This window comes from Lissotriton helveticus, chromosome 3_1 (genome assembly GCF_964261635.1).
Source record: "Lissotriton helveticus chromosome 3_1, aLisHel1.1, whole genome shotgun sequence".
In the NCBI taxonomy this organism is placed as follows: domain Eukaryota; kingdom Metazoa; phylum Chordata; class Amphibia; order Caudata; family Salamandridae; genus Lissotriton; species Lissotriton helveticus.
In genome coordinates, this window is record NC_136061.1 from 1,419,182,093 (window position 1) to 1,419,254,181 (window position 72,089).

A 72,089-nucleotide genomic window follows, 5' to 3' on the forward strand; every position below is an offset into this window, starting at 1 on the left:
ATTCGTAGAGATTCTTTTAGGTTAACTCCAAATAAAACAAAACCCAGTAAAATCTTAGTCCACTTCTACACATATAAAATAATGGAAGTCGTGAGTTCCTTTCCACTATTGTTAGGTTTTTAAAAATGGCAAATTTCACCCAAAGAAAAACGAAAGGACCACTTACCATGCTGTAAGGATGAAGGATAGTGCATTTTTTTTCTTTCTTTTTCTCCATCTCCACTCATCCCAATCATGGCAACTACGTCGGTGGCGGCAGCTGCGGTACCCACCGGCCGGGACTTGCAGTGGGCTTGAGCAGCGCTCCAGCTCGTTAGAGGGAGGAGGGCAGCAGCACGGGTCCCTGCCCGGGGTAAAGGAGGCAGAGGCAGCACAAACGTGGCTGGCTCTTCCAAGGAACCAGGAAGGTGCTTGGAGAAGCTCGAGAGTGCTGGCCTGGAGCCAGGTAGAGGGATAGAAATCTCACAGGTTCTATATACACAGGAAAATAGCAGAGATAAAGACATCCCCTTTTTAAAGCGAACAAAGAAAAACTTGCGGGAAAGGGGTTAAATTCCTCTGGGGAGAGAAGGTACTATCCAGACATCTGATACCAGGGGGGAGACGCTGGATGGTCGCATTTCACAGGGCAGATATTCTCTAAGAAGGCCAGTTGCAGGGAGTCCTCAATCAAGTTGTGGAACTACTCAATATAAACAAGTTCAGGGCAGCATAACAAATTTGAGAAAGAAGCCCTTAGAAAACCAGTTAGACCGGGCTGCACCTGGGGACTGGGTAAGCCCCAGTAGGGGGATATCCAGGAAGAGAAGGGTAGACCCCAATTGCATAAACCAAAAGTCCCCCCTCACTGTGAACCTTTTTCAAAAGGATGCCAAAAACCCTAATGCTAAAAAACCCAGTTATTTCCCCTCCTACCAGTACCTTGAGGTTCTTAGAGTGAGAGGCCCTTTTCAGTCCAAGTAGATTTCAAGTTTTGGCAGATGATCCACAGTCCCTAGAGGTGGCTACTTTCAGTATCCAGAGGATGGAAAGTTTGAGTTTAGACACAGTCATGAACCACCCACAGCCCCAGGCAGAAGTGCAGGGGGGGTAGTCAATCTGGTCAGACAGCGCAGGGTGATCTGAACAAACAGCTGGAGCAGGCAGTTGGTCCTGAGCTGGCAGCGAGGCCATCAATTCAAGCATCATCTCAATCTGTTTCTGACCTGATCTAGCTGTAACAACAGAAGTCAGGAGCAGATTTGAGACCTAGCAGTTAAATCAAATGGAGATCAGCTCAGCGTGTGATAAGCTGGAAAGGAAATTGGATGGCCTCACAGCCAGGACTTCATTACTGGAAACAACAGTGAAGGAATTAACCCTCCAAACTGAGGCAAATAAAAAAAGATATTACAGATCTAAAGGAAAATGGAGTGGGTATCTAAGAAAATCGGAATACTTGGAAAATAATCAAAGAAGGAACAACCTTTGTCTGTTAAAAGTTTCAGTGGGGGCAGAGGGGGACAACATAAAAGCATTTGTGGCAAGACTGATTAAAGCAGGGACCCAAGTTGACTGTACAGAACAAGATCTTATGACAGACATGCAGAGGATTCATAGAGATTCTTTTAGGTTAACTCCAAATAAAACAAAACCCATTAAAATCTTAGTCCACTTCTACACATATAAAATAATGGAAGTCGTGAGTTCCTTTCCACTAGAGTTAGGTTTTTAAAAATGGCAAATTTCACCCAAAGAGAAACGAAAGGACCGCTTACCATGCTGTAAGGATGAAGGATAGTGCATTTTTTTTCTTTCTTTTTCTCCAGCTCCACTCATCCCAATCATGGCAACTACGTCGGTGGCGGCGGCTGCGGTACCCACCGGCCGGGACTTGCAGTGGGCTTGAGCAGCGCTCCAGCTCGTTAGAGGGAGGAGGGCAGCAGCACGGGTCCCTGCCCGGGGTAAAGGAGGCAGAGGCAGTACAAACGTGGCAGGCTCTTCCAAGGAACCAGGAAGGTGCTTGGAGAAGCTCGAGAGTGCTGGCCTGGAGCCAGGTAGGGGGGAAGAAATCTCACAGGTTCTATATACACAGGAAAATAGCAGAGATAAAGACATCCCCTTTTTAAAGCGAACAAAGAAAAACTTGCGGGAAAGGGGTTAAATTCCTCTGGGGAGAGAAGGTACTATCCAGACATCTGATACCAGGGGGGAGACACTGGATAGTCACATTTCACAGGGCAGATATTCTCTAAGAAGGCCAGTTGCAGGGAGTCCTCAATCAAGTTGTGGAACTCCTCAATATAAACAAGTTCAGGGCAGCATAACAAATTTGAGAAAGAAGCCCTTAGAAACCCAGTTAGACCGGGCTGCACTTGGGGACTGGGTAAGCCCCAGTAGGGGGAAATCCAGAAAGAGAAGGGTAGACCCCAATTGCATAAGCCAAAAGTCCCCCCTCACTGTGAACTTTTTTCAAAAGGATGCCAAAAACCCTAATACTAAAAAACCCAGTTATTTCCCCTCCTACCAGTACCTTGAGGTTCTTTGAGGGAGAGGCCCTTTTCAGTCCAAGTAGATTTCAAGTTTTGGCAGATGATCCACAGTCCCTAGAGGTGGCTACTTTTAGTATCCAGAGGATGGAAAGTTTGAGTTTAGACACAGTCATGAACCACCCACAGCCCCAGGCAGAAGTGCAGGGGGGTAGTCAATCTGGTCAGACAGCGCACGGTGATCTGAACAAACAGCTCGAGCAGGCAGTTGGTCCTGAGCTGGCAGCGAGGCCATCAATTCAAGCATCATCTCAATCTGTTTCTGACCTGATCTAGCTGTAACAACAGAAGTCAGGAGCAGATTTGAGACCTAGGAGTTAAATCAAATGGAGATCAGCTCAGCATGTGATACGCTGGAAAGGAAATTGGATGGCCTCACAGCCAGGACTTCATTACTGGAAACAACAGTGAAGGAATTAACCCTCCAAACTGAGGCAAATAAGAAAGAGATTACACGTCTAAAGGAAAATGGAGTGGGTATCCAAGAAAATCGGAATCCTTGGAAAATAATCAAAGAAGGAACAACCTTTGTCTGTTAAAAGTTTCAGTGGGGGCAGAGGGGGACAACATAACAGCATTTGTGGCAAGACTGATTAAAGCAGGGACCCAAGTTGACTGTACAAAACAAGATCTTATGACAGACATGCAGAGGATTCATAGAGATTCTTTTAGGTTAACTCCAAATAAAACAAAACCCAGTAAAATCTTAGTCCACTTCTACACATATAAAATAATGGAAGTCGTGAGTTCCTTTCCACTAGAGTTAGGTTTTTAAAAATGGCAAATTTCACCCAAAGAGAAACGAAAGGACCGCTTACCATGCTGTAAGGATGAAGGATAGTGCATTTTTTTTCTTTCTTTTTCTCCAGCTCCACTCATCCCAATCATGGCAACTACGTCGGTGGCGGCGGCTGCGGTACCCACCGGCCGGGACTTGCAGTGGGCTTGAGCAGCGCTCCAGCTCGTTAGAGGGAGGAGGGCAGCAGCACGGGTCCCTGCCCGGGGTAAAGGAGGCAGAGGCAGCACAAACGTGGCAGGCTCTTCCAATGAACCAGGAAGGTGCTTGGAGAAGCTCGAGAGTGCTGGCCTGGAGCCAGGTAGGGGGGAAGAAATCTCACAGGTTCTATATACACAGGAAAATAGCAGAGATAAAGACATCCCCTTTTTAAAGCGAACAAAGAAAAACTTGCGGGAAAGGGGTTAAATTCCTCTGGGGAGAGAAGGTACTATCCAGACATCTGATACCAGGGGGGAGACACTGGATAGTCACATTTCACAGGGCAGATATTCTCTAAGAAGGCCAGTTGCAGGGAGTCCTCAATCAAGTTGTGGAACTCCTCAATATAAACAAGTTCAGGGCAGCATAACAAATTTGAGAAAGAAGCCCTTAGAAACCCAGTTAGGCCGGGCTGCACTTGGGGACGGGGTAAGCCCCAGTAGGGGGAAATCCAGGAAGAGAAGGGTAGACCCCAATTGCATAAGCCAAAAGTCCCCCCTCACTGTGAACTTTTTTCAAAAGGATGCCAAAAACCCTAATACTAAAAAACCCAGTTATTTCCCCTCCTACCAGTACCTTGAGGTTCTTTGAGGGAGAGGCCCTTTTCAGTCCAAGTAGATTTCAAGTTTTGGCAGATGATCCACAGTCCCTAGAGGTGGCTACTTTTAGTATCCAGAGGATGGAAAGTTTGAGTTTAGACACAGTCATGAACCACCCACAGCCCCAGGCAGAAGTGCAGGGGGGTAGTCAATCTGGTCAGACAGCGCACGGTGATCTGAACAAACAGCTCGAGCAGGCAGTTGGTCCTGAGCTGGCAGCGAGGCCATCAATTCAAGCATCATCTCAATCTGTTTCTGACCTGATCTAGCTGTAACAACAGAAGTCAGGAGCAGATTTGAGACCTAGGAGTTAAATCAAATGGAGATCAGCTCAGCATGTGATACGCTGGAAAGGAAATTGGATGGCCTCACAGCCAGGACTTCATTACTGGAAACAACAGTGAAGGAATTAACCCTCCAAACTGAGGCAAATAAGAAAGAGATTACACGTCTAAAGGAAAATGGAGTGGGTATCCAAGAAAATCGGAATCCTTGGAAAATAATCAAAGAAGGAACAACCTTTGTCTGTTAAAAGTTTCAGTGGGGGCAGAGGGGGACAACCTAACAGCATTTGTGGCAAGACTGATTAAAGCAAGGACCCAAGTTGACTGTACAAAACAAGATCTTATGACAGACATGCAGAGGATTCATAGAGATTCTTTTAGGTTAACTCCAAATAAAACAAAACCCAGTAAAATCTTAGTCCACTTCTACACATATAAAATAATGGAAGTCGTGAGTTCCTTTCCACTAGTGTTAGGTTTTTAAAAATGGCAAATTTCACCCAAAGAGAAACGAAAGGACCGCTTACCATGCTGTAAGGATGAAGGATAATGCATTTTTTTTCTTTCTTTTTCTCCAGCTCCACTCATCCCAATCATGGCAACTACGTCGGTGGCGGCGGCTGCGGTACCCACCGGCCGGGGCTTGCAGTGGGATTGAGCAGCGCTCCAGCTCGTTAGAGGGAGGAGGGCAGCAGCACGGGTCCCTGCCCGGGGTAAAGGAGGCAGAGGCAGCACAAACGTGGCAGGCTCTTCCAAGGAACCAGGAAGGTGCTTGGAGAAGCTCGAGAGTGCTGGCCTGGAGCCAGGTAGGGGGGAAGAAATCTCACAGGTTTTATATACACAGGAAAATAGCAGAGATAAAGACATCCCCTTTTTAAAGCGAACAAAGAAAAACTTGCGGGAAAGGGGTTAAAATTCCTCTTGGGAGAGAAGGTACTATCCAGACATCTGATACCAGGGGGGAGACGCTGGATAGTCGCATTTCACAGGGCAGATATTCTCTAAGAAGGCCAGTTGCAGGGAGTCCTCAATCAAGTTGTGGAACTACTCAATATAAACAAGTTCAGGGCAGCATAACAAATTTGAGAAAGAAGCCCTTAGAAACCCAGTTAGACCGCGCTGCACTTGGGGACTGGGTAAGCCCCAGTAGGGGGAAATCCAGGAAGAGTAGTGTAGACCCCAATTGCATAAGCCAAAAGTCCCCCCTCACTGTGAACCTTTTTCAAAAGGATGCCAAAAACCCTAATACTAAAAAACCCAGTTATTTCCCCTCCTACCAGTACCTTGAGGTACTTAGAGGGAGAGGCCCTTTTCAGTCCAAGTAGATTTCAAGTTTTGGCAGATGATCCACAGTCCCTAGAGGTGGCTACGTTTAGTATCCAAAGGATGGAAAGTTTGAGTTTAGACACAGTCATGAACCACCCACAGCCCCAGGCAGAAGTGCAGGGGGGTAGTCAATCTGGTCAGACAGCGCAGGGTGATCTGAACAAACAGCTCGAGCAGGCAGTTGGTCCTGAGCTGGCAGCGAGGCCATCAATTCAAGCATCATCTCAATCAGTTTCTGACCTGATCGAGCTGTAACAACAGAAGTCAGGAGCAGATTTGAGACCTAGGAGTTAAATCAAATGGAGATCAGCTCAGCATGTGATAAGCTGGAAAGGAAATTGGATGGCCTCACAGCCAGGACTTCATTACTGGAAACAACAGTGAAGAAATTAACCCTCCAAACTGAGGCAAATAAGAAAGAGATTACACGTCTAAAGGAAAATGGAGTGGGTATCCAAGAAAATCTGAATCCTTGGAAAATAATCAAAGAAGGAACAACCTTTGTCTGTTAAAAGTTTCAGTGGGGGCAGAGGGGGACAACATAAAAGCATTTGTGGCAAGACTGATTAAAGCAGGGACCCAAGTTGACGTACAGAACAAGATCTTATGACAGACATGCAGAGGATTCATAGAGATTCTTTTAGGTTAACTCCAAATAAAACAAAACCCAGTAAAATCTTAGTCCACTTCTACACATATAAAATAATGGAAGTCGTGAGTTCCTTTCCACTAGTGTTAGGTTTTTAAAAATGGCAAATTTCACCCAAAGAGAAACGAAAGGACCGCTTACCATGCTGTAAGGATGAAGGATAGTGCATTTTTTTTTCTTTCTTTTTCTCCAGCTCCACTCATCCCAATGATGGCAACTACGTCGGTGGCGGCGGCTGCGGTACCCACCGGCAGAGGATTGCAGTGGGCTTGAGCAGCACTCCAGCTCGTTAGAGGGAGGAGGGCAGCAGCACGGGTCCCTGCCCGGGGTAAAGGAGGCAGAGGCAGCACAAACGTGGCAGGCTCTTCCAAGGAACCAGGAAGGTGCTTGGAGAAGCTCGAGAGTGCTGGCCTGGAGCCAGGTAGGGGGGAAGAAATCTCACAGGTTCTATATACACAGGAAAATAGCAGAGATAAAGATATCTCCTTTTTAAAGCGAACAAAGAAAAACTTGCGGGAAAGGGGTTAAAATTCCTCTTGGGAGAGAAGGTACTATCCAGACATCTGATACCAGAGGGGAGACGCTGGATAGTCGCATTTCACAGGGCAGATATTCTCTAAGAAGGCCAGTTGCAGGGAGTCCTCAATCAAGTTGTGGAACTAGTCAATATAAACAAGTTCAGGGCAGCATAACAAATTTGAGAAAGAAGCCCTTAGAAACCCAGTTAGACCGCGCTGCACTTGGGGACTGGGAAAGCCCCAGTAGGGGGAAATCCAGGAAGAGAAGTGTAGACCCCAATTGCATAAGCCAAAAGTCCCCCCTCACTGTGAACATTTTTCAAAAGGATGCCAAAAACCCTAATACTAAAAAACCCAGTTATTTCCCCTCCTACCAGTACCTTGAGGTACTTAGAGGGAGAGGCCCTTTTCAGTCCAAGTAGATTTCAAGTTTTGGCAGATGATCCACAGTCCCTAGAGGTGGCTACGTTTAGTATCCAAAGGATGGAAAGTTTGAGTTTAGACACAGTCATGAACCACCCACAGCCCCAGGCAGAAGTGCAGGGGGGGTAGTCAATCTGGTCAGACAGCGCAGGGTGATCTGAACAAACAGCTCGAGCAGGCAGTTGGTCCTGAGCTGGCAGCGAGGCCATCAATTCAAGCATCATCTCAATCAGTTTCTGACCTGATCGAGCTGTAACAACAGAAGTCAGGAGCAGATTTGAGACCTAGGAGTTAAATCAAATGGAGATCAGCTCAGCATGTGATAAGCTGGAAAGGAAATTGGATGGCCTCACAGCCAGGACTTCATTACTGGAAACAACAGTGAAGGAATTAACCCTCCAAACTGAGGCAAATAAGAAAGAGATTACACGTCTAAAGGAAAATGGAGTGGGTATCCAAGAAAATCGGAATCCTTGGAAAATAATCAAAGAAGGAACAACCTTTGTCTGTTAAAAGTTTCAGTGGGGGCAGAGGGGGACAACATAAAAGCATTTGTGGCAAGACTGATTAAAGCAGGGACCCAAGTTGACGGTACAGAACAAGATCTTATGACAGACATGCAGAGGATTCATAGAGATTCTTTTAGGTTAACTCCAAATAAAACAAAACCCAGTAAAATCTTAGTCCACTTCTACACATATAAAATAATGGAAGAAATCCTCATTAAGGCGCTAAAAAACGAAGTCACTAACCGTAGATGGAATTAGCTTTGAAATAAGGTCTGATGTGTCGCATATCACTGCAAATAAACAACAGGAGCTTGGAAAACTGCTTGACCCATTGAAGAAATTAGGCGCCACAGCTCAATTGAAATTTTCTGCTACATTGCGGGTGATGCACAGTAACAGAATGTAGAATTTTTAGCGTGTAGAAGACGTGGAGGAATTCATAAAGGCCATCTCAAATGCAGGGATAAGGTAGAAAGGGTCTGGGTGAATATTAGTCCCCCCCCCCAAGTTTTTTTGTCCCTCCCCTCGACTCCTTCTTTTTTGCTTTTTTCGCTCTTTCATCTATTTCAAATGTTTTCATTTAGGGTGCCTTGGGTGTTTTTTGAGCACATCATGATAAACGAATAGCGCTAGCGGCACACTAAAGTAAGATTTTATTTATTCTCACACCTCCAGGTGGCTCCATAGGATTAGGCCATGGAGGAGGTAAAAGGAGGTTTCTCCGGGGTGGGTGAGTTAAGGGATTATGAGAGGGATAGGGGTCATGGGGTGGGGAGCAGTGGAAAAATGTTTTTTTTTTTTAAATAAGTCCTCATCGATCAATTATGGTTTTGGGCACCCCACTGTGTAGTTAGATCATGGCACAAGTGATGACTGATGGCCAGAGCGCCCAATTGGAGATCTTACCTTGGAATGTGAATGGGCTAAGAGTCAAATTCAGGAGGGAAGATCCTGCAATATTTGAAAGATGCCCCTGCCCAGATTATAATTTTAGAGGAAACTCATTTGACTGCCAGGGGAATGGAAAACGTTTTTAACTCCAGAGGATGGGTCCTAGAGCTCATTTATAGCAGTCAACAGTTAACTATAAAAGGGGTGGCAATCCTGGTTAAAAAGAACCCGTATATTAGCATAGAGGAAAGCCAAGTAGATAGGGGGCAGATGGGTTATCGCTAAAATAAGGTGCAATTACCCAAAAATGTACTGTGGTCGGGTATTATGGTCCAAATATAGATGACCCTAGTCCATTCAGAGGATTGCTGACGGAGTTGTTAAATTTCCCAGGCCCCGTCATTTTAGGTGGGGTTTTATAGTGGTGTTGGATAGGGGGTTGACCCGCTCATTCAAGAGTAGAGAAACAACAAATAGCAGGACTATGGAGAGAAAAAGTAGGAGCCAAGAAGGGCTTCACATTTGATAACAAAAAGTATGGGCACCAATCAAGACTCAACTTCTTTTTAATAGATCATTGGTTAAAGAAACAAGTGAAAGATATTAAGCCTCTAAGAGCGCATTTGTCAGATCACTCAGCAGTAACCCTAGTATTAGCGCTATCTATTAAGTCAATACAGAGAAGATGGACAATGGACCGTGCCCTTTTATTAGATGAGTCAACAATCGAGAAGCTCAGCGTAGAGTCCCAGTAGTTTTTTGCTATTAATATGGACAGCGCCCCATTGGGGGTTGTATGGGATACGTACAAAGCCTTTCTGAGGGGAAAAATAACTTCTATTCAATCATTAAAAAGGAAGAAGTATAGATATGAAGTAGGGAAAATAGAATGTAATATTCAGTGTTTGGAACAGCAGTTAATAGCGAAGGGGGTCGACCAGGAGCCGGGGTCTCTACAAACATCTCTCCAAATTCTTGGGATGGATCTCGCAGGGGTGGTTGAAGAGAGGTCACGGAAAAGGTGGCAAGCGAGTAAACTCACCCACTTTGAATAAGGGGAAGGGTGTGGAATACTCTTGGTATGGAAAATTAAGAACGATCAGGCAAGAGTTTTTTATAAAAAGAAGTTAGGTGTGAGGTGTCAGGAAACCCCATTATGACTAGTGAAGAAATAGAAGAGACTTTTCACAATCCCTTTGGGAGGGTATTTCAGAAGGGATTGGTAGTCACGGAGGAAGATGTGAACGAATGGTTGAGTCAGGATGTTCGCTGTAGAATCAGAGAAAGTAATGGTAAAAACGTAAACAGTATTATTACCATGAACGAAATTATAAAGCAATCATGGCAGGAAATTAGGCAAAGCGGTAGGTCCCAATAGACTACCCGCTTAGATATATAAAGGACTGGGTGAGGTTCTCATTCCAGTAATGGTGAAGTTGTTTTGGGACATTTTTGAGAAAGGAATTGAAATCCCACCATCTTGTAATGAGGCCATAGTGACGCTGACTCTTAAACCAGAAAAACCGCCAAATGCCTGTGATTCTTACAGGCCCATCTCTCTATTAAATTGCGATTATGGAATCTTCGCAGAAATATTAGCAGAAAGGTCAATTGGGGTGGTGAGGGATCTCCTACATGAGGCAAGGCTTTGTCAGGGGAAGGAGGATCCAGGATCTAACTTACACCCTAATTGGAGCAATAGCTATAGCTACTGTCCATAAAGCTCCTCTGGCTATTATTACCTTAGACACCACAAAGGCCTTTGATAGGGTAAACAGGCCCTATCTCCAGAAAATAATAAGGTTGTGTAATTTGGGTGAAAAACTCTGTAGGAACATAGAATTGATATACCAAAAATCAATAGCTAGGGTTTTGGTGAATATAAATCTTTCTATGCCATTTAAAATCTCAAGGGAAAATAGACAAGGGTGCCCTTTGTCCCCTCTCCTTTTCAACCTATACATTGAGCCCTAAGCTGTGAAAATCAGAAAAGAAGATTGAATATACCCTCAGGTATAGCAGTTGGGGGAAAAAGGTGGCTTTGTATGCCGACAATTTAATGATATACACTTCGGGTTTGTCCACCTCAGTCCCTCTGATATATGATCTGGCATCTCAATTTGGGCTCATTTCAGGCTACGAAGTAAAGGGAAAAAAACAGAGATAATGGCCTGGAATATAAATGTACACCAAGAGAGCATTAAAAGGGAGATGAGATACTTAGGCATTAGGATCACACAAAGCATTGAAAAAAAAAACTGAAGTAAATTTCAAACGGGTTAGCAAAGATGTTTGTAAGTTACTATTAAGTTGGTCACATTTACAGCTGACAATCATTGGAAGAGTGAACCTAGTGGAAATGTCGACCCTCCCTAAATTTACTTTCTTATTCCAGAATAATCCTTTGGTTTTTTAAAGAGGAATGGCACAAAAAAGTGCAGACCAAGATAAGTAGCTTTATTTGGTCCTCAAAAGGCTTGCGGATTGCATGGAAAAAGCTTAGAAGAAAGAAGGACAAGGGGGGCCTGTGCCTACCAGATTTGTCCTAGTATGTCTGGGTCTTCCGGCTAAGGAATGGAAAAATGCTCCTGAATGAACCGGATGGATTATACATTGGTAAAATGTTAAGGGGGATGCTGTCAGATGTGAAGGGGGGAGCAAGGATTTATCTACAAATTCAGAGATCCTATATATTTTAAAAAGGTGTGTCTCAAGACTCTATAAGGTTTAGCAGTTACGTGGTTCAAGATCAGAAAGGAGATAAAACTCAGTTACTACAGTGGGCTGGCACCAATGTGGGATGCTTCTGGTTCCCCAGAGTGGCCTAAGGATAGCCTGGCGGCTCCTCTGAGGGAGGCAGGGGTGATGAGATGGAAAGAAATAGCTGAAGAAGGAGATTTGGTTCCGTGGGACAAATGGTCTGAGATAAAACACAAAAAATTATCAAGGATCAAATATCTCCAAATAAAAAGCTGGTATCAAGCTGCAGGAGTAGACATTGGTTTTTCAAATAAGCTGGAGTCCATGCTGGTTGGCAAAATGCCAAGAAAGAAAGAGGTGGCAAATCTGAACTGGCTTTTGATGGACCTATTGGACGGTGATGTTAGACTGCCGACAGACCTGTGGGAAAAGAGCCTGCCGTTGACACAGTTAGAAGACTTATGGAAAGTGTCTTGTGACATTCTGTACTCCACGATGCACGCCGCAAACTTAAGGAGAAACCTAATTTTTTGTCTTCACAGGACCTATTGGACATCCCTAAGGTTATCCAAATTGGGGAAGGGTGGTACTCCGAGGTTCCCAAAATGCAGCCAAGAAAAGATAGATGATATTCATATCTTGCTGGAGTGTCCCGAGATACAATGTTTGTGGGCAGACGTGAGCAATTGCATGTGTATGATACTCGGTGTGGCACTTCAGGTGAGCATAGCCTTTGTTTTCTTCGGGGTACTGGCACAATATGAGTCTATGTCAATTAACGTAAGACAGCTGGGTTTTTACTTGACACTGCTTGCTCGAAGAGAGATCTGTAAAAACTGGATAAAAACGTACCCCAACTAGGACAGATTGGATTAAATATGTAAAATATACGATTAGGCTAGATAGAGCATCGGTAAATAAAAGAAACGATTTTTGGTCCCCATGTGTAAATTTGCTAAAATCTTTTGACTTGAATACAGTCCTATGAATATGCCTTTATACTATGGTACTTCTCTGCTCTGGCAGTTTTTGCAGGCGGCCTTTTCGGTCAGAGTAAACCGCGGAAGGAGTGATTTTGTGTAAAGCGCACTATTCTTGACTTCAGACAAGGATCTCTGGTAGGCGCTGATCAAGGTGGCTCCAGAGTCTTTGTTTTTCCAAGGCGAATGAGGGCAAAGAAAAAAAAATAATAATAATCTCCCTGTATAGAGTAGCTGCTGGATTAGTCCAAATACTGACCCACAAAAAAAGTGTGGCCAAATGCACCTTATCAGAAATAAATTCCTGGTTAAGCTCTGAGTGATAAAGCTTGAAATGGTTAGTGGTAAATACAACAGCGGGCCCAGAATGTGATTTTCCTCTGCCTGTTAAGAACAAACCCCGATCCATAAGTAGCAGCACTAATACACCAAGGGCCAGATGTACGACCTGCCAAATAGCGACTTGCAAATTGCTTCGCTTTTAAGACTCGTAATTTGTGACTCGCTATTTGTCATTTACAACAGTGGCTTGGATACTGTTTGCGATTCTCAATGGGGTCACAAAATGCGAGGCTCACTAATAATAATGAGACACTCGCATTTTGCGACCCCATTTGGAATGGCTGGCCCTCCCAGGGATGGTGACCCTCTGTGCTCAGCAGACCACCATGTCTGGGACTGCTTTTAAATAAAGCAGCTTTTTTTTTAATGCAGTCCGTTTCCTCAAAGGAAAATGGGATGCATTTATGAAAATGAAACGTTTTTGTTTAATTTTTTATGGGCAGGCAGTGGTCCCTGGGACCTCTGCCTGCCCTTAAGAATAATTTTGCATCCATTTGTAAAGGGGAAGGGGTCCACGGGGGACCCCTTCCCATTTGTGACTGCATAACCACCTACTTGAAGTAGGTGGTAATTTGCAAGTGCTTTGTGACCGCAATTGCGGTTGCAAAACATTCTTACATGGTTATGGAGACGCTATTTGGAAGGGAATGCCCAATATTTTGCGAGCCTTGCCTAACCTCCCTCCTTATGGGGAAAGAGGCAGTATGCTCACCACCCAGACCAAAACGTACTTGTGCCTTCGCCCCACTGTAGAGGCGCATAAGAAAATGGATAATATTAGGGTCAACACCCACAGTCTCAAGGACCTCCCAAAGTTGGCCATGCCTCACAGAGTCGAAGACTGCAGTGAGGTCCACAAAAGCTAAAAACAATCTGCCCTTCTTCACCCTAGTTTACTTCCTCACGAAGATGGCTAAATTTAGGCTCTGCTCTATTGTCCCTAGCCCCTCACAAAAACCGTATTGAATATCAGATAGGATCTGGCTGTCCTCGGCCCAATCATGTAGGCGTTCCAAATAATTTGCCCCACTACTTTAGCCAAAGAATCCAATAAGGAAATGGGCCTATAGCAGTCAGGATCCTGAAGGTCTCCTTTTTTAAAAATTGGAAAAATGATAGATTCCACCCAAGTTGATGGAAATGAGGCCTGGCAACTCGCATTTATAACTTGTGTGATAATTGGCTCCCAAAGATAGGTGTTTAACTTAAACAAATCCACTGGCACCCCATCTGGCCCAGGGGCCTTGCCACCCAAGCTTGCTATGAGTGCTTTATTTACTTCCTCCAGGGTAAACTGGAGGTCCAAGTTATGGGTGGTTTCCTCTTGAAAATTGCTATGTTGGATATTAGAGTTTCCCTACCCGTTGTACATTGTGGAAAAATGTTCAATCCATTGATCCTCGGATATAGCAATTTCTATTGAGGGGCCCCCTCCCGGTAGGAATGGAGTTGTTACTGCTTTCCAAAAAGCAGCACTATCTTTTATTTGTGAGGCTATGTGGAGGGATTCCCACGCTTCTTTCCTCAAGGCGTTCTTTCTTTCCATGAGGGCCATCCTATAATCCCTTCTTGCCTGCCTAATGTTAGTGATACTTCTTGGTAGTTTGTGTAACTCATGCTTCAAGAAAGTGTAAGCTTGTGTACACTTTGTGTCGAACAAACCCTGGGGGCCAGCCTTTTTTCGACTTTGGGCATGTAATACTTCCCTTACCACACCTGCTATTACTTGGAAGGAGGATAAAATACTATCAGGAGTAGCAGACTCACTCAGGCAGGTGTGAAAGGCCAGTCTACAACTGGTTCCCAGTTGTTTTGTGACCGCTATGGGGTCCACCATGGCCCAACGTAGAGTGTATCCATTTACTTTATCGATTTTTACATTTGCTGGTGCCTGGTCAACCTGATCATCCCTTCCCGGTTTACTAGTAGGCATACACAGAGGGAAGTGGTCGCTTAGTGAGTTATCATCAACTATAAAGGAGTGCAGCCTGGGTGCATGGGTATTGGACAATAATATATAGTCTATTGTTGAACATAGGCCTCTGCCAATCAAAGTCTGGGACATAGAAATGGGTCCAGAGTAAAGACCAATTCATTAATCAACTCCCCTGTTCTGGAGTGGCAAAAGTGAGTGTTAAGTATACCTTCTTCATCATTAAAACCACATATTTTACCATCCTCATGGGAGCACAGAGCACAATTAAAATCACAGCCAAAATTATTATCCAATCTTTGGCATTATCATTGCACAATGATTTCATATTATTACCCAGTTTCTTAACCACATTGAAAAGTCTGTCTTGTGGGATATTGTTGTAAAGGTTAGCCAATACAATACAATGGTTTACACTTAAATGCAGCATAGTTAGTTGATAATACATTTCCCCTAGGTAAGTCTCAATCTTGTTTATTGTTAGCTTATTAGATATGTAAGTACATAGCCCACCTTTAGCTCTGCCACATGAGCCCCCAACTGCTTGCGTGTTAAAGGTTTTGAATCTATTTATATGTATTGGTTCCTTCGCCCACATTTCCTGGAAACACAACATATCAAAATGTAATATAAAATCACACCATAGTGGATTACTAATCTTGGAACATAAACCTGATCAATTCCAGGAGATAAGACTACAGCCAGAACTCTCTGAAGTATACGGGAGTCTGGCAGTTACCAAGTTATGGGACTTAAGGTCACCATCACAGATGGGTACTTGGGCTAAAGACTGAAGATCATGCGGTTCGAGGCGATAAGCCTGGGTCTGTAGGGTAAAGCTGATATCTTGGGCTTCCTCCTCCATAGAGGCTAGGAATGACATACCATCTTCTTGCTCTATATTAACTTGAACTATGTTGTCCTGCCTTAAAACCTTATCTCTAAAGTACCCATATTGATCACCAGCAGGTTTTCGACAGTGGCTCTGAGGGGTCAGTCAGTCAATGTCTTCTAGAGTATTCAGAATATCAAAATGATTACTGACTAAGACTGCATAATTTAACTGGTTTGCCCGAAATACCATGGGGGTCTAGGTGGTTGGTAGACGAACCCCAGAGGTAGAATAATTATTCCCTTCTGCCTTACGGGCCAGTTGCCAACCTTGTCTAGTATTGTCTGTACCAAGCCTGGAGACGTGAATGTTAGTACTACACAATCTCCAGGTGATGACTTAATAGACTTTACTACCCAAACAATCCAACGGCCCATCTTAAATTCTGAGAACAGCATATTGGTTATCCCCGTCCTTGCACTCAAAAAATTTATGGATTTATTCCTCAAGGTTGACCAGTGCTCTATGTCACCGGGCAACAGAGTAGGAACATTGGCCAACACCACTGTATACAGAGTTGCTTTTGGTGGTAAATGCAGATTAGTAATTGAGCTGGGAGAATCTCTTTGATCCGAAATCTGACCCCTTAAAGTGCTTGTAGTCTGGGCTCTCTCATCTTGAGTATGACTTTCCCTAGCAGGGAGGGCCTGTTTGAAAAATCTATGGTCTGAGCATGCGCAGTGCTCACACTGTCTATCACGTATGGGGTCTTGGTGTTGTTTGATAAAGTGGATGCTACTCTTGGACATGACAGATTGTCCTTAGCGATATTGCTGGATTTAGATATAGGGTTATGAGGTCTTGAATGGGGTTTAGAATGTTACGCTCCCCCATTCATATCATAGCTCTCAAGTTGACTATTGGAGGGAATAACCACAGTCCTGCTTTGACAATTATCATGGGAGGTCGAAGAGGTACTAGTCACTGGCTTTTCAAGATTAACTAGCCTGGCTTCCATTTGAGTCAACTTTTGTATTATAGGGTCCAGGAGGGCTGATACCATTGACTCTAACATTTTCCAAACGTCTTCCTTCTGAATTGGAAGTATTCCCATTAACGCCGCCTCCTTTGGTGCCGAAATAGGCCCCTGGTTAAAATCTCTATCGGCACGTACAGTTTTTGCGTCCTAATGACTTTGGCAAGAGATGATTTGGTTTGTGTGTACCCTGCCCCTTCCTTTTCTTAGGTGGTGGTGCAAGGCTATTCCCATGACTTATTTTTGCTTTCTGGCCCCTGGTGATTACATTTGGCCTAGATGGTTTATCAATTATCTCGGAAACATTAGTAATTTCAAGGTCCAAGACCATAGAATGCAATATCTTAGTTTGAGAAGAATTATCTTCATAGTTAGTTTGTAACACAGGGTAGTAGGTACAGATTGATTTTGGGAACTTTGGGGCTCTAGGGATAGTCTGCGCTCTGTAAGTTCGATCTTGTGTATGAGTGCCGACTCAGCCCTCAGTAAGAAGGCATCCAGTGTTCCTACAACTCCCTCTCCAGTTCCAGATGTGGGCCTACTCATTTTTAAAGCCCCCTCTATGCAAACTCTAGTTCAGCTATATTAGTTTCACAATACCTTAAGATAAAAACAGAATTAATCATCCCAGGATCGTAAAATGTCAATGGTGTGGCCCATCCCGGCCTCCTTCCGTCTCAGACAGGCACAGATGGGCCCGCCCTTGGCCCGGCCTTCACACGGACGCGGCCCGTGCGCATCCCGAGCTGCGGGGGTCAAGGCAGCACTTCATACCGTGATGATCACGCCTCCCCCAATGGCAGCTGTGACTGGTTAAGGCGATGTGATGCACCCTGGGACTCTGAGTCCCACTAGGGCATTGTAGCTGCAGGGACCCACTCACCATCTGAACAAAAAAGCAGCGAGACAACAGAACAGCCTGTAGCCCTCACACAAAGGATTCCCATCATCAGGCAATGTGCAGGCACAAAATGATTCACCAGTGCATCCCGCACCGCGGGGGTCGAGGCAGTGCTTTATATCACGATGAACACGCCTCCCCTCATGGCAGCTGTGACTGATTAAGGCAATGTGATGCACCCTAGGACTCCTAGTCCCACCAGGGCGTTGTAGCGGCAGGGACCGCACACCGTCAAAATAAAAAGGGAAGAGAGACAACAGAACAGCCCGTAGCCCTCACACAAAGGATTCCCAACAGCAGGCAATGTGCAGGCACAAAAGGATTCACCAGCGCATCCCGCACCGCGAGGGTCGAGGCAGCGCTTTATAGCGCAATGATCACGCCTCCCCCCATGGCAGCTGTGACTGGTTAAAGAAAGGTGATGCACCCTGGGACTCCTAGTCCCACCAGGGCGTTGTAGCAGCATGGACCCACACACCGTCAAAACAAAAGGGCAGAGCGACAACCGAAAAGCCCGTAGCCCTAACACAAAGGATTCCCAACATCAGGCAATGTGCAGGCACAAAATGATTCACCAGTGCGAAGCTGGTTAATTAGGATCCTGCAAGGATTTTTGTAGTCTATATTGAGGATTGTGAGTCGTCAATAGGTAGAGACACCAGTTGCATCTTTACCCGGTTTAGGGATAGAAACTAATAGACCGTACTTAAGAGAAAGGGGGAAGGTCTTGTGCGATAGATCCTCCATATATAGCTACTCCTGGAATAGAATCAGGATGTCGGAGTAGGTCTGGTAGAACTCCAAAGGAAGGGTTTTGTTAATTGAAAAGAAGCAAATAGCTTCCTTTGACTTGCTAGCTATAGAAAGATCTTGTTTATGATGCTGCACAGGACTTATATAAGGCAATGGGATGCCTTTGGGGAAATTTGTTATGTTTATAACGGAGCTTGCTTAGCCCACACTGTATAACTGTTCATAGTGGTGGGGTAAAGCTGAATGAATTTCAGCCGGAGTTCAAATATACTGTTGTGAACCATTTTAGAACACTATTGTAAATGTCCTGATTCATGCCCTTGTATAGGTATAAATCACTATCAGCCTTATTCATCAACGGGCCGTTTTGCGAGCCCCTAATAGCGATTCATAGCGAATCGCTATTAAGGACTCGCAAAACGGTATTCATGTAGGAATTGCTAAATAAATAGCGATTCCTACACATTCCTTATTTGCGAGTAGCAAATTGCTAATCGCAAATAAGGAATAACTCCCCATTCATTCCTATGGGCCAAAAGGCCCATAGGAATGAATGGGGAGTATTCCTTATTTGCGATTAGCAATTTGCTACTCGCAAATAAGATAGCGATTTAAAGGGTGCCAGGGGTGTCCAAGGGACACCCTGTAGCACCCCTTAAACGCAAATTGAAACTGGTGTTGCGCACACACATGTCCAAAGGACATGTGTGTGTGCAACATGCAACTTAGAAAAATGCTTTTAAAAGCATTTTTCTAAGTTTTTGCTATTTACCGAGAGGTCTGACCTCTCGGTAAATAGCGGCCCGAAATTGCGAATTAGCAATTTAAAAATGGTTGATGAATTGCATTTAAGGAATCTCAAATAGAGATTCCTTAAATGTAATTCCTCGCAATTTAGCGAATTAGCAGTTACAGAATTTTGCATTTGGGATGATGAATCCCAAATGCAAAAATTGCGCTCGCAATGAGCCAGATTCTCAGAATCTGGCCCTTTGCAAGCGCAATTCGGCTTGATGAATCAGGCTGTATGTCCTTATATAGGCATAAGGATCATAACCATATTTAGTCATAGCTCATGCAGTCTAAATACGGCAGGGCTACTTCCACTAGTTCCGAAAATCTACAACGATTTCTTGGAAAACTCGGCTTCAGCAGCTAGGGACTTTCCCTTGCTCGAGAACTGACTTGTCCAAGAACTCGTGGAGTTTTCAAAGAACTGAGAGTCTTTAATGACGTTATTATGTCCAGTTTTACGTCAAACTCGGCAACTTTAAGGTATAAATATGCCCACACTTGCCTTAGCAAACACACGGTGGTTTGGAGCAGTTCGACTATCTACTTGCCCGACGCATCCTGCTACAGCAAGTGCCGAAGGAAGCCGACCCTCCAGCAGACGCACTGAGAGAGACGCTGTCTTTTCTCCTGCCGAAAAATCCAGCTCCAGTGTTTCCAAGCTACCCTTGTGGGTTGTTGGGAAATCGAGTCCTGAGCCTGACCTTCTTCATTCCAAATTAAGGTACGGAGCTGATTAGACCCTAAGAGAACTCTTGACAGATTCTTGGCAAAATAATTCTACATTTATTCTACACCTCACTTACTTCTTCCCTCGTACTAAGCTTAGGTTAGGTACATCGGGGTAGGCGTATTTTAGAAGCACCAGTTGAGTACTTTTAGCCTCTGTTATTTATGTATGTATTTATCTATGGTATAGGAACCCTACAATGCTCTTACAGTATTATTTTATTCTACTCTTTATACTGTATGCATTATATTTTACAACCAGTATTACGATTGTAGCAGTTCATTTCTTATGCTTGAGAAAGAAGACTGTTCAATAAAACCTTTTTATTGAAAATGCCCGTCTATCTATTTCTCTGCACCTCTGGTGAAACGAAGTATGCACGATTGACTAAGTGAAATATCTATCTATTGTTTCCACGACCTTGAAGATACGTTTTATCTTGGGGAAACAAAGTTGTCATGTTTATGCGTTGTCAGAAACAAATCCCTTCGGGGCCCGATTCACAGAATGAACTTAAGACTAAATCCTAAACTTACTACTATTTGGTATTCAAAGAATGCACTTACTACTTTCGGGATTCACAGAGTGAACTTACTACTTTCGGGATTCACAGAATAAACTTACTACTTTCGGTATTCACAGAATAGATTTAAGACTACTAACTCTAAGTCCGAAATCGGGGAGTAAATTCCGGCCTGGAGGCGGAGCTTACGGCCCGGAGGCGGGGCTTACGGCCCGGAGGCGGAGCTTCCGGCTCCGAGGTGGGGATTTTTGCCATGCTAAAATCTCCAACTCTGGGCCGGAAGCTCCGCCTCCGGGCCATAAGCTCCGCCTCCGGACCGGAATTTACTCCCCGATTTCGGACTTAGAGTTAGTAGTCTTAAATCTATTCTGTGAATACCGAAAGTAGTAAGTTTATTCTGTGAATCCCGAAAGTAGTAAGTTCACTCTGTGAATCCCGAAAGTAGTAAGTGCATTCTGTGAATACCAAATAGTAGTAAGTTTAGGATTTAGTCTTAAGGTCATTCTGTGAATCGGGCCCTTCATGTTTATTCGGGAAAGTTTCTAGTGACCTCAGAGATAGCTGGCACTCACAATTAAGTCTAATATATTCGATAGAGACCTAGTAGACCTCAGTCCTACATCTAATCTATAGGATATATTATTACAATGCGCAGATCATATTGGGAATATAGGAACTACACTACATGGCGCCCAGCGTTTGGTAAGGCACTAATGTAACGCTAGATACTAGAGTAACTCAGTCGTGCTTTTCACACAGACCCTTTCTCCCGTAAAAAACTCCAATAGACGTCTGGAGTGGGTGAAAGGATAATATCCGCCATAACTGAATAGGACGAAAATCCTATGTATTAGTTTTTGGTTTGTTCAACGTTGAAGGATACAGTGTTCCTAAATATTGTGCACCTTATCTTTATTTCCTTGAAACTTGCTCTGCAAAACTTCTTAAACAAAATGTCAGATGAAGACAATCCTGGGGGCAGTGGAACTGCAGTAAATGCAAACCAACCAGGTTTTGACACTACAGGTTCCGACATGACGACGTGGATGCTATAATCATCCCGGAAAACGTACGCAAAACCATAGCTATAAAGCTTATAAAAAATGGCCTATCAGCAAAAGGTGGTAGAGTCATATTTCTCATAGAGGCACATGAATATCGTCAGATAGAGGTATTCTATTCATGGATTGTCTTTCCACAAGCAAATCCAACAACACATGTGTTCCACTTCTATAAGATAGAGGAACATCCAGCGGAATACGTTCCTTTCAAGGACATTGAAATTCCACTAACTTACCAAGAGCATCAGCTCTGGTTTAAAGGCGCCCTACAACATCAAAATCACATTACCAGGCTCGGTCCACTAGGTAACCCAGGAGCAACATGGCCGGTACTAGCCAGCTATACACCACATCCTGACATTGAGAGAATGTCAGAAGTAGAACTGTTAGCTCAGCTAAAACTATTAATTAAAATACATAGGCAATTGGTACAATATGTCATGCGGACTTTAACAGTCCAACCTGCTATAAGAATTCCACAGCACACCCCTCATCAGGGGAACACAGGGAACACAAACAAAATCAAACCACAGACTATACAATCAGTCATCGGTAAGTTGCCCGCAAAAAGGGAACAAATCTCATTCAGGTTAGCCCAAAAAATTACTCAAATAGAGGCAGTATTTCCCGATAGTACACCTCATGAGAAACACAGGATTCTAACAATCTCTTTACCAATGGGGATTGCACCACACATGGAGGACTGTGACACTTGGGGTACAGTCTTTGCTTCAATTTACACAAAAACACATGGTGTCCCGTTTATAGCGGTGATACCAGACATTCTGAGACAGATTCAAAATGAGTATGGTCCAGAACCAGCCTTGAATCTTGGTATGAAATTACTGAAAGATTTCAAACAAGTTTCAGCTATTTTATTAGCTAACATTAAAGGTGAAGCAGCATCCGTGGCAATCGGCCAAAAATTTATATAACTAGATATTACTGAGCAACCGTATGAACTTGCCAGAATTATTGAAAAATCCTATGAAGAACTAGGAAGAGATAGTTTGGGAGGGAAACCTGTAAAGCCCGAACTAACAGAAAATCCTGAAAAAGTTTTTATCAAAAACAATCTAACTACCCCTAAAAAGAAATGGGAAAATAGTAGGCAGTCACTTCCTAAAGAGAAGCGCTCTCAGTCCAGAGGTAGATCTTCGCAAAAGGAGCACTCTGAAAAGAGGTATAACCTTAGAAATAGGGATAATTTAATTAAACCTGATAGATATCAAGATACTGATACACGATCCTCTCGTACCTTTCAGACTTCCTCTCAGAAATCCGAAAGAAGAGGACGATCAGAACACAAAGAAGAATGCGTGACGTCCAAAGACGATCAACATGTTCCAAAAAATAAGAAAACTCAATTCTCCAAAAAGAAGGTAGCAAGTATTAAAATCAGACATGCCGAGGATCTTGAGGACACAACTCAAGAACGGGGAGTGGGCCCAGACAATGCTGGACAGCGCAGCAGAGGTCACCATAGCTCGCAGGATCCTGAAAGATCATCTGGAGACAGTGGATCTGAATGAATGCTTTCAAGTTGAAACTGCCGACACCAGGGTTAGTGTACCCCATAAGTTATATGAAGTAACACTCCGGATAGAGGGGGACATAACTAGAAAAATAAAAGTACTCTTTTGGGAAAAACTATCTAAAGGTTATGACATCCTTCTGGCTGAAAAAGACTGGCCACCTGAATTTGTCAGGGAGTGCCCACATGGCGAAGAAATCATTAGGCCAGCCTTCTCAAACCATATTCCTATTCATAAAAAATACACCTATGCCAGAATATGGGGTGTGGCCCAGGCTCCAGCATTATATAAAGATCATGTGGGATGGGATGGGGACTCTCCTCATCATAAAATCCTGTTAAAAAAACAACCTACTGCTCAGAGGCAGTACCCAGTAAAGCAGGAAGCTAAAGAATAAGTCAGGGAGATATGAGATCAACTTGAATACCAGGGTGTGATTGAAACATGCACCTCATCCATGAACAATCCTTTGTTTCCTGTCTCCAAACCAGACGAATCATATCGTCTAGTTTTGGATTACAGACATTTAAACTCTTGTTGCAAAACTTTTGCAGTACAAAATGCACACAGTGCAGCACTGATGAATAACATCGTTCACAAAAAATATAAAACGACATTAGACATTTCAAGCGGTTTCTTCTGTCAAAATATTGCACCAAAAAGCAGGTATTTAACAGCTTTCTCAATAATGGGCAGACAGCGTCAATTTTGCCATCTCCCCCAAGGATTCAAGAATAGTCCAGGGTTATTTTCAGCCAGAGTAACAGAGTTACTACAAACGTATGATGATGAGGAATTATCCTATGTCAATGACATCTATCTTACAGATGATGATTTGGACAGGCACTTGAACAGGGTGAACACCATAATACTTGGATTCGCCTCTGAAGGGTATAATTTCAACTTTACAAAATCAAGAATTGCCCACCTCAACGTCCTATTCTTGGGATACGAACTTCCAAGTGAAGGCAAAAGCCTAGCAGCCAACTTTTTAGAAAAATGTGCGCTGCTCTAACCTCCAAAAATGCTGAAAACGTACAGTCAATTCTAGGATTCCTAAACTTCGGAAGAACTTACATTCTGAATTACGCAGAAAGGGTTAAACCTCTCTACGAACTAATCAAACCTGATTTCAAACCTACTAATTGGACTGAAAAACACACAGAAATGTTGTGTTCAGTACAAACTGACTTGTTGGCAACAACAGAGTTACAAACACGCGACAATGTACGCAACCTTGTAATCCGAATCATCCTAGGGAGATGCGAATTCACATACCTAACCTTTAATGAAGGTGAAAAGGTACCAATAGCTTACACTTGTACACACAGGCTGAAATGAAATTCACTTCAACAGAAAAAAATTCTGACAGCGGTTCAAACTGCGGTAGCAAAGGAGAGAGCCCTCGCACACGGTAAACGCATTAAAGTCGTTACACCTGTACCTGCCTTAGAGGCAGTTACGAAGGCAAGCATTCCAAATGCAAAAGTTCTACATCTGAGATGGATACAATGGGTTCATTCTCTTGCTGCAACAGACGTTATATATATTTTTTTACCCTTACTTGAAAACACAAGAATTTCTCCAATATGAACAAGAATGTCCTCTGCCTACTGAAATTCTACCTCTAGAACATTACGGCTGTATAATATATACACACCGATCAGCACATCCCGCAATTGGGGGTACACAAGCTTATAGTGCTGCGTGTGCAATTGTAAAAGGTCGCTGGCGTGATGGTAAATTCAGACCTATGGTCACAAAAACTCAATCTCTCAGAGACTGTACAGCTCAACGAGCTGAACTACAGGCTTTCAAGATGGCGCTTGAAAATACCGATCGCGAATTCCCCACACTGATAGTGTGCGATTCGTATTACTGCATCCAGTCTTACAATGAATATCTGGGCTCAAAATGGTTTTAAAGACGCAAAATGTGGCACAATGAAGCATAAGATGCTTTGGGAACAAGTAGTTCTTTTACAGAAAGAACTACAAAAGACTCACATGATCCATACACTGAGTCATCAACGTGATGGCGTTCACGTTAAAGGGAATTAATTGGCTGATGAAGCCGCGAAGGCAACTGTGCAAACGGCTTCCGTAGCTACAATCAATCGTTCGAAAACAACAATAGACGGTGAAACCATGCTCGATGTCAATACCACGAGCAAAGGCAGCGGAGCAGCGTTACCTCTAAATTATCCATCTAAATATACATACATAATTGATGCAAACTCTGTTCCTTTTGTTTGAATCCCTGGAGTGGGGGATAGGATCATTCCAAACAGGAACCGGAGACGTGCTCTGATTCAGGAAGCACACATGGGAGAGGGTCTGATACATCAAGGGATGTCTAAATCTCTATTAGAATTAGAAAAGATGTACTGGTGGCCAGGGATGAAAGCACACGTATACGAATTCGGAATTAATTGCGATGACTGTTACAAATACAACAGCTTTAAACACCACCAGATTCCTGACTACAGTGAAGCCAGCCCAATACAGACGCCATTGTTAGATAGCATTAGACTATCCACGCTCAAACCTAGCAATGGAAAAAAGCGGTCCCACAAATACTAGGACAAGATTCATTTGGATGTGGCCTCAGTGCTCTGGTGACGCTCGAACTGTTATAACAGATTTGTGAGTCTTTATTGGCACATACACAATCGGCACACTAAATTCTGACCAGGGTCCTGCTTTTAGCTCTACGGCTTACAAGGAGGCCATGGCCAGCTTGGGCGTTGCATTTTGATTTTCGAGTCCATTCCATCCTGAGGGAAATTCGGTTGTGGAGAGAAAAAAACCTGACATAAAGCAATCTATAACAGCTAGGGTATTAGGTTCGGGTGATGAGTGGGTCAAACATCTAATAAATGTCCAACGTAGTCTTAATAACCTGCCAAGAAATTCTCTGGGTGGAATCAATCCATATGAAATCCTTTTTGGTACTAGAATGTTGGTTGAAGATCTCGATCGTCACACTTCAGTGGTGAAAATAAAATGTGATATCAAAGTTCATTTGGCTGTTTTACAGGACTTAAATGAAACAAGAAGAAGTCTAAGCAACACCAGTGAAAAGCCAACGACCACTGACGAAAAACCACCTGTCCCAGCAAGACCTGTCTGGATTCCAAAGATTGGGGATCTGGTCAGGGAGAAAATAGTGGACAAGAAGGAATTTGGGCCTTCTTACAGAAAACCAGTACCTGTACTAGCAATCCACGGATCAAGAACAGTGCTACTTCCGCCCCTTGCTGGAAGATAGGAGACCTGGTAAAACCACACCCTGTGGCCGATAATAAGTAGTAGGCCCAGTGGGCTCCCAAGATGTAGCAGAAGACCAAATCTTGCTACTATAAAAGAGGTTCAAACTGAAAGGCTCATCACCTTTGAAGAATCTACAGTGAGAAAAGAAGGACTATGCAACAAAGCCATGGAACTTGTGCCTCTTGAAACCCAAATAACAGTTTGTTGAGAAACTCCAGTCTACAATGAAGTAGCATGTGACTATACAAACAGGTCAAGGGAACAAGCAACTCCAGCGATTTCAAAGAACCCGAATGCTATATCAACTATTGACTGAACTGCCTCTGGCTATTTTATCAACTTTGATAACTTTTCTGAGGATCACACTGAACCTGAAACTACGCCAGCAAATAAAACGTTCATGGAAAAATTAACGGAACATGCTCAAGAGCTTGCAAAAAAATATCTGGTTTCACCATGGGTTGAATTTTGGATTGGAGTAGGTGTATTTTATCTCCTGCTATGGCTCATTCTTGTTTTAAGTTTAGGAAAGCTGATAGATGGAAAACACATTAAAATGGACCCAGCAAGTAAGAACATCAACTTGCTTCTGAAGCCACACAAATCATCTCATCATGAACAACGAGACCTGTCATCCGTGAACAATCCAGCGGTTCCTCTACCTGGTGGAATAGCTTGGAATACAACTGATTTTGACATTTATGGCCCTGTTGAGCTGCTGAAAATTCTACACCAATTCAAGGTTTCCTTGAGTGATTTTGTTTCGCCCAGCACATTCTCTGATGATTGGCACTTTGAAACTGTTAATAACATGACTTAGAAATGTCAGCAAAAATTAGAAAACATGAATACTTAGAAGGTTTATCAAATTATGAAGAAATGTATTGTTTTAATCATTTTGGCCATCATTACTTGCATAAATCTGCAAACCCTAGAAATGTTTTAACTTATAATCAATGGGAACATTGTCCAACACCTCCAAAAGGTAGTTCTAAAACATTTATTGGAAGATTTCCATATTTTACAGGTTGTAATGTCACAAACCCAGAAAGTTTTTACTTTAAAAATGTTAATAAGACAGGCATGAAAAGTATGTTGACAAATACTAAACAAATTTATTTGGCGGCCTTTTATGCTCAATTGTCCACCTTAGGCTTTGACTTTTGGAAAGACAACATTGAGACAAAAACTGTTTGGGGCACAAAAGACTTGCAGGTACAAGGTTTAGAAGCATTGTTCAGAGCCAGCATCATCCCAGAACAAATGATGTTCTTAAATGAAACTGTTCAATGACATCTTCTCTTGGCCTGGCTAAGATAAAAGATTTAAACAAACCGTCCATACCTAAGCCCACACCTGATAGTAATTTAACTTCAAGTGAGGAGGTAGACGTAAATTATATTTTTCTACAAAACAGAACACATCCTGAATGGAAAAAATGGTTAATCTGGCCCCAGGCATGAATAACTGTCAAGATAGATTCCTGAATAAGACACAAGGGTTCACAGTAACTCGGCCAGATCCAAGATATATCCAAAGACAACATCCAGGGATAATAACAACTTACAGTGTAGGAAAACTATGCCTTGAGTGGCTGCAGAAATCCACACTTCCAGAAATAAAACAACACTTATCTTTGCTTAAAGATGGCGTTGATTTGTGAGAATTCTTACTGGGACCTCGTAATCCACGCCATAAACATTTCATATACGCCGGTATGTACGCTGCATACAATGAAGCATGGGAAGTCACGCAAATGGAAACAGCTGAAAGAATACGAGAAATTGATCGTATTCATTTAGAGAAATCACTCTCTGTAGTTGACAATGGGTTAACAACTCTGTCATCCAGAATTTATTCTTTGGACAGCATTGTATCCTCTGCCATAGACATAATGGAACAGGACTTACTAATGTTATAACATGGCCAGTTTCAATTACGTTCTATAATACTGTTAGGCTGAACGTTACAAAACCTTCATTCTGGCTATGTGCCTTGGCGTTTAATCAACACTACATCATTGTTTACTGTGTTTAACCTTACAGATAAACAAATCTCATTGGCACAGAGGAGGGCAGACTATACAGTGCTGAGCATAGAAAAACTGGAGAGATTACCATTGTCCGTTTCTGAGAAACCATCAGTTGAATGGATAATACATGGTACCATCACGATACCAGTGACGACTATCCTGTTTCAGTATTGCTTAAAACACATAACAGCAGGTCTGTTTGAAAGGTTGGGTAAAGACTACATTAAGTCGACCTGGGATTTACCATACACACACAAATGTTGGAGTGGGGGAAAGGAGGTATTTCTTAGTGGTAAAAATTGTAAAAACTCACTAAGCGGTACACTGTTATGTCAAGGTATTAATTTACACGGAGTCTGCGAGGGTTCTTCCAATAACCTTTCTTGCCACCTGCAAGGTTCACCCACAGCGGTAATAGATCCAAGTTTTTAGGCAGCTTTCCAATGGTAGATACATTATGTTAAATGATCACAGCTGTTGTGGAATGATGCCAGGAAAAGGCTATCTCGTTAGTGTGTCAGCCAGGGTCACTTTTTATATGCAAGTATTGTTTCCAAAAACCAAGACAGACGGGGAGTCGCCACTATGGCCTTCACTGAACATCTCTTCTATACGAATTGATACTTTAAGTAGAATGAAAGCCATTCTTTTGCAAAAAACTGTGCCACTGACCTCGTCCAGAGAGGCGTATGATCTGCACGTTGCAAGGACTTCTGCAGAGATACAAGCATTATTATCAACAAACTGCCCAATACATTTCGCAGAAATGCTAGGTCGTATCTTTAACATGTCTGATACCAGCGGTATTGCACATGTATTTAAGACGATTGTTTCTGGACTGTTCACATCCTTTGAAGCAGTCCTAGGCATTTTTCCTTACTTCGTACACTCTCTGTTCGGCGGCCTGCCTCTCATTTTCGGACTCAAAGCAGGGATACTATTTTTATTCCTCCTGCTCCTTTATAACAAATCCGGCGACCAGCGATACCCAAGTCAGCATGGAGAATGCGATCTGGGCCATGCGGTATCGTGACAGAATAACACAGATCCTTGGCTTGGCTCGTTTGAGAGATCTGAAAACCACATGGTTCTTGTCATTCAGACCAATCTGGCAAGATTGCATCTTACCTCTTCTACGATGCCTGCTTTGTGGAGAGGAATGCATGTTAGATATCTGTCTAACACTACTATCGGCTATGCCAACGTATGTTGACGCATTACTGGGTCCGGTAACCGCTCATGTGTTGTGTTGCCCCCAACGTCTACCAATCCTGATGACAGCATTCATTGAGATCTCGGCAAATCCAACTGGAGGTGAGATACACGGACCAACAGGCACACAGCTACCATCTGCTATGAACATTGCTAATGCGGCTGATGCTGACAGCGATGCTTCACATCTGTGTACAATTGACCTTCTTAATGAAGTAGTTGAACTTTCATCTACTGTGGTAGACGATTTCTTTGCCAGCCTGGATGACTTAATGTTTTCTCCTGACACCGAGAATAACTTTTGAAATTAGCACACAGCGTTCCTTCGAACTCTGAGATTCGACCTTCACTTTTTTCAAAACAAAAGCTTCCAAGTTTGGAACTCTATTTCACTACAATTTGATTTGACTTTTTTCCAAAATAGACTGAACTTTGGCACAAAGCAATCTGCTTAAAGTAGAACTATTCTTAGAGAACAAGAATTTGTTGACTACTTGCTAGAAACAATATTGACCTAATGCACAAATCGAACTATTGTATATTTTGCTATAGGATGGGCTCAACCATTTTTTCTGTATCTAGAGCCATTTCATAAATGTAAATTTCGTGATTCATTTAGTTAGCATTGCTAATATCATATCATATGATTACAATGAAATCATTGCCCGTAGATGCATATTGTACAAATGCTCATTTTGTGTACAACCATTTTTTTTAATACATTTCATGTACTTTTAGGGTGGGATTGTAAAAGCACATGCTCTAGCTTTTATGTTTAGTACTTAATGTTAGATGAACATGATAACATGGAGTGGGTGTTGTGAACCATTTTAGGACACTATTGTAAATTTCCCGATGCATGCCCTTATATAGGTATAAATCACTATGTCCTTATATAGGCATAAGAATCATAACCATATTTAGTAATAGCTCATGCAGTCCAAATACAGCAGGGCTACTTCCACTAGTTCCGAAAATCTACAACGATTTCTTGGAAAACTCGGCTCCAGCAGCTAGGGACTTTACCTTGCTCGAGAACTGACTTGTCCAAGAACTCATGGAGTTTTCAAAGAACTGAGAGTCTTTAATGACGTTATTATGTCCACCTTTACGTCAAACTCGGCAACTTCAAGGTATAAATATGCCCACACTTGCCTTAGGAAACACACAGTGGTTTGGAGCAGTTCGACTATCTACTTGCTCGACGCAAGTGCCGAAGCACTGAGAGAGACGCTGTCTTTTTTCCTGCCGAGAAATCCAGCTCCAGTGTTTTCAAGCTACCCTTGTGGGTTGTTGGGAAATCGGGTCCTGAGCCTGACTGTCTTCATTCCAAATTAAGGTACAGAGCAGATTAGACCCTAAGAGAACTCTTGACAGATTCTTGGCAAAAGGATACTACATTTATTCTACACCTCACTTACTTCTTCCCTCGTACTAAGCTTAGGTTAGGTACATCGGGGTAGGCGTATTTTAGAAGCACCAGTTGAGTACTTTTAGCCTCTGTTATTTATGTATGTATTTATCTATGGTTTAGGAACCATACAATGCTCTTACAGTATTATTTTATTCTACTCTGTATACTGTATGCATTATATTTTACAACCAGTATTATGATTGTAGCAGTTCATTTCTTATGCTTGAGAAAGAAGACTGTTCAATAAAAGCTTTTAATTGAAAACACCTGTCTATCTATTTCTCTGCACTTCTGGTGAAACGAAGCATGTAGATTGACTGAGTGAAATATCTATCTATTGTTTCCACGACTCTGAAGATACGTTTTATCTTTGGGAAACAAAGTTGTCACGTTTATGCGGTTGTCAGAAACTAATCCCTTCTTGTTCATTCGAGAAAGTTTCTAGTGACCTCTGAGCTAGCTGGCACTCACAATTAAGTCTAATATATTCGATAGAGACCTAGTAGACCTCAGTCCTACATCTAACCTATAGGATTTTTTATTCCAATGCGCAGAGCCTATAGGGAATATAGGAACTACACTACAATACATGTCTGAGACAAGGCGGAGGCATGGAATTGAATAATGAGAATGCTCTTGCTTGACAAGCCAGACGAGAAAGGCACCTGACTTATCAGCTTCTGTGTGAGTCCGGACATCATGCACAGCATAATTAACGCATTTGCAGCTGCTCCAGCAGGGAGAGATGCTTATCTTGTGCCTCAACCAGTGTTTGGACTCCAATTGTGCCATCAGTGGCTTATTCTTCCAAACAAAGCAGGATGTCCTCGCACGTCTTCAGGTCCAAATCTATCTCACAACGTGCCCCGATCACTGCATTTTCTGCAGTGCCTCCCGGTTGTCACTTTGAAAGCTTCCCACTCCATGACTTGGGAAGAAGCTGGTTGAGGTCAAAGAAGTCAATGAACTTGTCCCTCAAAGTAGCACAGAAGACAGGGTCTTCCAATAATGAGGGATGTAGCTTCCAAGTATGTATTGGTGAATGCGGGCTACCTTAGCAGAGTCCGGTGAGGAGTGGGTTGTAGTTGTAGACTGTGCAGCCAAAATGGTCAACACAAATGAACAGTTGGTTTATGGAGGTGGAGCATACTATTAGATCAAGCTTCAAAAGAAGTTTGTGTGGGGGGATAAAAAGAACATACCCTGACCCCAGTGTTGATCCGCCACCAGTATCGACCAGTAACCATTGATTCAGCCAGCTGGACCGATGTTTTGCATTTTGCGCAGTGGGTGATTGTAGACAAGGCAAGAATGAGCTATCTAGGACACAGGATCAGGCCAAATATCCAGAGGGTTCCCATCCATTGCAACAGAATGCTGGATCGTTGAGTTAAATAAAAGGCCTATTCAGTGTTGGGGCCATAGATGCTGCCCAGACAGCTGGTTGGCCATCTTTGGTACCCTGTATCAATCCATATCTACCCTTATTGTCCAGTGCAGCAGATGTAGCCCCAGTTCTGACCCTTGTCTCAGTAATGGTGAGTAGGGGTGAGTGGAATGTTCTGTGCCGACAGCGCAATTGAAGGAATTTCGGCGACTCCACTTTACTCTTTAATGCGGAGCTCTGTCTGAATTTCACCAATCGACCCGCGTAGCGAAAATTTACCTCCCACAGGGCTCTAGAATATACTGGCGAGCATGCACAAGATTTGGCATCTCCCAGTGCAATTTTCAAATGCGGTCGGTCTACGGCGTTCATGAGTGGTCGCGAAAATGACAGACGTTGTGAGTGGAGCTGATGGTGGGCCCCTTAAAACTGTTTAGCGACTGAAGAGCTTAATACCCCCAATTTGCCTCCCAGTGCCGCTAAAAGTAAGGAGAATGGAGTTTTTTCAGATGTAGGAGGATTGAATGGAACTACGCTAAATAAGTTAAAGGAGGGTCGGACACAGCAAGATGACCTGGAACTTTTGCAGGACCCCTCTCCCCTAGTCTCTAATATATTGTTAAGCACTACTTCCGCTGCAGCAATTCAATCAAATCTTACACAAGATGAAATGCAGAGTGCAGATGTGAATAGCAGCAAAGCCCTGGGTGGCGAAGGGAAGGAGAATGCCCCTAGTGAAGCTTTCTTCTCAGCATCAGATGGCCAGGAATGGTCCAAAGACGGAGAAGCAGGCTCTTCTGACCTAGACTCTGATAGTGATCTTGAACTAGATCAGCCAGCTACAGCTTTAAAGGCTTCAGGGGCTATGAGTAAGGGGCCCCTCTCTACTGCTCAACACGAGTTAAGCTGGGAACACCCTACAAATAAGACTATGCAGGATAGCCATGGCCTGGAGTTTGCTCAGATGACACTTTTAGAGAGGATACATCAAGAGATCCTCGCTCACAGGGAAGAAACTCGTAAGGATAATCAGAAAGTTCATTCCTCCATGAAAAAAATGCAGGGAGTAGTCAGGAAACTCTCAAAGGTCTGTACTACTACTAATGACAGAGTAGCAAATTTAGAGGACAGGATTGTCTCCACTGAAACGGAGGCAGTCTCTAAAGTCAACACTATAGACGCTCAAATGATAGACGTCCATTGGAAGCTTGAGGAAATGGAAAATAGGCTACGCAGAAACAACTTGCGAGTATTGGGGATTCCGGAGGGGATTGAAGGATCTGACATTAAGAGATATATAATTAAGTTATTTACCGAGGCATTTCCCGAGTTGAGTGATTGGAATTGGTTCTCCGAAATTCAAAGAGTACATCGTACCCCTTTCAAATTGAGAAAGAATACTAAAGAGGGGGATTATCCAAGGGCAGTTCTAATATTTTTTGGGAATTTTATCTTGAGACAAGCCGTTGCAGATCTAGCAAAGCCAAAAGCGAAGCGGAGTGTGGAAGGGGTTACATTCTTTGCTAGACCAGATTTCTGCCACACTACGGTGGAAAGGCGCTGGCGGTTGAGGGAAATGATCAAGCCTTGTCAGGACAAGAACTTACAGGCCTTCCTGGTAAATCCGGCGACCTTAAAGATTATTAACAATGGAAAAACTCTATTTTTCTCTTCTGAGATCAAGGTGAAAGGATACCTTGATTCTCTATCTATGTGAAAAGTTGGTATTTAAGCCGAATAATAGGGTTTCATTGAAGCAAGTGGCTGATGTATAGGCCCGGGCAAATGCATTTATGATTGAGTGAAAACTTATACGGATAATTGTTTTTCTTTTTGATTTAATGTTATTATTTTGAGGAAATTTTGGTTGTGGGCTTCACTGTGGATGTAGGTTATTGAATTAGTTTACATTTGTCCTCACTGCCCTCATTGTGCTCCATCCTTGCACAGACAAGGTCTGCGCGCCCCACAGCTAGGGGAGAGAAGGGGGGGTTGGAGGGGTGGGGTCGTGGTGGTAGGAGGGGGGAGAATGGGAGGGGGGTGGGGTAGGGGTTGGGTGGGGGGAGTGGTGGGGTGGAAAAAGGGGAAAAAAGGGAGGTGGTATAGCGAAGAGCAAGACAGTGAACCGGTGATTAATATTTTGTGGAAGGACTTGAGAGTTGAGTTTACAATAAAATACAATGATAAACATTAGAATATGCACTATAAATGCGGGAGGTCTGAATGACTGGAAAAAAAGACAGAGATTAGCATACATGGTTAAACATGAAAAAATAGATATACTTTGCATTCAGGAGACCCATCTACCTTGGGCTAAACGTAAGCAACTCTTTCTGAATGGTTTTGAACTAGCGGTCTGTTCGACTCAGACATCGACAATTAGGGGCGTCGCTATTTTAGTTCGGAAATCACTGGGTAGAATAAAGAAAATAAAAGCAGATAGTAACGGGAGATGGGCAGTAGTTGAATTAGAACTAGGCCTCACGATATGTTCAATCTATGGTTCAAACTTTGATGAGCCTGATATCTTCGACTTTTTGGAAACTGAACTAGTAGGGTGGTATACCCCGTTGATAGTAACTGGCGATTTCAATATCTCTGCTGATTGGAATGGCCATACACCATATGCAGGCCGTAAGCCTAAGGTTTTCCAATCTATACAATCCCTGATGGCCTCTCATGGGTTACAGGATGTATGGGGGGCTAAATCTCATCAGGATCATGGGTTTACGTATTTTCTCACCCTGCTCAGAGGTATACAAAATTGGATTATTTTCTTATTACCTCGTCTGAACTACCAAAAGTGGATATTAGCAAACTTCCCAGACTGGTATCAGACCATAATCCTTTAATTCTATCATATGACTTAGGACATATAGAAAGGAAAAGAAACCCCTGGTCCTTTGAGAAAAAATTGCTTGCTGATGAGAGATTTGTGGATCATTTGAAAAAATGGGCAACACAGTTTTTTGATGCAAACAGGTACAGCACTTCTAGGAATATGGTCTGGGAAACGTTTAAGGCAGCCCTGAGGGGTGAAACTATCAGCTGTTCCGCTAGGTTGAAAAGGGAAGATAGGGAAAAGGTTGAGGTTTTAATGTTGAAATTACTGAAAGCCGAAGAGCAACATATTAAGGATATAATAGCCGGTTCAGATAGCTCTGAAAGCCAGAATGCACTTTTAGTAGTTAAAGCTGCTCTCCAGAATGAAATACATTTGAAGGCTACCGGCGAATACCAAACTAATAGGACGAAAAGATATGAGACAGGGGAACAAGCAGGGAGAGTGCTCCCCCTTCAGTTAAGGCAGGAAAAGGTAAGGAATAACATTGATCGTATTGAAGAGGATGGGGTAGAGTATACAGAAACCAAGGATATCCTTAAAGTATTTGAGAACTACTATCAGCGGCTTTATGAGTATGAAATGCCTAGTAAGAAACCTGGTGAGGGAATTCAAGATTCTGGCCCACAACTTGATGAGTCAATTAAAAATAAACTTGATGAGGATATTACTTCAGGGGAAATTAGCACTGCTCTTCATGAATTAGCCTCAGTGAAAGCCTCAGGACCTGATGGGATTCCCCTTGAAGTATACAAAGCCATTGAAGTAGAAATTGCACCACTTTTATTAGATCTATTTAATGGGGTATATATTCTGGCTTGATACCTGAGTCTTGGAAAGAGACAAATATTGTAATTTTCCATAAAAAGGGTAAGCCAGCGGAAAAGGCAGGATCATACCGCCCTATATCTCTGATTAATTCAGACACCAAATTGTACTCAAAGATACTGGCGAAAAGGTTGAGCAGGGTCATAGGCAGTCTCGTTTCCCCGTGGCAGCATGGGTTTGTCCCCGGCCGGGGTACAACTGATCACATAGGCAGGGCAATTACATTATTTGACGCCCAGGCAGCTGCGGGGGGGGGGAGATGGCCATGATCCTGCTCGATCCAGAGAAGGCGTTCGACCGGGTCGACTGGAGCTTTCTTTGGGGTGTTTTGGAGGTGAGAGGATTCAGGCCTAACATTATTGGAGCCCTTAAGGCAATGTACTCAAAACCTATAGCAAGGGTGACGGCTATGGTCCAAAGATCTGGGGTGATTAACATCAAGAGAGGGACCCGCCAGGGGTGTCACTGTTCCCCCATCCTTTTTGTTTTATACATCGATCCTCTTATTCAGAACATCTTCGCCTGTCCCGGAATACCTCCAGTGTACTGTAATGGCTTTCCTAATAAAATGTTGGCATATGCCGATGATCTAGCTGTGTTAACAACTGATCCGCAACAATCTCTCCCAATCTTGGGGGAAATGGCTAAAGTGTTCGGCAGTGAGTCGGGGTATCTGTTAAATGAAGCAAAGGCTCAGATTATTTGCTCCAAGAATATAAGCAAAACAGATCATAGATATGTTGATTCTGCAACTTACCTAGGTGTTAAAATGAATGCCAGTGTGGAAACGATTGTTGCTGAAAACTATTTACCACTAATTAAAAATCTAGAATCCGAATTAAAGAGAATAGACGTGCTCCATCTGTCTCTGATAGGAAGGGTGAATGCTTTGAAGATGTCTATGTTTCCTAGAGTGCTCTACCTGTTCTGTGCTATTCCATTACTAATAGAGGATAAAATTATGAAACATCTGGAAGTCACCTTTATTAGATTTGTATGGCAATATGGAAGGGTGAGGCGATCTACCAATCTATTGTCTCTACCTAGAGAGAGGGGCGGGTTGGCCCTTCCTAATTTAAGACTTTATCACTGGGCATGTCTCCTGCTTCAAATGACAATATTAGTCAAGCCCGAACCTGGTGCTGTAGATCCAGAACAGGTTGTAGAACAAGAACCACCTCAGATTTTTGAGATGCTTCTGAAGGATAAGGCAGTTGGGGTACTGCATCGTGAGTTGGAGCGTTGCTATTATAAAAAGACTCGGCTAAAGACATTATATGGTGCCTGGCAGGCGTGGAAAGCAATTATGAAATTTTTTAAGGTCCCTAAATTCAATATATATGTACAATTGTCTAACTCGTCCTTCATGCCTCAATTGAAAAATGATAGAAATGTACAGGAATGGAAGAGATTGGGGGTTAGATATCTGGGAGACATATTGGATGGGGATAAAATCTTTGGATTTGAGGCATTGCAGGAAAAATTCGGCATTCCTAGCAGCCACTGGCTGCTGTATGGTCAAGTTGCGCGTACGGTCGCTGCGGCCAGGCCTAAGATCTCACCGAATGCCGACTTTCCTGTGTTGGAGATAATATGTAGAGGATGTAAAAAGATTAAGATTATTTATGACTCACTAATTGAACAAATTCAAGATGATTTAGAAAAGGCAGAGTCAAACTGGGCTTTAAAACTCGATGACCCAGATGTAGATGTGGATCTTTCCCTTCTACTAAATAGAAAGATATTTCGGGCATCTAATCTTCGAGCACAACATTATAAAACTATCTTTAATTTGTATCACACACTGGCTAAATTATATGCTTGGAGAATAAGGGAAAATGACAACTGTCCTAGATGTAATGAAAGCCCCGCTGACATAACACATATGGTTTTTTTTGTAATCGGCTAGATGATGTTAAAAGTGAGATTATAAAATTTTGGCAGGGGCTGCTAGGTCATACTATTGATCTATCCCCTACTTTAATGATTCTTGGTAATGACTCTAAGCTGGGCCTGGGAGATGATGAGAGGGCCCTAATATTTATATCTGTCGCAGTATTCCGAATTTTAATTTCTGCAGCCTGGAAGGATGCGATAGCCCCGTCCTTTCAGATATGGTTATCCAGATTGTTGGGTATTCATAACATCGAGTCTAATTTGTACAAACTTAAAGGTATTAAAAAACATGAGAAGGGTGAGCGGCTTTGGGCCCCCATAACAAACTGGAGGGCTACAAGAATTTGACGATTGGAATTGATCTGCGTTGTAATGAGCTGTCTTTTACTTGCTATTTATTACTCCTCTCGCGAAAGTATACATTGTAAATGTGTGTAAATATATCAATTGAAATTTTAGAATTGAATATGTTTTTGTAACTATTTGCTGAATTTTTTTATGTCCTTCCGTGTACCACTTTCTCAATAAAATATAAAAAAAAAAAAAAAGAGTGGTCGCGATTAGAGGGCTGCCTTTCAAGTAGATTTGCCCTGCTTAAGTAGATTTTCTACTCGGGCGGCAGCAAAATCAACTTGAATGGCCATACGCTTTTGTGTAAGGCATGGTGCTAGTCACACTGATTTTTAGCGCTGGTTGTGCTACCACTGCTGAGTTAAAGTGGAAGTAGCACGAGCTGCAAATTTTCCACCCATTGGCGGCATTTCTGCATAATCTCGAAGAGTTTTTCTGTAACACCACGAGTTCCACCCACCCCTAATGGAGCTATCCAGACTACTGCTCCACCCAAACCCAGGCTTCAGCGAGGTCTTGAAAATAGTGAGTCATATTGTTTGAATCCACCTGCAGTTAGTCAGGAAAGAGGCAAGAATAAGTGAGGCCCTTGTCTCGTAATATATGCTACAGACCTGTAAAGGAGGCCCATTGGTGCTGCAAGGCAAGAGGAAAATTGGGGGAAAGTATTATTCATACGTTGTCAAGTTCTAGAGTGGTTAGGTGGTGTGTTTCCCAAAGAATCACATCTTTTTACTTAAATTTAAGGGATTTGGTCTCCTTAGGGTGAGATGCAGATCCACGGGAAGGGCTTAATGTAAGTGACTAATGAGCCCTCTCAATAGAGAACTATGGGGTGAGCTTGTGAGGCAACATGAAGCTTTTGAACCAGTTCTCGAGGAAGGCGATTGTGTCTCGGCCCTTCTTTCCCTTCCCAGGCCCACCACTCTAATGTTGCTCCTGTGGGCCCATCCCTCCACTTAGCACAAATAATCTATCAGATCTGAAACCTGTTTTAATGTTTCTGTAATATTTGGCTGAGATTTTTCGGGGTGCGCTCTGTCTAGGTGACCCTATCAGTTAATTTGCTGTAGTCAACTCTGAACAGGCTACGTTGGACAGCCACTGAATCTATTTTGTTTTCCAAGGAGGATGATGGGAGTTTGACGATGGCAAGTATAGTATCCAGTGCATCAGAAGGAGCGCCCATCTCACGCGGTCCGGTTTCCAAGTCAGGGCCAAAGGCTGCTAGTCAAAGCAGGAGACCTGGGAGGCCACGGCTGAGTGGAGTCTGCACATAGTGCAGTGAAAGAAGGAGGATGACTTGGACAGCAGTACGAATAAGCATTTCTCATGCACACTTACAGCAAAGCTAATTGCAGAACTCTGTTGAAACATAGCAGGGTGATGTCAATCTCTGTTATGTCGTAGGCCAGTAAGATCCAGTCTACCCTGTAGAGGTGCCCCCCAGGGAGGAAACTGGTTTGCTGCTCGGCAATTGTCCACACCCCAGCCCGCCGAATCTCGGCAGACAAGGCTTGCTTGATGGTTGGCAGCTAAGGATTCTAAAAGCTCCAATGCCACTGTTTGTCAGCACTACAGGTGCCCCAGTGCTCTGGAACACCTCCATCCCATCCAGGTAGAGGAGCAGTATGTTAGGTGCCTTTGGGGATCAGTCAGGGGGGCCAATAGAAGTTCAGAGTACCAGTATCAAATATGTATGGGGAGAAGGGGTGGAAGAGGGGAGACAGTCTCTCTGGCAAGAGTACTTTCTGTAGATTTCCTCTAGATTTTTAATGTCAGTGTTCATGGTGGTACCCAGGAAGTGTGTCCGGTGCAGATCCAGGCAACAACACTGATCTGGGAGGGCCACACTACCTGAGTGCAGGAGCTACCCCTACCTAGAGTCCATGATGCTGAAGGAAGAAAGAGCCTCCCTCCGCAGGATTGGCTTGTCCCAAGTGTTTTCCCCTCCATAATGACCAGGCAGTAGCACAGGCAGCAAGGGGTACCCAATGGGCAATAGTACCAGCCATAGCAGGTGCGCAGGGCGCTAAAGAGTCATAGTACCAGTAAAGCACATTCCGGCCTCTGAAGCAGGCCCAGGTAATGAATCTTCTGGCTGCTGTCTGGTCTCGGTTCCACGTATCCACTAATCAACAGCCAGGCACCGTCCGTGCTAATAGGACACAGCACAGGAGGAAAGGACCACGTAGACAGCACATAGGACCATCCAGGATAGGCTTGACTTGTGCTGAAAACCAGCAAGCTTCAGGGCAGCAGCACTTAAGGCATAGCACCCATCCATCCCACCATGCTGCTGCCTGGCCGGACAGTTCATTACAGCCATGCAATGATTGCCAAACCTCACCAAAGTGACATCCCTTGCTTCCTCAGATGCTTGTTACAAGGAAATACCTCTTTTTTGCATCATCACCCCCAAATTTTTATACTGATGCTACTGGTTTTTCGACTCTGAGAGTGCACTGAGGCCTGCTAACCAGACCTCAGTGCCTATGTTCTAACCCTTTTTAAAATACATGTTGACTAGGCTACCCACAATTGGCATAAGTTAACTTACTGATATGTTTCTAGCACATGGTACCAAGGTACAGAGGGCCTGTAAGATAAAGTGTCCACTCAAAGCTGCAGCACTGATTGTGCCAGCCTGAGTGTGACAAACTACAAAATGGGTCCCAACCTGCTATTGCAGCCTGGAAGAGCAGTTTTAAACTGCTAGTTGGAGTTTGCCTTTCAAACCAATGGCAAAGCCACAGTACCCTTCCAAATATATTTTTCTCCTAGAAGGACCTTCTATGGAGCCCTAACCTAGAAAGCTGTATATTATTAAGAGGGACATATCTTTTTCTATGTCCTAACAATACAAATTCCCAAAGTGCTGTTTTTAATACGGAAATGTTAGTACCCCCATTGACAGGTACAGGGTTGCAGACTGACATTTCAGCCCTGCCAACCTCTGAGTATGACTATTAAAAATAATACTTTGAGGGGTAAAATTAAGTGTGGCATTAAAATCAAACATGATTTCCTAGTCGAATTTAATGTCACTCTTAAGGCAAAGCTACTTTTAGAAAGTTGCCACTCAGTTACCCAGTTTTTCCATTGGCCTGTCACAGTTGGTGTCCAACAGAAAGCCTTTTGCCCTCCTGGGGAGTAGTGTGAGTAAATCCCCAGACTTAAAATAATATAGGTCTGCCACAAAAGGAGATGTCACCTCCCCCTCACAGGAAGCCACACAGGGTGGTGGCACAAATGGTGTGCTTCAAAGAAGAAGCTCCCTATGATGGGCAAATGGCACCTACACTTGAGAGGGGCTGCCTCTTTTTTCACATGGACGGACTGGCAGGGGAAATGGAGAGGGATAAACAGTTGCCATACCATTTCTTCTGTGGGATGCAGCCCATAGGTAGTCACACCTCTAGGGTGGGCTACCAAGCCCTGCCCACTGAGATAAGAGTTCAGGCATCTTGGTAGTAGGCACAATATTGCACTCTGAGATAGCTAGAGGCCACACATAGCCAGAACTCATCTTAAGTCTGCAAGAATGCTAGTAGCCCATTGGCTGGGGACCAGGTTATCCCCTCCAGGGCACCTTCTGGGTATAAATATGGCACCTTGGCACCATGAACCTCAGATGACATCTGGACTGGAAAAAGGACTGAATAAGGACTGCTTTGTTGACCCCTTAGTTTTGGCCAGAGAGGCTGCACCAACCACTGGAGTGCACCTGCTATTCCTTTGGCTAGTACAGAGAGAACTTTGTGAGATTCCTGCTCATGGAAATGTCACTTCAGAGCATTGCTTTAAATGGGCCGGTACTCACCGGTACTGAGTACCGGCACTTCTTAAATTTATCACTCTGAGTACCGGCACTTCTCTACTACCGTGGAGAGTACCGGTACTCATGACAGGGTAGGATTATTGGCTGTGAGCGCTAATCAGCAGGAGTGGAACGAGTCTCTGGCAGCGAAGGTGCCGGGTTCTGCAGCCCTGATCTGAGCCCCTGCTGAGCTATTCAGGAGGGCCATTTGACTAATGTCCGGTGCTCACTGTCACGCTGTGTGTGACAGAGCAGGGCCGAGATTCATTTTACCTGCTAGTGTGCTCGTGTGATTTTCAAAGCAAAGCACTTCAGGTAGTGAACAGTCAGTACAGGGTAATTCTTTTAACATAGTAATGTTATCAGGGGCAATTGCGGGGTACTGTCTCACTTCCCATACTTTCTCTCGATCAGATGCAATTGAAGAGGCCCCTGGAGCGCTGAGGCACCTACCTTTCTAACGCCAAATGCCTCAATTACCCGGTCTGTGCATAGAAGGCTTTCTGATATGCCAAAGAAGCTCAAAACTAGCGCCGCCAACCCTGCTTGATGTTACTGTTCCCCGGGTCACGTTAGGTCTCACATCGACACACTGTTGCGGAGGAGCAATGTCCGGTCGGCGCCCATGCTGTGGCAGGATGTTGCATTTCCTGCCTGACAGACGGGTCCCAGGGCACCCAGGAATTCCCCTGCTGCATGGAGTTAAAGGAGGAAGCCGGTGTTCGAGAATCGATCACCTGCTGCTCACCTCCTCCTGAGGTCGACATAATGTGCTATTGCTGTGCCCAGCCCAGCAGAGCCCAATTTCTGCCCCAGACTCACGACGCCATCGAGTGTCATAGTGGGAGAGGATGGCACAGGCTGCGACACTGCAGCAGGGCTCGCTGTCTGACTCTCTGAAGAAGAGACGGGCCAGCAGTTCCTCTCGATGGATCGTTCTGACAGCTGTAAAGAGATTCAGGTAAGTCAGATATTATTTTAATAATCTGCTGCTGACATTTAAAATGTGTGTTACGGAAATGATTAGGGGACTCCAGCACGGCATAGGGCCTTGCAAATGGGCACACTAGAGTTGTCTGTCTATGCTGAAAACACGCTATGTTTTGTCTAAACTAGCAGTTTTGCTGATTTATTAGTAGTGCAAAGTGTTTAACATCCTTGCTTGACAGTGACATTACGAAGCAGCAACCTTTATTTTCTCACCACAGTTAGACTGTAGTAGGGAGGGTTGGTGGTTGGTTGAGTGAGAGGATGGATGACTGAGCAAGGGTGGATGTATAGATGGATGAATGGATGGATGGATGGATGAGTAAATGGATGAATGTGTGAAAGAGCATGGATGATTGGATAACAGAGAGGATGATGGGGGGTAAGTGAAAGATTGGATGGATGGGTGAATGAAAGGGAGGGATGGAGGATGGATGAAAGGGTGGATGATGGATGAGTGAAAGGAGGGATTGAGTGAAAGGGTGGATAGAATGAAAGGGTGGATGGTATAAAGGAGTGAAAGGGTTGATGGATAGATGCGAAAAGGATTGATGGATGATTGAAAGGGAGAATGGATATGTTTAAAGATGGATGGATGGATGGATGGATGGATGGATGGATGGATGGATAGGTTTGAATATGAAGAGTGGACAGACGGAATGGTGAAAAACTGAATGATCGATTGAAAACTGATAACAGAATGTAAAGGTTAAATGGTGGACATCAGCAGGTAAATGGTAGGATGAAAGAATGAATGGATAGATTAATGGAAGAGATAAGAGATAACTTCTGGGGAGGGTCATGATGATTTGCTTCATTTGCTTGGTGCCATAAGAGTTTTGATTCGAAGTGGGGGTCTTTTCAGTTTCTTCCTAATCACATGCTCAAAAATATATAGTATTGTGCCAAACAACAGCAATTAACAGTATGGCATTAAGAAGATGCAACTATTGCAAAAAAAAAAGAAATGTTAACATATTATCGCATTTCTCTTTCGTTTTGTGTAATGAGTTAACCTGCTTTGTTTATATAAACACATTTATCATGTGTTTTGCCGTGTGCTGCAACTATTATAGAAAAAAAACAACAAGTGATGGACTGAATGTGGATCAATGTCACACACTCCCCCAGTCAAAAGATCTGGGCCCAAATCCATCGTTTTTTTGCACTCCACACCACCCTGGGTCAGATAATGGCTTTATGCAAATCAGCTCTGACCCTGTTGCCCCATGGGAACAGTCCAGTCCGAACTACAACAGCCATATCTTTCCCAGACCGGAATCAAGCATCCGAGGACCGGACCGGTTTCGAGGTAACACCTCTCTTCAGCCCGGCTAGCTTGACTCCAAGTGGTGTGGAGTGCCTGGGACCCACGTCTGGGCATCCCCAGCGCACTTAGGGCGGCAATTGCAAAAAACAAGTGATGGACTGAATGTGGATCAATGTCACACACTCCCCCAGTCAAAAGATCTGGGCCCAAATCCATCGTTTTTTTGCACTCCACACCACCCTGGGTCAGATAATGGCTTTATGCAAATCAGCTCTGACCCTGTTGCCCCATGGGAACAGTCCAGTCCGAACTACAACAGCCATATCTTTCCCAGACCGGAATCAAGCATCCGAGGACCGGACCGGTTTCGAGGTAACACCTCTCTTCAGCCCGGCTAGCTTGACTCCAAGTGGTGTGGAGTGCCTGGGACCCACGTCTGGGCATCCCCAGCGCACTTAGGGCGGCAATTGCAAAAAACAACAAGTGATGGACTGAATGTGGATCAATGTCACACACTCCCCCAGTCAAAAGATCTGGGCCCAAATCCATCGTTTTTTTGCACTCCACACCACCCTGGGTCAGATAATGGCTTTATGCAAATCAGCTCTGACCCTGTTGCCCCATGGGAACAGTCCAGTCCGAACTACAACAGCCATATCTTTCCCAGACCGGAATCAAGCATCCGAGGACCGGACCGGTTTCGAGGTAACACCTCTCTTCAGCCCGGCTAGCTTGACTCCAAGTGGTGTGGAGTGCCTGGGACCCACGTCTGGGCATCCCCAGCGCACTTAGGGCGGCAATTGCAAAAAACAACAAGTGATGGACTGAATGTGGATCAATGTCACACACTCCCCCAGTCAAAAGATCTGGGCCCAAATCCATCGTTTTTTTGCACTCCACACCACCCTGGGTCAGATAATGGCTTTATGCAAATCAGCTCTGACCCTGTTGCCCCATGGGAACAGTCCAGTCCGAACTACAACAGCCATATCTTTCCCAGACCGGAATCAAGCATCCGAGGACCGGACCGGTTTCGAGGTAACACCTCTCTTCAGCCCGGCTAGCTTGACTCCAAGTGGTGTGGAGTGCCTGGGACCCACGTCTGGGCATCCCCAGCGCACTTAGGGCGGCAATTGCAAAAAACAACAAGTGATGGACTGAATGTGGATCAATGTCACACACTCCCCCAGTCAAAAGATCTGGGCCCAAATCCATCGTTTTTTTGCACTCCACACCACCCTGGGTCAGATAATGGCTTTATGCAAATCAGCTCTGACCCTGTTGCCCCATGGGAACAGTCCAGTCCGAACTACAACAGCCATATCTTTCCCAGATCGGAATCAAGCATCCGAGGACCGGACCGGTTTCGAGGTAACACCTCTCTTCAGCCCGGCTAGCTTGACTCCAAGTGGTGTGGAGTGCCTGGGACCCACGTCTGGGCATCCCCAGCGCACTTAGGGCGGCAATTGCAAAAAACAACAAGTGATGGACTGAATGTGGATCAATGTCACACACTCCCCCAGTCAAAAGATCTGGGCCCAACTCCATCGTTTTTTTGCACTCCACACCACCCTGGGTCAGATAATGGCTTTATGCAAATCAGCTCTGACCCTGTTGCCCCATGGGAACAGTCCAGTCCGAACTACAACAGCCATATCTTTCCCAGACCGGAATCAAGCATCCGAGGACCGGACCGGTTTCGAGGTAACACCTCTCTTCAGCCCGGCTAGCTTGACTCCAAGTGGTGTGGAGTGCCTGGGACCCACGTCTGGGCATCCCCAGCGCACTTAGGGCGGCAATTGCAAAAAACAACAAGTGATGGACTGAATGTGGATCAATGTCACACACTCCCCCAGTCAAAAGATCTGGGCCCAAATCCATCGTTTTTTTGCACTCCACACCACCCTGGGTCAGATAATGGCTTTATGCAAATCAGCTCTGACCCTGTTGCCCCATGGGAACAGTCCAGTCCGAACTACAACAGCCATATCTTTCCCAGACCGGAATCAAGCATCCGAGGACCGGACCGGTTTCGAGGTAACACCTCTCTTCAGCCCGGCTAGCTTGACTCCAAGTGGTGTGGAGTGCCTGGGACCCACGTCTGGGCATCCCCAGCGCACTTAGGGCGGCAATTGCAATCGCCATTGTCTAACCCAGGGTGGTGTGGAGTGGAAAAACGATGGATTTGGGCCCAGATCTTTGGACTGGGGTGAATGTGTGACATTGATCCACATTCTGTCCATCATTGTTGTGTTTGCAATTACCGCTCTAAGTGTACTGGGGATGCTCAGACGTGAGTCCCAGGCACTCCACACCACTGGAGTCAAGCTAGCCGGGCTGATGAGAGGTGTTACCTCGAAACCGGGCCGGTCCTCGGATGCTTGATTCCGTTCTGGGAAGGACATGGCTTTTGTAGTTCGGACTGGACTGTTCCCATGGGGCCCAGGGTCAGTGCTGATTTGCATATCGCCATTGTCTAACCCAGGGTGGTGTGGAGTGGAAAAACGATGGATTTGGGCCCAGATCTTTGGACTGGGGTGAATGTGTGACATTGATCCACATTCTGTCCATCATTGTTGTGTTTGCAATTACCGCTCTAAGTGTACTGGGGATGCTCAGACGTGAGTCCCAGGCACTCCACACCACTGGAGTCAAGCTAGCCGGGCTGATGAGAGGTGTTACCTCGAAACCGGGCCGGTCCTCGGATGCTTGATTCCGTTCTGGGAAGGACATGGCTTTTGTAGTTCGGACTGGACTGTTCCCATGGGGCACAGGGTCAGCGCTGATTTGCATATCGCCATTGTCTAACCCAGGGTGGTGTGGAGTGGAAAAACGATGGATTTGGGCCCAGATCTTTGGACTGGGGTGAATGTGTGACATTGATCCACATTCTGTCCATCATTGTTGTGTTTGCAATTACCGCTCTAAGTGTACTGGGGATGCTCAGACGTGAGTCCCAGGCACTCCACACCACTGGAGTCAAGCTAGCCGGGCTGATGAGAGGAGTTACCTCGAAACCGGGCCGGTCCTCGGATGCTTGATTCCGTTCTGGGAAGGACATGGCTTTTGTAGTTCGGACTGGACTGTTCCCATGGGGCACAGGGTCAGCGCTGATTTGCATATCGCCATTGTCTAACCCAGGGTGGTGTGGAGTGGAAAAACGATGGATTTGGGCCCAGATCTTTGGACTGGGGTGAATGTGTGACATTGATCCACATTCTGTCCATCATTGTTGTGTTTGCAATTACCGCTCTAAGTGTACTGGGGATGCTCAGACGTGAGTCCCAGGCACTCCACACCACTGGAGTCAAGCTAGCCGGGCTGATGAGAGGTGTTACCTCGAAACCGGGCCGGTCCTCGGATGCTTGATTCCGTTCTGGGAAGGACATGGCTTTTGTAGTTCGGACTGGACTGTTCCCATGGGGCACAGGGTCAGCGCTGATTTGCATATCGCCATTGTCTAACCCAGGGTGGTGTGGAGTGGAAAAACGATGGATTTGGGCCCAGATCTTTGGACTGGGGTGAATGTGTGACATTGATCCACATTCTGTCCATCATTGTTGTGTTTGCAATTACCGCTCTAAGTGTACTGGGGATGCTCAGACGTGAGTCCCAGGCACTCCACACCACTGGAGTCAAGCTAGCCGGGCTGATGAGAGGTGTTACCTCGAAACCGGGCCGGTCCTCGGATGCTTGATTCCGTTCTGGGAAGGACATGGCTTTTGTAGTTCGGACTGGACTGTTCCCATGGGGCACAGGGTCAGCGCTGATTTGCATATCGCCATTGTCTAACCCAGGGTGGTGTGGAGTGGAAAAACGATGGATTTGGGCCCAGATCTTTGGACTGGGGTGAATGTGTGACATTGATCCACATTCTGTCCATCATTGTTGTGTTTGCAATTACCGCTCTAAGTGTACTGGGGATGCTCAGACGTGAGTCCCAGGCACTCCACACCACTGGAGTCAAGCTAGCCGGGCTGATGAGAGGTGTTACCTCGAAACCGGGCCGGTCCTCGGATGCTTGATTCCGTTCTGGGAAGGACATGGCTTTTGTAGTTCGGACTGGACTGTTCCCATGGGGCACAGGGTCAGCGCTGATTTGCATATCGCCATTGTCTAACCCAGGGTGGTGTGGAGTGGAAAAACGATGGATTTGGGCCCAGATCTTTGGACTGGGGTGAATGTGTGACATTGATCCACATTCTGTCCATCATTGTTGTGTTTGCAATTACCGCTCTAAGTGTACTGGGGATGCTCAGACGTGAGTCCCAGGCACTCCACACCACTGGAGTCAAGCTAGCCGGGCTGATGAGAGGTGTTACCTCGAAACCGGGCCAGTCCTCGGATGCTTGATTCCGTTCTGGGAAGGACATGGCTTTTGTAGTTCGGACTGGACTGTTCCCATGGGGCACAGGGTCAGCGCTGATTTGCATATCGCCATTGTCTAACCCAGGGTGGTGTGGAGTGGAAAAACGATGGATTTGGGCCCAGATCTTTGGACTGGGGTGAATGTGTGACATTGATCCACATTCTGTCCATCATTGTTGTGTTTGCAATTACCGCTCTAAGTGTACTGGGGATGCTCAGATGTGAGTCCCAGGCACTCCACACCACTGGAGTCAAGCTAGCCGGGCTGATGAGAGGTGTTACCTCGAAACCGGGCCGGTCCTCGGATGCTTGATTCCGTTCTGGGAAGGACATGGCTTTTGTAGTTCGGACTGGACTGTTCCCATGGGGCACAGGGTCAGCGCTGATTTGCATATCGCCATTGTCTAACCCAGGGTGGTGTGGAGTGGAAAAACGATGGATTTGGGCCCAGATCTTTGGACTGGGGTGAATGTGTGACATTGATCCACATTCTGTCCATCATTGTTGTGTTTGCAATTACCGCTCTAAGTGTACTGGGGATGCTCAGACGTGAGTCCCAGGCACTCCACACCACTGGAGTCAAGCTAGCCGGGCTGATGAGAGGTGTTACCTCGAAACCGGGCCGGTCCTCGGATGCTTGATTCCGTTCTGGGAAGGACATGGCTTTTGTAGTTCGGACTGGACTGTTCCCATGGGGCACAGGGTCAGCGCTGATTTGCATATCGCCATTGTCTAACCCAGGGTGGTGTGGAGTGGAAAAACGATGGATTTGGGCCCAGATCTTTGGACTGGGGTGAATGTGTGACATTGATCCACATTCTGTCCATCATTGTTGTGTTTGCAATTACCGCTCTAAGTGTACTGGGGATGCTCAGGCGTGAGTCCCAGGCACTCCACACCACTGGAGTCAAGCTAGCCGGGCTGATGAGAGGTGTTACCTCGAAACCGGGCCGGTCCTCGGATGCTTGATTCCGTTCTGGGAAGGACATGGCTTTTGTAGTTCGGACTGGACTGTTCCCATGGGGCACAGGGTCAGCGCTGATTTGCATATCGCCATTGTCTAACCCAGGGTGGTGTGGAGTGGAAAAACGATGGATTTGGGCCCAGATCTTTGGACTGGGGTGAATGTGTGACATTGATCCACATTCTGTCCATCATTGTTGTGTTTGCAATTACCGCTCTAAGTGTACTGGGGATGCTCAGACGTGAGTCCCAGGCACTCCACACCACTGGAGTCAAGCTAGCCGGGCTGATGAGAGGTGTTACCTCGAAACCGGGCCGGTCCTCGGATGCTTGATTCCGTTCTGGGAAGGACATGGCTTTTGTAGTTCGGACTGGACTGTTCCCATGGGGCACAGGGTCAGCGCTGATTTGCATATCGCCATTGTCTAACCCAGGGTGGTGTGGAGTGGAAAAACGATGGATTTGGGCCCAGATCTTTGGACTGGGGTGAATGTGTGACATTGATCCACATTCTGTCCATCATTGTTGTGTTTGCAATTACCGCTCTAAGTGTACTGGGGATGCTCAGACGTGAGTCCCAGGCACTCCACACCACTGGAGTCAAGCTAGCCGGGCTGATGAGAGGTGTTACCTCGAAACCGGGCCGGTCCTCGGATGCTTGATTCCGTTCTGGGAAGGACATGGCTTTTGTAGTTCGGACTGGACTGTTCCCATGGGGCACAGGGTCAGCGCTGATTTGCATATCGCCATTGTCTAACCCAGGGTGGTGTGGAGTGGAAAAACGATGGATTTGGGCCCAGATCTTTGGACTGGGGTGAATGTGTGACATTGATCCACATTTTGTCCATCATTGTTGTGTTTGCAATTACCGCTCTAAGTGTACTGGGGATGCTCAGACGTGAGTCCCAGGCACTCCACACCACTGGAGTCAAGCTAGCCGGGCTGATGAGAGGTGTTACCTCGAAACCGGGCCGGTCCTCGGATGCTTGATTCCGTTCTGGGAAGGACATGGCTTTTGTAGTTCGGACTGGACTGTTCCCATGGGGCACAGGGTCAGCGCTGATTTGCATATCGCCATTGTCTAACCCAGGGTGGTGTGGAGTGGAAAAACGATGGATTTGGGCCCAGATCTTTGGACTGGGGTGAATGTGTGACATTGATCCACATTCTGTCCATCATTGTTGTGTTTGCAATTACCGCTCTAAGTGTAATGGGGATGCTCAGACGTGAGTCCCAGGCACTCCACACCACTGGAGTCAAGCTAGCCGGGCTGATGAGAGGTGTTACCTCGAAACCGGGCCGGTCCTCGGATGCTTGATTCCGTTCTGGGAAGGACATGGCTTTTGTAGTTCGGACTGGACTGTTCCCATGGGGCACAGGGTCAGCGCTGATTTGCATATCGCCATTGTCTAACCCAGGGTGGTGTGGAGTGGAAAAACGATGGATTTGGGCCCAGATCTTTGGACTGGGGTGAATGTGTGACATTGATCCACATTCTGTCCATCATTGTTGTGTTTGCAACTATTATAGAAGTCGTTAAGTATCATCATGTCTTGCCCTTAGCCCCGCCCATAGCCCCTCCCACTCATTACACCTTATTTTTTCACATTTAAAGCACTGCTTCAGAGCCCCAGACAGAAAAGGTGAGCACCAAGTCAGGCGGTTGATTCCTGGTTCCCATTCCAGGGCCTTAAAAGCTGAAACAGCTCATTCTGGCTGGTTGGAAGCCACTTCGACACAATCGCTGCTAACCGCCAATGTGCAGCCTAAAAAAACCTCCTTGATGCTCAAAAGTTGCACCCTAGTCATCAGATTATAGATTGGTCCCCAAGCAAAACATTAGCCTTCACCAAATGAAACGGCTGGACCCACGTTGACTGGAGACCAGTAGCACAGTTGTGAATAGACTTTTGCTGGCATAAAGGGTACTTTGAGGGACGCCGACTCCTATGGCCAAAGTAGAGCCCCCTCATGCATGGACCGATGAGTATCCACATGAAGACCCCCGTCAACCACAGAGCACCCAGAGCATCTTTTCAGCATCCTGTATCCTCAGAATCAGGACCACTCCATCTAAGTCTATAGTGGTCAGTGTGTGTAGTATGAAACTGGATTCGGGACTGCTTTGGTGCCCAGGTAACTGTCCAACTATTCGCTATTGGTACTCCTGACCTGCTTCCTCTTTGAATTGGTCGCCCAGTCCAGCCAGAGTAGTCTAATACAGCTCTTTAAAACTTTTCTAAAGTTTCCAAACTTTACGGTTACCAGTGCTTGTTTGCGGGTACGACGGAATAGCTGAGATTTATGTTTTATTAAAAATATATATCTCCAGGACCCTCTGAGCGATTTTGCTCATCTTGGTGTCTAAAAATTCATAACAAAATAATCTAATTTTATAAATTGGTGTCTGATTTCTTTTGTGTTGTGTAACTTTCTTATTATGTTGTTTGGTGCTCCTAAATGCTTTACAGTAGTTCCTTTGCTTAAAGCTCGAAGCCAAAGCCCCCCAGGATTGAGCTAGAAGTTTTACAAATAAGTCTAACTGGACCCAAGATGGTTTTGTGAGTGTATTAAACGACGAGGTCGCCCAACCACACCATATAATACACCACAATCCTCGCACCAGGAAACACAGGACATTAGCCCCCCAACTGAATGGAATCAGAGGGCAGGGAATTGAAGTGGATTATCATGCTGTAGTCGAGGAGCTGCTCATTGTTGCAGCTGTCATCTTGCCCAGTTTAGCCATGCCCAAGGCACACATCTCATAACGACTGACATACTGTTTTACAAACCAGATGGACTGAAATATGAAAGTGTTATAGCAGGGAAATTGGAGTCACGTATGAAGTATCAGCTGGCGTTACAAACATATTGTGCATTGTTGGAGGGCCAGCAGTGTTGATTGTGATAAAGATGCACAGTCACCTGTAGTGGCTGAAGTGTAACATGTATATTCAAAAGCTCAGACCACACATGGGAAATGTCAAATGTGCTACCACATACATGTCATACTATTTCGGTCTTGGCATGTTGATCTATTTCTGGGCTAATTACATGCACCTGCATTAGCTGCCATATGCCTGCTGTAATGCCTATGGTCCTATGTAAGGAACCTGCTGTCAGAAAAAGCAGTGCAGCAAGTACCTTAATGTGCAGGTATGGCATGAGAACAGACTGAGTTGAATTTAGCTCGAGCTCACACTCAAACATGTGTAGGATGACACCCAGAGGGCAATAACATCTTCTGAACACCTCTTTATCAGCCATTCCAAAAACAGTGATCCACCAGCCGCATGTCTTCTCTCTTCTCACCCTATTGTTGTCAGTGGCGGTGCGTCCATTGGGGGCATTGGGGCATTGCCCCACTAGCCTGGAAGACCGCCGACTGGACTGCATAATAAAATATGGTATTTCCAAACCAAATTCCAATTCAATTAAAAATCAGAGCGCCGAGTGCACCAAGGCCCCGGGAGAAGCCCGACAGGATCGGGCATCCATAAGGAAGTGGGCCGGCCCGTGGGGGGTGGGGCTGCGCAGAGTGACAGGCAGGCAGCACACAGGGCAGGCTGAGGGTGACTCACTAGTGTACTGCGAGTGCCGTGCGCATGTAAAAGGCCGGAGTTGTCGAGATTTCGACTGGCCCGCACATGCGCACACTTCAGACCTCCCCCCCCCCCCCCCCTCTACCACTATAGATATAGGCATGGACCCGGGGCCCCGGGTCTCAAAATGGGCAGATTTCAGTCTGCTCTTTAGCCAATCCTGGGGCAGTGGCGCTGCTAACGCTGTGCCAGGATTAGCTGCTGCAGAAGTGGGTGTTGGCTGCTCTGAGCCATTGTCGTCAGTGATTGGCCATTGTCCCTCGTCACTGCGCGTGCTGGGTGAGGAGAGGACTGTTGTGGGACTGAGTGAGTCATCGTCGTGACTGCCTGCGTGTGTGTGTGGACTCACTCGGACCGCCTTCTGCCTGGACGGGCCTGCTTAAGCAGCTTTGCAATTGCGTGCATGTGCACTGCTGCAGCAGCGTAAGTCGTGTGATCTGCAGTGACTGTCTGGTGATCTGATCATCTGACTACATCCGGACCATCGATGATCGATTAGCACGACCGGACCGCGTCCCGCACCCACGTGACGTAAGTTATATGATCATCAGATCATGACATTGCAAAAACTGATCTGTTGTTTCGTTAATCGATCCTTAATCGTTCTACGACGCCGTTATTATTATGATGATGAGGCTACAGTAGGCGGTGACGGTGTGGCAGAACGTACGGTACACCTCTGCACTATGCACCCGAGCTTTGGTGCTTCCACAATGGACATGTCTCGTAAGCAGCGCTGGAAATGGATGAATTATTCAGAAAGTGACACTTCATCCATTTTTTTTTTAAACGTTGAAACCATGGACAAATATAACCGCAAATCTGTTCTGGCTTGTTTACAAACGGATAGCATTTTAAAAAAAATCTTATGAGGGTAATGCTCCTACTGCAGTGAACACTGTATATCCCAAAAGTTCCAGTAGAATAGCAACACATTGACTGTTGGTACATGAACTTGCTGAGGTGATATGTGTGCAATGTGCAGTATGGCCACAGGCTTGACTCGTCAATGTGCCCACTGCAAAACACAGCACATAACATGCAGGTCACAGATTGGCCCCAAGGACAAATGTGATAGCAAGTCTGTTCTGGCTTTCTTTGTTATAAAGACAGTCTGCATTGTAAAATAACTTATGAGGGTAAAGAGATCGTTGCATAGAATGTTAATATGCCTATTACAAAGGATGGGGAATAACATACAGGTCACAAATGTGATAACTTTATTTTATTACTGATAGCTTGGTGGGTTACTGCTTTGGTTGCAGATAACCTTCTGTTTGTGCAGGAGTGGGCTTCTGATTTCTGAAAAGTTTAAAACAGCTGAATTCTGTGGCCGATGTTAGATTTTAAGCACGTCACACCTGGCAGAATCTAATAGAGCACAAAGGAATTATAGTGGCATACGGATGGATGTGGGTGCACTATCTTACAGCATAAAAAGGATGAGTTGAATACCACTGAGGATCTAGCCTTCCTCAGAATATTAAGGAATAATGTAAATGAATGACTAAGTGGAAAACCAGTTTGTTGGCTTTCTATTGCAGAATGACCTTACTTCCCTGGGGTCTTATTTAAGCACAAGCATTCAGAGAGATTGTGTAAAGCTGTTGGGGTGTTGTATAAGCTAGTTGGAACAGTGGTTTGATTTTGCATCAGTTACCATCATTAGTGGTATGTGGGCAGAACCTATTTACAACTGTTCCTTATTCCGGCTGTCAAATGTTGCTTTGTGTGTGTACATCTGCCAGTTGTTTTAATCTTTAAGTAAGCCCAGTTAAATATGAATGTTTGCTCAGTACTGCTACGTATTATACAAACCAAAGAACATAAACCTATGTTAACCTGTATTCGTGTTGATCATCCATTCACTTACGTTTATGTAATTGCTCGACCTCCTGGTTATACTGAATAAGCAGCTACCTATGTTATATGACAGCTCTTTAATAATATAATACCTGCACTTTCACAATTGCTTTATTAACCTTCCTGCTTCCTCAAATTTGCTTGAAAATGCACAATTTTTCCACAATTTTTTCAAAATTTTCTCCGTGGGGAAATCCCCCCGAACCCTCCTTGGGGGGTTCGGGATCGCTCGCTACGCTCGCTCGCTACGGTGCAGTATGATTATCAGTTTCCGCCTCACCACTTTCAAATGTCACCAGCCGCCACTGTTGTTGCTGATGATCAGGGATGGTGCAACATAGACTGTCCTTAACATTTTGTAATCTAAGTTTTAGTTGTGAGTAGGATACTTTTGGGCTACATCAGTGTTTCACTGGTGACTTGGCATAAGTTGTGCATCTGTGATTGAGAATGTGTTTCTTATGTCCTGCACTGACAACCCCAATTTGTAACAGGACAATTTAAAACAGTCCCTTGACATTACTGAACTTGCAACGCTGTGGCAAATTAAGCTACCGGTACCATCATTTAAACTAGCTGTTAAAAAGGCTGCAAACAGGCATTTGCTGATCAGCGACAAATCGATCTTCAGTCACCGAGCTCACGCATGGATGACAATTCAATCATACAACGCCCTCAAACCTGCAGCCTATAGCGGGTTTTCTTTCTCTCCATATATCAAATCAAAATACCTCAGTTTAAGGATGGGTAATCTGCCGACAAACGCTGATATACCAGACTGGAGGAAACCTGACACTAAGGAGTGTGATCTATGTGGCGACTCAAAACAAGACTTTATCCACCTACTTTGCATCTGCCCCGCACTGGCTCAGGAACGACGGTACTGGTTAAAGGCAAATTTCATTGCATATGGAATACGTACCTGTCGCTCCGCCACTATACAAACTCTGAGTGCAGCGGATCCACAATTCATCTGCAGATTCATTAAATTTGTCATGAAGTCGGAACGCAAAAGGGGTGTCACTGCACAAAACTAAAAACTAAGAATAGATCTAACTCCGTGTAGCCATGCTAGAAGTTGCATCTACCATTCTCCCCAGCCAGTCAAAGGATACAGAGGATGAATTTGATTTTAACTCACCACCCCACAACCAGTTAACGGACAATGTATAAATAAATTGACCTGGCACTGGACACTTTCGACTCAGTTTTTGTCTCTAATGTTGCTAAGTTCAATCAGGAATGTATATTGATTAGTTTTTAACCAATGTTTTTATTCTTTTGTAATGGTTTTTATTAACTACACAATAAAATCTTTCTTCTTCTTCTTCTTGTAACAGGACTATTTGGACGAGTGATTGCTAACTGACCTTGTATATCAACAATACTTACACTTTATATATTGGTGATGTTGTTTTGCATATGCTTTTCCATTATGTTTATTTAAATATTTTCATGTGAACTTTAACAAGTGTAATGTTGTCATTCACATTTAATGGACAACCTGGACATGATAACTCTTAAATTGCATGTGAGAGGGGTGAATGAGTTTGGTATTTTTGCCGTTCAGTTGTGGTTTGACATTTGAATATTTTATAATACTGTGGGGTGGTTGGCTCATTGATTGCAAGTGATCTTTTGGCCTTGCACCATTCCGCTTCTCTGATATTTCATTCTATTTGTAAAAAAACATTTTTAAAGTGATTTTGATACCTATTGACAGGCAAAATTATTACTATATGTTAGATCTGGGGGTCTCTAGTTGGCAGAGGTAGGTACCAATGTCCAAATACGGACCCTTGCTTCTACTCAGGATAAGAGGGATACACTCTTTAGATAACCCCTGCTCACCCCCTTGGTAGCTTGGCACGAGCAACAGGCTTATCAAAGGCAATGTGTAAAGTATTTGTACCAACACTCACAGTAACACAGTGAAAACACCACAAATGGACTCCAAACCAGTTAAGAAACATAAGGTATCTTTATCTAAACTACACAAGACCAAAACGACAAAAATAGAACATACACAGTTCAAGAATATGATTTTTAAAGAGTTCTAGGGTTTGCGTTAAAATAATTCACATTTGCGTCACGTTTAGCCAAAAGTACCTTTAGATGCGACAAAAGTTCCAAATGAAAGCTGCAGCGTTGAAAAACAATTGATGCATCACTCCTGAGACCTTGGGGAGGCGATGCGACAGCCCCGCTGGACGCAGTGGGCGTGTTGCGACTAATCCGGTCTGCATGGGGAGGAATGCAATACCTTGTATGGATTCCGGTGCGCAGGTGCCCTGGGCAACGTCTCGCAAAGGCACGATGCAACGATCTTTGGGACGGCGATGATCTCAGGTGCGGCGGTGATGCGGGGCGTTGATCTTCTCCTCTTGCGGCCCCTGGATGGCTCTGTGATGATGCTCTCAGCGATGTGATGCGGTCCGCAAGCAAGCGGTGTGGCGACCTCACCCAGCGATGACAGGCGCTGCGACGATCTTGATGTTCGCGGCGGCGGGAATTTCCTTGCACTGTGGGGGATGCACTCCGCAAGCGAGCGATGCGTGAAAATTTGAAGATTGTCTTAGTTTCTCCTTGTCCAGCTTCCCAAACAGCAGGCCACAACTTTCAGAGGCCCCTCAGTCAGATTTAGCACTCTAGGAAGGGCAGAACTCTCTCAGCAGAGTTCAGGGGGATGAAGGGGGTGAAGTCCTTTTTTTCCTGGGGCTTCTTAACAGGAGGCCATCTCTCTTCAGGCCCTTGGAGATCTCTTCAAGCAAGGGGGATAAGCTCCAACAAAGTCCTTCCCCTCTCCTTGGCAGCAAAGCAACTGCAGGTCAGCCCACAAACACACAGCAGGACAGTCCTTCCTCTTCAGTCTTCCAGCTTTCTCCTTGGCAGAGGTTCCTTCTTGATTCCAGGAGGATCTCATTTTCTGTGGTCTGGGTAGCCCTTCTTATACCAGTCTTTCCTTTGTTCTCTGGAGACAGAGAGGCCTTGGCTTTGTCAGAACCAGTTCAGGCCAGTTGCTGAACACTTTGTTTTTCTGTCTTCTCCTCTCCTTTCAGAGAGAGGAGCAGGAATGTCAGCCGCCCAGCAGGAGGTGGAGCCAGCATTGTGGAAGGCAGGCGCAGCCCTATTCAGGCCTAGGTGCTATCCCCTCCCACCACTCAAGATGCAGATGCGATCATTCAGCCTAGGGCTCACTCTTCCGCCCTCCTGGGGGCTCCCCAGCCTGTGTCACTCACAAACCAGACAGTCAATTCACAAACAGGCCAAGGCACACAGAAAGGTTAGACAAGAGAACAGCCACTTCCTAAAAGTGCTTTTCTCAAACACAGGATTTAAAAAACATCCTTCCTACAAGATGTGTTATTGAATTCTGAGTTCAGGGATACCAGACTTTAATGTTCGATCTTGCTCCTATGGGAAGATATGCAGGTAAACATTATACTCAGCAATCCCCTATTAAAGCCTATTGGCAAGATAGCCCTCTCAATAGTGAAAAACGAAAATGGCTGTTATTCACTACCAGAGCATGTCACACACACCAGTACATGTTCTACCTTTCATTTACACTGCACCCTACCCAGGGTGGTACCTAGGGCCTTCTATCGGGGTGACCAATGTGTACAGAAAGGGAAGGGTTAGGCCTGGCCTGTGTGGACACTGGTCAGGGCAGCATGGCAGTCAGTAACTGCACACAGGTACTGCGGTGGCAGGCCTGAGACACCATTTTCGGGCTACTCCTGTGGGTGGCACAATCAGTGCTGCAGGCCAACTAGTAGCATTTGAATCACCTGCCCTGGCACACTCAGTGCACTCTACTTGGGACTTCCTGGTAAAACAAATATGCCAATCATGGATAACCAATCACAATAACAATTTACTCAGAGAGCACTTGCACTTTGACACTTATCAGCAGTGACAAAGTGCCCAAAGCATCTAAACCAGCAAAAACGAAATCCAGCACAGCGTCAAAAATACAGGAGGTAGAGGCAAAAAGACAGGGGAAACTACGCCAAAGATGCCAGGTCTAACACTATATAACAGCAATATTAATTATTTTAGTTAAAGTCATTTCGCAGATCACAGTTTGCGTTTTAGTCTTCTTGGGCCCGATTCACAAAAGTAATCTGAGACAAAATCCTAACTTTACGATTTTCGGTATTCAAAAAAGGCATTTAGGAGTACTAAAGGTAGGATTCCTAACTTCACTACTCCTAAATGACTTTTGTGAATACCGAAAGTCGTAAAGTTAGGATTTTTCTCAGTTTAGGAGTAGTAAAGTTAGGAATCCTAACTTTAGTACTCCTAAACGCCTTCTATGAATACCGAAAGTCATAAAGTTAGGATTTTTTTCAGGTTAGTTGTAGTAAAGTTAGCAATCCAAACTTTAGTACTCATAAATGCCTTCTATGAGTACCGAATGTCGTACAGTTAGGATTTTTCTCAGTTTAATCGAATGCTGTGTTGTACACTAATATATATATGGAAACAACAATGGTCCCTGGCAGCAAGACAAATGATTGAAAATGAATATAGACTCAGTCAGTTCTATATTAGAGAAGACATGCCCAGCCGGGCAGAGGTCCTCAAAATTTATATTTAAATCAAAGTTTGCAAAACAAAATAACACCTTCAACAATTCACGTGCGTGGGGCACAAGCCTGTACCCAGCCACAACAATACACAAACAACAACATACATAAAGGGCTTGTAAGGCAAAATCAACAGTCTCTGCAAAATTACAAGTTTAAACAGAGAATTTCCTATAGGTACCATTACACAATTTTTGTAATAAATTATTTCACAAGTATATGGTACACAGTGGGTCGACGACGTTTCGGACCCCTTGCTAAATGATGGGGTCCATCATCAGGACAAAACAATGGTTGCCTTTTTAATATAAAAGCCTCTTTTGCCAGAGGGGTAAGGGTACTGGAGCTCAAGTAAGCGCGCAGGCGAGGGCTTACTTCGTGAACAATTTATAATCCGCTTCAATCGGTATATCAGTAATATCAGAATATATATTTTCCGAGGGTCCAGGGCAATTGGAATGAGAGCTCACAGGAAGAGCGCGCAGACAAGGAGTTTAGAACGGAACCAATTAGGGAAGCATTATCCGCTTGGTCGGTTCATCAGTGAATCAAGGACGTTAAGTCGAGGGTCTAGAAAGCGGGAGAAGAGTATTATCTTGCATCCGCATGTACCTTGTGCACCGGGTAATACCGGAAGCGCCGCGTCGCGCTGGGGTCCTGGAACTAGGAGGGCCGGGTCAGTCGGCAAAACTCGATTTCCTGGTCCTGGTTAGAACCAGGAAATCGAGTTTTGCCGACTGACCCGGCCCTCCTGGTTCCAGGACCCCAGCGCGACGCGGCGCTTCCGGTATTACCCGGTGCACAAGGTACATGCGGATGCAAGATAATACACTTCTCCCGCCTTCTGGACCCTCGACTTAACGTCCTTGATTCACTGATGAACCGACCAAGCGGATAATGCTTCCCTAATTGGTTCCGTTCTAAACTCCTTGTCTGCGCGCTCTTCCTGTGAGCTCTCATTCCAATTGCCCTGGACCCTCGGAAAATATATATTCTGATATTACTGATATACCGATTGAAGCGGATTATTAATTGTTCACGAAGTAAGCCCTCGCCTGCGCGCTTACTTGAGCTCCAGTACCCTTACCCCTCTGGCAAAAGAGGCTTTTATATTAAAAAGGCAACCATTGTTTTGTCCTGATGATGGACCCCATCATTTAGCAAGGGGTCCGAAACGTCGTCGACCCACTGTGTACCATATACTTGTGAAATAATTTATTACAAAAATTGTGTAATGGTACCTATAGGAAATTCTCTGTTTAAACTTGTAATTTTGCAGAGACTGTTGATTTTGCCTTACAAGCCCTTTATGTATGTTGTTGTTTGTGTATTGTTGTGGCTGGGTACAGGCTTGTGCCCCACGCACGTGAATTGTTGAAGGTGTTATTTTGTTTTGCAAACTTTGATTTAAATATAAATTTTGAGGACCTCTGCCTGGCTGGGCATGTCTTCTCTAATATAGAACTGACTGAGTCTATATTCATTTTCAATCATTTGTCTTGCTGCCAGGGACCATTGTTGTTTCCATATAACTAAGCTCCCCGAGGTCCCTCGCTGATACTAATTGGGGTCCCCTTGTTGTTTAAAATAGATAGTGTTGTACACTAAAGCCAGACTTCTCCTCTCTTACCACAGCGTTTATAACTACTCCCCTGAACTCACAGCAGGACCGGGATCTGCTGGACCTCCTACTGATGTCGGCAGTTAAATTGGTGGGGCCCGATTGACAGAACTAACTTAAGACAAAATCCTAAACTTACTACCATTTTCGTATTCACAGACGGCACATACTCATTTTGGTATTCACAGAAGACACTTACTCATTTCGGTATTCACAGAAGTTAGGAGTCCTAACTTTAGGACTCCTAAATGCCTTCTGTGAATACCGAAAGTCTTAAAATTAGGATTTTTCTCAGTTTAGTAGTAGTAAAGTTAAGAAAAATCCTAATTTTAAGACTTTCGGTATTCACAGAAGGCATTTAGGAGTCCGAAAGTTAGGAGGCCTAACTTTACTACTACTAAATTGAGAAAAATCCTAACATTAAAACTTTTGGTATTCACAGAAGGCCTTTAGGAGTCCGAAAGTTAGGAGTCCTAACTTTACTACTACTAAATTGAGAAAAATCCTAATTTTATGACTTTCGGTATTCACAGAAGGCATTTAGGAGTTCTAAAGTTAGGAGTCCTAAATTTACTACTACTAAACTGAGAAAAATCCTAATTTTAAGACTTTCAGTATTCACAGAAGGCATTTAGGAGTCCGAAAGTTAGGAGTCCTAACTTTACTACTACTAAATTGAGAAAAATCCTAATTTTAAGACTTTCGGTATTCACAGAAGGCATTTAGGAGTCCTAAAGTTAGGACTCCTAACTTCTGTGAATACTGAAATGAGTAAGTGCATTCTGTGAATACCAAAATGAATAAGGGCCTTCTGTGAATACCAAAATGGTAGTAAGTTTAGGATTTTGTCTTAAGTTAGTTCTTTGAATCGGGCCCGTGGTCTCTAAATGGAAGGAGACAGATAAGGCGACTTTCAAGGGGTGGCTCAACTGGGTAACATACTTTAGAGGCGCAGGTAACACCGCACTACGCAACTCACCCTGGAAGACAGCAACCAAGGGCATGTGGTCAACATTAGACGAGTTCCTGTGCCACTATGAACCTGGGCGGTCGCCCACAAAGGTCTCTCCCACAGACCAAAATAGAATAACAAGCATGCCACAGCCGCAAGCAACTCCTCTTCTCCCCCCTTCTTTTTTTCTTGCTACATCCTTTTCTTTTTCTCACTTACTTTCTCGCTTATAGTAGGACAGGAGAAAGGGGATCATCCGAACATGTATTAAAATTCTACTTGAACCATTGTCATGCGCAGCCAGTTTGGGATGCTTCCCCGCGAAAGGAAAGCGATGTTAATTGTATGTGTAAAAACTTTTTTAATAAAATACTTTAAAATAAAAAAAAATGAGTAGCAGTTAGGAATCCTAATTTAAGTACTCCTAAATGCCTTTTGTGAATACCGAAAGTCGTAATGTTAGGATTTTTTTCAGGTTACTTGTAGTAAAGTTAGAAATCCAACCCTTAGTACTCCTAAATGCCTTCAGTGAGTACCGAAACGCGTACAGTTAGGATTTTTCTCAGTTTAGGAGTAGTAAAGTTAGGAATACTAACTTTAGTGCTCCTAAATACCTTCTGTGAATACCGAAAGTCATAAAGTTAGGATTTTGGCTCAGATTACTTTTGTGAATCGGGCCCCTTGATCGGAAATTGTGCAACAAATATCTACATTTCACAAATTACTGTTATACATCATAAAACAAGTTTTTTAAAAGCTTGATGCATCCGTGTTCTATATATTTTCAAATCTAACAGATGATCATATATACAGAATTGGATGCAACATATGTTATAGAAGTAGTGGGGCAATCTGGTTCATGATACTGTGTATAAACTAAGATTACATGTCCAGTTCTGGCAAACAGCATTGGACTGATTCACAAAGGTAAAGTTAGACCAAATGTCTAACTATGAATAAAATTCTCTAACTTTACTCCTTTTCGGTATTCACAATGGTAAGCTACTTGTGAATACCGAAAAGTGGTAAGTTAGACTTTTGGTCTAAGTTAGACTTTTGATCTAACTTTACCTTTGTGAATCGGGCTCTAAGTTCAGACCTGAAGTCTAACTTTAAACTTGAAGTCTCAACTTAGACCTCAGGTACTGATTTGAATATCACGTTTCTGGACACTTTGAGGGCATAACATGGGATTCATTTTCAATCCCCATCTTCCACCATTTCTCAACAGGGCAGCAGTCTATTTTTTCCAGCAATCTCTGGCTAGTTAGGTCTCACCTAGGCAGCACATGCGCTGTCTTAGAGACGTCTGGTATTCAGTTCAATGTGCATTGAACATGCCCAGCGCCTACCATTGGTACTTTCATATGCCTTTCCAAATTCCTATGCTTTCGTTGGTGAATAATATAGATGTGTCCTGCCCTTTGGGTGTCGTGTTCTGCCTTCCAAACTGATCCTGATATAGGGATCCTTTCACTATTGGCTATATGTTTAAGTTTACTGCACTATTTTTTCTTTCCGCTCTCTCCTTGCTGGTTGCTTTCACACGACGTTACTCCCAGTTCACTTAATCTCCCTAAACCGTCCCCCCAACACCACCTCCCGCTCCTTGCACCTTGTTTTGTTTGCAGTTGTGTTTGTTTGAGAAGGCAAAGGTTCTAGTGTGTACTAATCTATTTTTCATTATTATTCATTGGTTACTGGTTTGAGTGTTTTTTATTATTATTCATTGTTTACTGCCCGTGTCTTTTCAGCGTAACTATTTGCCATGCTAACTGCTCGCTCCTCCCCCGTTGGTTCTTTCATGATGATGTGGAAATGAAGCTGGAATTTTTTTTTTACAATGCCTTGACTCCCCCTTCTGGAGGTTGCACACATTTCTTTTGTTATTGGGCAGAAAAAAACCTAACCGAGTGAAGAAAAAGATTGCCTCCTTGCTGATTGAAGGTGGGGACATATGCAGAAGTTGAATTTTGTGTCAGGGGTTTGTGCGCTCACTGGGAATACCACCTCAGCCAATAAACATCTCGGAAGTAGTCCTTATAGCTAATCTCAACCCAGGATATAGTCTCTGAGACACCACAGCAAATAAATGACCATAGGGAATATGCCTTAACCAATCCCCTTTATCTCCATTCACCAATTAATGACTCCTATACATAATTATTACTGACAGAATATGTTTTCGCCTATCTGATTAGTTTGAGTATGAGTAATCAGGGTCAACTGGAGCTCTAGCATTGCTTGCCGTAATTGAAGTCGGTAGAAGCCCGTTATAGTGGCAATAAAGGGCCCTGGTTTCAGGATCAAATAGTGGACTGTCAAGAGACAGAATGGGCAGGTGATTTCTCTAGGAACTCTATTGGTTGTCCCTGTCCACGCCTCACTCCACAATCCAGTCCGTTGCTCCTCTTCGTGTTATCTAATTGACCTTTCAATTTGTAGCCCCTCCCATGGTCCGCTGACACTGCCCTACCCACCCCTGACTAGTGTTGCCAGATTGGGCTATTTCCTGCACAAATGGCGATATATTCTCCCATTTTTGCTGGAAATAACTGTCCTGGTGGGTTGCACAAATTTAGACTTTATTTGCCTATTTGATCGCAAAATTGCTGGGTGCAACGGCGCCACCAGGGAAAACGTCAATCAGGTTACTTTAGACAGTTTGGTAGTGCCATGATTGATTGCGTAAAAGCACTACCTATGATGGCCCTGCTTCATGCTGCTGGCCTGCCCCGAGTGCCTGGACCAATGTGGTCATGAGGGGCAGGCTTGTAATTAATTTTGTTGGTATGATTGGCCCAGCCGTGTTGTGGGGAGTCACACACAGAGTTGAGAGACCACCTGAACAGCGAATTGTGCAGGAGGAAGGAGGATCTCCCACGATATCCCTTAAGAAGAAGCACACAGTAGGTCTTCAGATAGGTGCTCATCCCATCCCCAGGCAAGCAATCAGCTCTTAAAATTAAAAAGCTGAGCTCTGTGCAGCTGATGCACATGAAGCTTTGGCCGGGTCACCATTAGAAAACCCTAAAATGAAACTGACTGCACAATCACCTTTATAAACAGGGGCGAAATATGAGTACATGGCCTCTAGCAAGGTAGTGTGATTATCGGATGTACAAATGCACACAAATAATAACAAATTGCATTCAGGAGAACGGCTGCCGTAATTTCAGTTTAGCATCAATCAGCAGGTCAGTTGCTGCCTGCCCTTGTTTATGTGTGTGCCCACGCAGCACCACTCTATGAAATGACTATGAATTTTTGTGTGCCAATAGTTTGTGCTGCAAAGATCAGAAAACAAATCATTATGAATCTCTTTAGAAAAAGTTTGGATGTAGTCCTTCACATTCCTTGTACTTAAAACCACACCTCAGCTCTCTAGAAATGTAGAGGAGGGATGTGTCAAGCTTGGGTATGTAAACGCCTACTTTCTACATAACATTTAATTGTGGCAAGCAGAAAGATTATCAGTGGGCACAGTCATTGAAACACTATGGGGGATATTCACAAGGACTTATCTTCAATTTATCTCCACCTTAATGCATCAAACGTGGAGATAGATTTAACACCCCATTCACAAGCTCGTGCAAACTGCAGACATCGCCAGTATTCCCAACCACTTATATACCCATTTACACATCCATACAAGTACTCACAGACTCATTCACTCACTCATACAGCCGTTCACACAAACACATACTCTCCAAAACAGCCACTCACACACCAACTCACTTAACCAAACTCCCACTGTAAGAGCCACCTACTCACCCGTACAGTACACTCACACACACCGTTACTCACTCATACAGCGTTTCAGACACCCAGTCACTCACCCATACAGTCCTTCACATACCCACTCACCCACCCATGCAGCCACTGACAAATCCTCTCACTCACCAATGCAGCCACTCACACACTCACCCACTCTGCTACTGATACATACTCACTTAAACACCCATCCAGCCACTCACATGCTCATATAGCCACTCAGACAACCACTCACTCATTATATGTTTAAAGTATTATCACTCTTTGAAGGATCCTCATTACTGAGCCCTGTGCTTATACCTGCCTTGCTTCACGGCCGTCCATTTATGGGTTGTAGGCGACCAGCTATGTACCAATCATATTGATATCATTTACCCCATGTTGCCTGTCTGTTTAAACTATGCGGCCGGCCCCCCACAGGGTTGTAGGCGGTACGCTGTGTGCATGAGGGAACTCCTTTTGGTTATTCATAAAACAAAATAAAACAGATTTATACCAAAAATAGTATCACTCATTAGTGGTACACCTAGTATGCTAATTAAACTTTTGTAGTAGCTTAGTATTTATGTTTATAATACTCAGAAAGCTTTGGAAAACACTTACACTCACTGGATGATTCATCAGTGACGTCATTTGAGATGTATATAAAGCCATTTAAGACTGTCCCTCTTTGCAACGTGACCTGACCCTTCTTAGAATTCAGGCCTACTTTCTCATACATTACTTGAAGTATGATGAAACATTGAGCATCTTTATGGATTAATTAATCGTTGAATCCTCAGAACTTAAATATGAACTTCACAAACCCAGGTCTGTCCAAATTAAATTCAGACTCCTGTTGACTTAAAGACAAAGCTAACTTAACCTCTCACCTTTACTTGGACAACAAATTAGGTGTCTTTAGATTTGGTGATAAAAAAATCTTTTATTTACAGTGTATGGATTCAACTTTGCATTAAGTAGTATTTACAAATTAATTTGTATTGTAATAATAATAAAAATAAAAATAATAATAATTATCATCATCATTATTATTATTATCCTTTGGCTCTACCATTGTAAATTTACCAGGGCAGAAACGTTCCGAGTGGAAAAAGCATTGGATGAATTAAGACTTTTGTGTTCTGGCTATTTTTGTAATGTTGTTTTCTCCATGCTTTGGAGGTGCTTGTTTAAGTTATACAAAGCAAACACAAGGAGATGATGGACGCAGTGCTAAAACTTTTCAGACAGTCACCCCCAGTCACAGATCTGGGTTGAATCCGTCATCATTCTTTAGCTCACTTCGCCACCTCAGTTCAGACCCAGCTATTTGCAAATCAGTCATGCTGAACTGCCAAGCCAGGTCTTCCCTGAACCAAAAACAAGCATCCTGGGACCGGTGACTGGGTAACACCCTTCATCAGGCAGGCTAGCTTGAATCCAGTGGTCTTCAGGGAAGACCTGGCTTGGCAGTTCAGGCTGGACTGTTCCCATCAGGCACAGGGTCAAGACTGATATGCATATAGCTGGCTCTGAACTGAGGTGGCAAAGTGAGCTAAAGAATGATGATGGATTCATCCCAGATCTGTGACTGGGGTGAGTGTCTCAAAAATGTCAGCGTCCGTTCTTCACCTTCTTGTGTCTGCTTTATTCTCCCTAAGTTGGCAGGCCATGCCCAGACGTAGGTCCCTTGCTCACTTTGCCACTGGTTTCAAGCTAGCCTGGCTCATGAAGGTGTGTTACCCAGAAACCGGTCCCAGGATGCTGTTTCCTGTTCAGGAAAGACCTGGCTTGGCAGTTCAGCAAGACTGATTTGCATATAGCTGGGTCTGAACTGAGGTGGCGAAGTGAACTAAAGAATGATGATGGATTCAACCCAGATCTGTGACTGGGGGTAGTGTCTGAAAAGTTTCCGTGCTCTGCTCATCATCTCCTTGTGTTTGCTTTGTTTACATTATACATGAAATTTATCCAGGACCTTTATTTCAAGAGAAAAAAATAATGTCAGTTTTTGGAATAGCTAACATCTGCCAGACTAAAGAGCTAATCTGATAAACAGAAAAAAAGGGTCAAGGCATTAAAGTCCCGCACTAGTTGACAAAGTCTTACATTTGCTTTATGCGGAAATCCTTGTATGAAATATGTACTGTCGACAGTCATGACACTTTGTTATTGAATCGCAAAAAATGTATGTCAAGAAGGTTTCTTCTTTCAATAAATCTTCATTAGTTTTTATCTTCAAAAAACCACATCAGCAACCAATAGCCAACGCATTTCATCCAACAAGGACTTCTTCAGGGCTCTTAATAGTACGTCAACGTTACTATATGTCGGACTTCAACAAAATTAATGTATCATGAGCTTTTCCATTTTTCAAGTATTAAAACTTGAAGTATGTGTGCTCCTCCATAGGCCCAGTGTGGCATCTGCTTCGCAAAGAGCTAATCTGCTTTGATCCGTCAATTATTTGTACTGACTTAAACCTGACTTGCAGTGTTTCTGCACTGCTCTAATGGCCTGCTTCAGGGCAACACAGTTGTGTGCCAATGGCTCAGGTGACAAATCCAATGCCTCTATCTTCTAGTGACTTTAGTATAATTTAGTTTAGCAAGATACACAAGGGTTTATATTAAAGATTAAATAATATGAAGAAATTGGTGGTCACTGACATACACAACGTCTACCATTAGAAACATACACTTATCTAGACAAACTTGTGATGTCCTTCTGGTCAGGTAGAAGTAGATTCAGGCCATGGCTTCATCAACCCCATACCATGTTCAAGAGCACATCATGATCCATTGTCACAGAAATAGTGCATTTTACCTAGTCAGCATCAGTTAATAATTCATGGCTGACATTCATTAGGAGGGAATGTGTCCCTCTTCTGAGCCTAAACTAGTTTGACAAGTGTTCAGATGTTTCTAGCTCAGCACCTGATTGGAAGGTAAGCTTGTTCTCTAATACTCAAGCAAGATGTGGGACCCAAAATAGGCTTGTTTTCTGCTTATTCGGTTGAGATATTTTGTTATTACAAATAAAGTATTGCCATATCCTGTTGAAGCAACATCAGGATTGTTGTTCTTCACATTAGCCATTTATAATATTGGCAAACAGCCAAGACAGTGTTATTATGGCATCTTTTATCACGTGACTTGGGCAAAATTGTCCTGGGTCCTGATTTTCTTTCAATTGGTGGTGAAGTGACTGACTGATGTTTAAAGTTTAGCTTTTGCTTACACAGTTCTATTTGATTTTTAATATTCCCTACAGGCACGGCCGGCAAAGTTAAAAGTGGTGGGACGGTGGGGCGGTGAGGCAGGTTGAGGCGGGTCGGGGGGAGAAGTGGACAGATGACTGGATAGGGAAAGCAAAATAAAAAACATTGCACTTACTGTATCTTTGAGTCTGCGATGCAGCGAGCGCAAGGTAAGTGATTTTATTTCTTTTTTTATGTTACTTTCCCTATCCCGTTGTCTGTCCACTTCCCCCCAACATGCCCCACCTCACCCCACCGTTATTACCTGTGCCAGCCACGCCTGATTCCCAACATAATTCTTTTATGATCTTCAGTGATCTCATGCAATTACCTTCTATGTCTAAAGTTTGTAACCTTTAGTGGACTTGCTCCCTACACGGCGATGCTCCACCTGGTAGTTACTGTTGCCCACCTTGCTGCTGCCGACCCACTGGTCAGGAGTGTGAGACTCTCCTCCACCCGCACGCTCCTGCCTGAGCCTCATCCCTGGTGTTCTAGTGGCAAAGCGTCACTGCTCTGCTGCTTGGACTGCCATCTGTTTCTCTTTTCTGCTTTTGTCTGCTTTTCCCTTTATTTCTGCTCTATTTTTCTTGATTCTGCTTCTGCCTTTATTCGGTTTTTCTCTGCTTTTTCTCTTGCCTTCTTTCACCTTCTTCGTCACCCTTCCCCTGCCACTGTGACCCTCCATTGGCTCAGCCACTCCAGTGACCCTTACCTTGGGTCCCGCCTCCTAGCTGTTTAGTCCCCCCTGCAGAACTATTTAATGGCGGCCGCTGCACGGTGAAAGTGCAGTCCACTAACCTTCCGTGAGCTTGCTCCCTTCACGGTGCAGCTCTGCCAGGTAGCCAGGTAGCTGCTGCTACCACCATTGCTGCTGCTGACGTGCTGATCAGAAGTTCGAGGCCTTCATCCTAATGGACCTCTCAGGCCACCTTCAACACCATCTCCCACTACACCCTAATCATGAGACTCCACGACGCCAGCATCTGAGAAAAGTCACTAGACTGAATCCATACTCCTTCCTTACTGGCCAAACACAGCAAGTCAGACTACCCCCATTCCTCTCTGAACCTACAGAGATCATCTGCGGAGTGCCCCAGGGCTCCTCCCTGAGCCTCACCCTCTTCAATGTCTACATGGTCATCCCTTACAGCCATCGTCAGAAGCCATGGACTCAACATTGTCTCCTATGCCGACAACACCCAGCTGATTCTCTTCCCTCACCAACAAAGCCACAAATGCCAGAATCGAAATTCACAGCGGAATAAGGGAATTGCCATCTGGATGAAAGACAGCTGCCTCAAGCTCAGCTTGGACAAGGCCAAAGTACTCATCCCGGGACCCATCCCCTCAGCCTGGGATGACTCTTAGTGGCCCAGTTTGTGTGCGTGGTCCGTAGGGTGGGAAGGGTTCCCACCCCTAAGGACCACGCACGCAAACATGGCATCATACTGGACTCCTCGCTCACAATGAACCGCCAAATCAATGTAGTATCCTCATCCTACTTCCGCACGCTCTGGCTACTTCGAAAGACATTCAGATGGATCCCCACAGAATCCAGAAAGACACTGACCCACGCACTCATCACCAGCAGACTTGACTATGGCAACATACTCTAGACCGGTGTCATCCAGAAACAGCTCAGGAAATGAAAGAATGTCCAAAACGCCAGAGCCAGACTGGTCCTTGACAGCCCCCACTGCACACACATAACACACCACTAAGAGAATCACCTTCAAGCTCCTCGCACATGCCTACAAAGCTCTCCACGACGCAGGACCAGAATATCTGAACCACTGCCTTGCATTCAACACACCCGCCAGACAACTCCTATCCACCCAGCTCACCCTGGCCTCCATCCAACATATCCACAAGACCAGAACTCGAGGAAGATCCTCCTCCTACCTCACTGCCAATACCTTGAACACTCTTCCCCTCCATCTCAGGCAATCCGCCTCATCATCGATCCAATTTAGAAAGGACCTCGAGCCTGGCTCTTCAACTGAACTGCCACACCAAGATGAATCAGTAAGCCCCCCAGTGCCTTGAGATCCTCACTGGTGAGTAGCAATGCTATACAAATTCCTGATTGATTGATTGATTGACAATGTGCTAATTGTTTCATCTATTAAGATTTCTCTTGAAGGAACATTCATAATGAATATTATTGGAATATTTTATGGAATGCTCTTTCATTGTTTCCAGACATTTTTTGATTTTGTCCACACGTAATCTTAATTATTTTTTAATGGACCATCTAGAAATCCTAACATATTGGGTCCGGTCAAGCAAGCTGAAAATGTGAGGCTGAGATCACCAGGAATTCACTGAATTAATCTTTGCAAGATAAAAAAAAAAATACAAAAATACAAAAAAGTCATTTGCATCTTAGGGGCAGCGAGCAGAATGAACAGAAAATGTCAAAGATCAAAACATCCTGTGCTGGAGGCAAAGAATTACCCGCAATCACACAAACTGAATACTCACCCAAGTTAACATCTCATTCGTGGCCCCAAAGGGAGACATGCGAACATGGAAAAAACTGGTAGCAGCATCACAGACATGACTGAAGGCAAGATAAGATTACATTTATAAATGTCACAGATTGTCAAAAGATACCCATAAGAAAATGCAAAACATTAAAGAAGGCCACACTTATTGATTCAGCCCAAATAGCCTTGGTACATCAGGCCAAACACTAAAGGGGCCAAAAGGATCAACATTAGAATGAGATATGTATGCCAGAAAGATGAAATGATAGCAAGAACCTCCAAGCCTGTACAATCAGCTGCACACATCATGGTACATGTCACTATACACATAAAACCTGTCCTATTATTCATACTATAGTATGTATAAATACCAATGATCACCTATATGTCGATTACTATACTGACAGCAGCAGTGCAGAGCAATAGAACTAGAAATACACACAATCACACACCTCTAAGAATCTT